This window comes from Tiliqua scincoides, chromosome 13 (assembly GCF_035046505.1).
Source record: "Tiliqua scincoides isolate rTilSci1 chromosome 13, rTilSci1.hap2, whole genome shotgun sequence".
Lineage (NCBI taxonomy): Eukaryota > Metazoa > Chordata > Lepidosauria > Squamata > Scincidae > Tiliqua > Tiliqua scincoides.
In genome coordinates this window covers 7579097-7650718 of record NC_089833.1, presented here as the reverse complement: position 1 = coordinate 7650718, position 71622 = coordinate 7579097, and the positions used below count along the sequence as shown (strand labels likewise).

Genomic DNA, 71622 nt, shown 5'->3' with positions numbered 1-71622 from the left:
GGTGATGGCCGGATCCCAAAGGATCTCCTCTATGGAGAACTCGTGCAAGGAAAGCACCCTACAGGTAGACCACAGCTGCGATACAAGGACATCTGCAAGAGGGATCTGAAGGCCTTAGGGATGGACCTCAACAGGTGGGAAACCCTGGCCTCTGAGCGGCCCGCCTGGAGGCAGGCTGTGCAGCATGGCCTTTCCCAGTTTGAAGAGACACTTGGCCAACAGTCTGAGGCAAAGAGGAAAAGAAGGAAGGCCCACAGCCAGGGAGACAGACCAGGGACAGACTGCACTTGCTCCCGGTGTGGAAGGGACTGTCACTCCCGAATCGGCCTTTTCAGCCACACTAGACGCTGTTCCAGAACCACCATTCAGAGCGCGATACCATAGTCTTTCGATACTGAAGGTTGCCAAAAATGTGTCCCTCCCAGTGGTTGCCACTTGCCCCAAGAGAAAAGCTCTCATAGGTGCTCATGACAGCTTTTCTTCTGGGGCAGATAGCAGTCAGGGCTCCACTGGAAGCATAGTGGAGACAGAGGGTGAAAATCCCCTCCCTTCATAGGAGGGGACTTTCCAGCACCAGCATAGCAGCAGTGCCAATGGGATGTGTGCGACATCCTGCAGTTGGGTGGCAACTCACGGAGGCCCCCTAAGGTAAAGGAATGTTTGTTCCCTTGCCTTGGAGCTGCATCGCCCTTATGTCAGTGCTGGAAAGTGGGTTAGGATTGCGCCCTATGTCTACATCTCTATATGCTGAGAGGCCTCTTGCAAAAGCTTCTGCCGAAATCAATTGGACAGTCTTTGGCAGGGGTGTCCAAAGTTTTTGGCAGGGGGGCCACATCATCTCTCTGACACTGTGTCGGGGGCCAGGGAAAAAAGAATTAATTTACATTTAATATTTGAATAAACTGACATACGTTTACATAAATGTATATATTAAAGATGAACTTATATGAATGAATGAAGGTCTTGCAATAGCTCAAGGCCTACAAAAGGCCTTGCACAAAGCAAGGCTGGCCTTTCCTTTGCTGCCGCAACTGCATCACAGATGTGAAACAGCAAGCAGTGGAGGAAGCCCTCATCCCACAGCTCATGTAAGAGGGCAAACAGTCGCCCTCATGCTGAGAGCAGTTGCATCAGGCCAGTGTGGGCTCCAGCAAATCTCCGGAGGGCCAGAGGCTCATTGGAGACTGGGGGCTCCCTGAGGGCCGCATTAGGAGTCCTCAAGGGCCGTAAGTGGCCCCAGGGCCGGGGTTTGGGCACCCCTGGTCTTTAGGGTGCAACAAGACTGGTTCTTTTGCTGTTCCAGATTAACACATCCACCTTGCTGGAAGGGGAACAGGACAAGGTTGTCTGTTTGCTCTTTTACAGTATGCCTCCCTATATTAGATTTAGTTTCCAGGCCACACTGGGTGGCAAAACACCAGCTCAAACCACCACCCCGACAAAGCCACAACACAGGGATGGTCAGACTCCAGCAATCCTTAAAGCAGCTCCTCGCGGGCCATCAGCTCCCCTGGCAAGAGCTCTCGGTTGCCCTCTGAACTTGGCTCTTCTAAACCAAATAGTTGCTGGAGAGAGGGAGATGAAAGGGATGAAGCTGCAGTCCAGAAATGTCAGAAGAGAAGGCCCGGGGCTTTGTTAGTTCTGTGCTAAACGGGAGTCTAAGGGAAAGGATAATTTCAAATGCTAAATAGAGCATTGCGGAAGTGAATTATTAATAGCTCAGCAGAGAAGTGACCCAGCAGCTCATGAAATACTTATCATCCAGCCCACAAAAGAATTCACTCCCAGCTTTCAGAAATGCAACCTCTGCCATTGTCTGTGGTTGGGCATCCACTGTGCGGCAGGTTCATTTGTCTCTTGACCCTGGATGATGATTCTGTATCCGCGCTGGTGCTGGTAAAGTAAGAAATGCAGCAAGAGGGTTATATACAGCTCTCTGGTGGGGGTCTCCAACACTGGCCTGCAGCAGGTTTTTCCTAGACCAAGCAAAGGGAGAAAGTACGGAGACACTGCTTAAGGGGACAAGGCAGGGTTAGTTCACTGTGCCCTGAATGCAACACTGTTATCCACTGTTCACACATCTTCCATAGACGAGGGAGCCATTTTTCCATGACCTTCCAGGAGACTTGGGGAACGCTAGCAGGACAGAACCAGGTGCCCATGATATGAGGAGCCTGGTAGGTTGAGCCTGGCAATGTGGAGGAGGAGATTTGAGAGCCATCCTCCAAGATCTGAAGGATGTCGCGCAAATGAAGGTGAGGACTTCCTCTATGCAGCACCTGAGGGCAGGACTGGAACCAATGGGTTGAAACTATAGGGAAGAAGACTGAGGTTAGAGATGAGGAAGAATTGATCCACTCTAAGATCTGCCCAACACTGGAACAGCCTGCAGTAAACAGGAGTGAGCTCACCCTTGATGGAAGTTTTCAAGCAGAGGCTGGATGGCCACCTGTTGGGGATGCTGTAGCAGAAGTCTGGACTAAGCAGGGGTATTACCAAAATGGCTGTTTTGTTTAGGGGGAATTATCACACTACCCTTTTAGAACCTCAGGATCGCAGGCTGGATAACAAGACGGCGTAATGCAGAGAAATTCCCTTTTAGCTTAAAGAGGAGACTGGGAGAAAGATAACTTTTAATAAAAGATTATAGTTTTATTACAAAAGCGCAAAGGTAAACATAATGCACATGGAAAAAGTGGTAAGTATATGTTCCTTGGTCTTAGTACTTGAATCCAGTGTACCTAGCTTTCATGGTGGTTGCGTGTGGAGAGTATTTGGTGCATCTGAGGAAATTAGAACAAGGAAAGGTTGTAGGGAAGGATTTTAGGGGTCCCTGATCTGCCAAACCCAGTTGCTGACTAAAGATGGGGAGAAAAGGGGAGAAAAAGGGGGGAAAAGAAGGGAAAGAGTTCCAGACGCGATATATAGTTACCTGTCTTGTAGAGCAGTTGGATGGGGTGGGGGAGAGTCCTGTGTCCACCCTCTGAAACAGCACAGATGTGTTGGTCCTTGGAAGGGGTAAGGGGTGAGAGAGAGTGAGGGGAAGCCCTCACTTAAAAGGGGTTTTCTGACTGTGCTGAGCTGGAGGGTAACTTCCTTCCTACCAGCAGGGTACTTGGGAGTGTGTGAAAGGATTATCAGCAAAATTCAATGGGGTCTGTGGCTGGCTTAAACAATACCATGAATCATCCACACAAGAAGGCAGTTCTAGTTTGCATACAGTACTTAAGCAGTGATTGAGTTAAAACAATACAATGAATAGGAGACACTTAAACAATGATTTAAGATGCCAGACTTCCTCCTATAATGTGTTTGCATAAACAGTGATTGGATTAGGAGACACTTTTGCATAAACAGTGATTGGGTTAAAACTATACAATGAATACAGTAATGTAACCACAGGGAGGTGGAGGTTGTGCAAGCTTGTGACTTGACCTGATTGTCCTCCTGTGTGCTGGGGTTTAACCTGCATGATATTTTAGTCCATAGTACATAACCAGATAGGAAATCCCAACTAAGGAAAAAAAGGGGATTTTCACGTCACAGGGGGTGGGACTAGATGACCTCTAAGATCCCTTCCAACTTAATGATTCTGATTCTATGAAAGTTCTGACATTAAGGGGCACATCACCGCTTTCCTGATCAATTATTTTGTTCTCACGATCGCAAATCACATGTGTGGTTTTTATTTTGTTCATAAGCAGTGCACTGGAGGGGGTCCACAGCAATGAGTGCACCTGGAACCATCTGTACATGTGACTGGTGCTCATACAGCTCCACCACCCTTAGCCACCCAAGGGTGTCCTGCTTCTTCCTGAGCAACCTGCTGCCAGTCAGAGTGGGTTCCATGGCCCAGTGCCTTGACTCAGCCAGGAAGTATCATTATATATGTTCATGGGAGCAAACATGAACAGGATTGGGAGGTCAAGATGCAATCCTGTGCGAGCATAATCTGCTTTGAATCAGCAAAGGCTTTGCTCCCGAGTAAACATGATTGTCATTGACTTTGCTATCATTTCCTTCCTCCAAGGAACTCAGGGAAACAGATGCAGTTCCTTCCTCATTTTGTTCTCACTGCAACCCTGTAAGGTAGGCTAGGCAGAGGCGAGGGTCCAAGGGTGGAAGTTAACCGCACAGTTCAGTGCTGGGATGCTGTCCCTCCAAATTAAAGATGCTTCAGTTAGAATCTGTACTGCAGCAAGTCATGGACTCTTCGCTCACAACAGGAGAGGAAACTGAGCGCTTTCCACATGCGCTGCCTCTGACGCATTCTCGGCATCACCTGGCAGGACAAAGTTCCAAACAACACAGTCCTGGAACATGCTGGATTCCCTAGCATGTATGCACTGCTGAAACAGAGACGCCTGCGTTGGCTCGGTCATGTCGTGAGAATGGATGATGGCCGGATCCCAAAGGATCTCCTCTATGGAGAACTCGTGCAAGGAAAGCGCCCTACAGGTAGACCACAGCTGCGATACAAGGACATCTGCAAGAGGGATCTGAAGGCCTTAGGAGTGGACCTCAACAGGTGGGAAACCCTGGCCTCTGAGCGGCCCGCTTGGAGGCAGGCTGTGCAGCATGGCCTTTCCCAGTTTGAAGAGACACTTGGCCAACAGTCTGAGGCTAAGAGGCAAAGAAGGAAGGCCCACAGCCAGGGAGACAGACCAGGGACAGACTGCACTTGCTCCCAGTGTGGAAGGGATTGTCACTCCCGGATTGGCCTTTTCAGCCACACTAGACGCTGTGCCAGAACCACCTTTCAGAGCGCGATACCAGAGTCTTTCGAGACTGAAGGTTGCCTAATATGAGGAGAGGGCCCATTGCTCAGCGGTGGGCTGCACTTTGTGGACAGCAGGTTCCAGGTTCAGGTCCAACCTCTCCAAGCACAGGTGGGAAAGAAGGACCCCTGTGTTCCACTGCCAACCGGTGTTGCCAGTCCTGATCAAGGTCTCCCAGCGTCCTCCTGACTCAGCGCGTGGCCGCTTCCTAAAGGCGCAAGCCTAGGCATAGCACATCTACTCAGAAGTAAGGCCCATGGGGATTCCCCTCCCAGGAAAGCGCGCATGACATGGCAACATCTCAGTGCCACCTCTCTCCTCCCTTTCCCATTCACCTTCATAGGTATCGGGGCGAGGATCTGAGCTTCACAGTCCTCTGGTGACTCAGAGGGTGACTCAGCAAAGCCTATTATGCCTAATAAAGGTTTTGTTGACTTGTTGACTTGTGACTCAGCAAAGCCACACCCTCGAGACAGGAGCTGCCTTTCACAGGATCAGGTCGGTTGACTGTGAAGGAGAGTCGAAAGCACACAAGGCTGGCCTGGGGAGGAGAGTGGCCAACCCAGTTGACAGTCTTAACCTCTGCTCAGTTGCCTGCGCTCGCGAGGGCCTGCCTGCCTCTTCCACCCTTCCTCACACCCTCTCCTCCTCAAGTTTTCCCAGCAGCAACTGCACAAGGCTGTTTTTGACCGACATGAAATATTCATAGTTGCTGCTCGGAGCAGTTTCTGCTTCACCTTTCCTGTCCCGGGAGAGCTCTGCGCTTGCCAAGGAGGAACCTGCGAGGATGCCCAGGAGGAAGACGTTGAGCACAGCCAAACTCGGCGAGGTTGTTGCCAACAAATAAGGAGTTGCAGGTTAATCCAATGCTGCCTTATGAGGAGAGCCCTCCTGGCTCAGGCCCAGGCTTCACATTTCAGAGCCCTTTACGGCTCGGGTCCGGGGTATTTGAGGGACCGCCTCCTTCCCTACAATCCTGCCTGTGCTCCTAGATCATCTGGGGGGGCCCTTTTGACTGTGCCGCCACTAGGAGATGTGAGAGGGGCGGCGGCCAGGAAGAGGGCCTTCTCGGTGGTGGCCCCCGAACTGTGGAATACCCTCCCCTTAGAATTGAGAACTGCTCCCTCGTTGCTAACATTTCGGCACGGACTGAAGACCTTTTTATTTCAAAAAGCTTTTAATTGTTGACAGGCTGGCTGGCATTCTTGCTTCTTATATGAGAATCCACGGGGTTTGTTTGTTTTTAGATTTTTAATTATTGTAAATTGTTTTAATGATTGTTTTTAATGTTGTATTTTAAACTGTTTGTAAGCCGCCTTGTGTGCCCGTTGGGCAAAAAAGCGGGGTATAAATTAATAAAATAAAAAAAAATAATTTCTGCGCATAAAAACGGAGGTTTGGGCGTCACCTTCGATTTCACGTAGCCAGTAGCTGCGCTTAAAGATTTCTGTAAAAAACAAGTAGTGTAATAGCTGCTTTCCCTGACTGCCTTCCACCTATGGAGTCTGCAATACCTTATAGAACCTCCCCTGTTGTATAGGTAGGGTTGCCTCCTTTGTTTGTGGCCCTGGTCTTGTGCTTTCAAGGTGAAGCTTTTCTGTCTGGGTCCGGACGTGATCATGCATCCTTCAAGTGCACTGTTGAATATCTGAGGGCACACTCCTAACCAGGTCTACTCAGAAGTAAGTCCTCTTGTGTTCAATAGGAAAGCGTGGTTAGGATTGCAGCCCTATTCTCTTTTCTCTTGTTTCTGATCCTGGCAGATGTTTGATCAGGTGCTTGTCGAATTCTTGCATGTTCGGAATTGCTGAGCAGCTGCTCTGTCCTGACTATTCCCAAACCATCCATGATTTACGTTGGACTCGAGGGGGCTGCTTGACCCAACATCTCCGGTGAACTCAGTACCAATTGGAACTTCTGGGCTGAGAATAAAGCAAGCTTTCTTTTCAGCAATCATGTTTTACAGCTAATGCATACAGGGCCATATGGTACTTACCGTCTCCTTCTATGTCATCTCATGGTGGGTTTCCAGGCCTCTATCACTGATGGGAGGACGATGTGACATCATGTGTTTCATTGGGTATTACGGGGAATGGGGGGGGGCAGAGAAAGATATGTGGGGATAGCATTTTTTGACAGTCGTATTATCTATAACATCTCAGCCCTGAGAGAGGATTTCAGCAACTTGAAATGAGAGGAAGGCAAGAGTGGTGGCAGAAAGTGGATGTTATCCTTGCTCCTTTGCCCAGCCTTCTGGGAGGAGGATGACAAATAAGACTGCAGAGGTCAACTGGGGGGGCTCTCTTCATTAACCAGAGGACATAAATTTTCCTTCCTTCCCAGCCTCTGAGACAGCCTGTCAGCATGTGCTCCCTCCCATGGCCTTTTCTATTCTGAGAATTCTTTCTCCCCCCCCCTCCTAACCGGAACAAATAATCTTCTAGAGAAAGAGCTCCTACAGCAATCTGAACATAGGGTAGTCTCCTCTAAGCCTGGGAGAATGGAAAGGGTCGATGTCAGCTTCCAGCTTCGCTATTTGTTGGATGTACACCTTGCCAACGGCTTCTGAAGACCAATGGTTGGCAACCTTCAGTCTCAAAAGACTATGGTATAAGCCTACAGCACCTGGTATTCCCAGGCGGTCTCCCATCCAAGTACTAACCAGGCCTGACCCTGCTTAGCTTCTGAGATCAGACAAGATCGGGAGATAGTGTTCAGTATAGGCAGATGGTTGGCAACCTTCAGTCTCGAAAGAGTATGGTATAAGCCTACAGCACCCAGTGTTCCCAGGCAGTCTCCCATCCAAGTACTAACCAGGCCTGGCCCTGCTTAGCTTCCGAGATCAGACATGTGCAGGGTAACAGTTGCTGCAGAACTGTATATCTGTAGACCAATACATAGTGATGCTCCTTCCCCACTACTGCAAGGGAACCACTTCGCACCTCCTGTCTGTGTATGAACATCCCCAGGGCTGGCCCATCCACGAGGCCAACTGAAATGGCTTTCTAAGGCAGCACATGGGCAGAGAGTTCCCACCTCTGTCCACCCAATTGCCTCTGCTCCTTCTCCTCCCGCTCTAGTTTGATGAGAAAGAAGGGGAATGAGAAGATGATGTGCGGAGGAGATGAGAGAGGTGGGTTAGCATGTCAGAATGCTGCATTCCAACACTCTCCTCTCCACCTTCCTCTGCTCCGTCTTCCTTTTCCAATCCTGGAAGGGGGAGAAGCAGAATCTGGCACGTCCCCAAGTAAGCATGCGGTGTGCCTCCTTAGGTACTAGGAAGTCTTGGGCTTGCACTGACCACCCAACATCCACAGGCTTCTAATTCTGCCTTCAGTCTGCCCTATAGATTGTGTAGAACCAAAAGTAGCACAGTAGGAGCTGAGCTGTGAAAGAAGGGCTTCCTTGGCTCCAATCTGCCTCAAGTGTGCCCCTCAGCCTCATCTGCAATGGGGGGATCAGCCTCACAGGTCTGTCACAAGGATTCCATCCAGATAAAATCATCTCCTGTTTGGCCCCATTCAGAAAGTGCTACCCAGAACCCCAAATGCTGGTGGAAAACCCAGCAAGGTGAAGCATCTCTATCGCCACCTGCTGGTGCTTTTTCACCCTGCAATGTGCCCCTCACAGAGAAACATCCACGCTGCATTCTACAAATCTGTAGAAAACAGGTATTTTAGGGGGCATTTTTAATGGGGAAAACAGAGCAGGGGAGGGAAAGTTTGCTTCCCCCTTCTTCCAGCGTTGTAGCTCCAAAAGGAGAACTGATGGCAGTGGCCATTAAAAATAAAAACACCCTCCGGAGAGGCAACCACCGGCTGTCTTCTGTCTCATCCAGTTGCACCATTTTCAGAATTCTTCTGCAGTCTGGTTGTAACTACGGAGCTATGGCCCCTCCTTATCATGTCAAAAAATAATGTGCAAATGGAATGAACAAGAGTACTGTGTATCGTCATTGGTCAGGAGGAGCATAGACTGGCTGCATCTCTTTTGCTTACACTTGGTGGTGATCCTGGGTTGTGGCCACATTGTATGTGAAAGAGTCCTTGGTCAAGAGGTAATGAGGTGTGGTTCTATCCAGGGCAGGGGCCACTAGGTTCACTAACCTGCCTAAAACTCTATCCTGTCCTCCATCTAGGAATGAAGCAGTAGTCTTTGTTTGCCCGAGAGGAAATGTGAAGGGAGGGAAGAGTGCTAGAACATTGGAGAGCGGAAGGGGCAGAGACTGGCACATCATCCGGTCAGGGGGTCAACTGTGACTCAGCCTATTCTGGACATTTGGGTTGGGTTGGAGGACAACGATGGTGGATGCATTCATGTGTTTGAAAACTTGGAAAATGGCTGCAAAGAAGGCTGGCTATGGCCTTGCAATGGGTAGCGTAAAGAAGCCGGAAAGATGCTGGTGTGGCAATAATCCAAAAGACACGAATCCTACCCCGAATCCAGGCCCTGGGGATGCTGGAGACATGTGCCACCTCTTTGCCAAATTCAGCTGCTCGAGATAAGGCTCCAACTCTCCCCCTTAGAATGGCGGCAGCTCATTACAGGATGCACAAAAGAAAAATTAAACAGCAGCTGTCCTGCTGGGATCAGCTGGCGCTGTTTCTGCCCCTCTAGCCAGTGGCCTTCTTCTCCTGGGACGTGTGGGATTGTAGATTAAAGCCCACAACAGATAATACTCTCTCCAATAGAAGAGGCGGTGGCGGGGGGGCCGGGGAGGCAAGACGCAGTAAGGAAATCACACAGGCAGAGCCTGGGAAATAATTGTGGAAAAGAGAGGGAGGAAAAAATGTGTGGCTTTAATTCATCCAGTTTCAGGCAAGCATGTTACTTTAGCAAGCTGATAATTATTAGGCAGGGCAAGTCTTTGATCGAGAGCCAGAGCTTTCCGAGGGTTGCTTTGCCTGCCCTCTCTCATGGAAATCTCCCCTCTTCTGGGATATCAAAACAGGCCAGGCCAAGATCTCCATCCACTGAAGGCGAGTGAGAATGTTAGCAGAATGATTACAAGGGGAAAAAACCGCACCTCCTGGGAGAACCGCTGGGTTGACCACATGAAGGAGCCTTCGAGACAGGCAGAGGGAGGGCCTTTCCCAGCCCTGTCCCCCAGGGATTCTTTGGGGACCAGATCCAGAACCTTATACCATTTTATACCCATATGTTTTCCCCTTTGTGGCCAATAGCAGATTTGGGGGACAGGGCTCGACCAAGGCCAATGTCCCTCCGTCCCTCCCCCGAGCTTGATGACAGCCTAAAGGGTCTTGCCAGGGGGAAAACGTGTTAGATTTTTGCACCCTTGATCAAAGCACATGCAAATGCCATTTCATATATTTAGGCTTACTCACAAGTATGGGGCTTAAGGGAAATTCCAGACTGTCTGCTCTCTTGGGCATGATGCCTTTTGCAGGGTACCCAGCTGGGCATGGTCAAGCAATGCTGTTATGACAAAATATTCGGACAATTGAGTTGCTCAAAGCCAGGCAGAATTGTGCCACAAAACCGGCGGAGGGAGGAAGGTTCAACTTTGAGCTGAAAAAGAGAAAGGGTGTCTAAAAAACCCGAACACGTTCACATGTGAACCTTCTGGCTGTGCTTGGCAGCTCAGTGGCTGATGAGGCAACTGGATGTCAAATGCACTGACACTCTCAGTTCCAACAGCCATTTTTGCGTTTCTCAAAATCGTCACCGCTCAATCAAGACTACTGTTGCGGGAATACAAGAGAGGACCCGCAGCTTCTCTAGAAGGGAAAGATAACAACAGAACTCACTGAGGGGGACTTAAAGGGACCAAGATGAGGACCAGTCAATGAGCATGGCCTCAAAGAATCTGATACAGGGACCTTGCTGAAGCTAAGCTGGCGTGAGTCTGGTTAGTGCGTAGATGGGAAGATGTCCAGGAAGACCACGTGTTTTAAAAGGCACATAAAATATACATTAAAAAATAGTATTCTGTCTTCAGTTTCACCATGAAGAAAGTCATGGCTAGAAATGTAATAAACAGGAGCAGCATAAGACCTGGTGACTTGCTGCAGCAACTGCTGGTATTTGGGTAGTGCTGGGAACCACTCAGGTTGAGAGTCCTGGTGACAGAGTCAGACTATAACTGGGTTGGTATGTGCTACTCCAGTAGGGTCTTTGGAAAATGGGAGCATTCTGCTTTCAAGCAGGGGGCTTCATCCAAGGCTCTGGAACGCCTTTTCCAGGCCCAGTGCATCACCAGTGTTGTCAAGGGCAAGCCTTTGGCCAGGTGGGCCGTCAGCCAGGGTCAACCAAAGATCCAGTTGATGCGACAGAAAGAGTATGTTCATTATGTATGTTGTGCACAGATCTGTTGTGCTTGTTTTCCGTTTAGTAAGTTATGTTTCTGGCCTCTGTTTGGCATTGCCAATTACTTCTCCTGCTCTACCACCTCTGGTTTCAAAGAGATAGAAGAGCAAACGAACCGCTTGCCGGCCCGACGTTTCTGTGACTCATGACGAGAGTTTGCTTGTTGGCCCACAGATCTCAGAGGTTTATTTGGTGGAGACATGCGGCATTAATAGCCATAGCCACTTATTTGGGAAGAAAGGCCTTTCCCAAGCCAGCTGGATATCTGTGTTAGACAAACAGAAAAGCTCATGAGATCAGCTGGTTTTTTGCAACCAACTTACCAGATGCTTTAAGTGGTTTGACTCAGATCCAGACATAAAGCAACAGAAGCGAGTTCCGGAAGGGGAGAATAAAGAGGCAGCTTTCTCGTTCAGTGGACCATAACAGACCGATTTAATCTCTCCTGATTTTAACGACAAAGCAGATTAAATCATTGTGACACCGCAATAGATTTTCAAAATTATTAAGCACAAAAACTGGCCTGGGACCAAGAGAAAGTCACTTGCTATTTTCCAAGGCTTGGCTTTGCCCTCCAGTACAGAATCCCATCATACTTCCTTATATTGTCAGATTGCTATGGAAAGTATGTCGCTTTCGAGCTGCATTATGGCCCTTTCACCATCTGAGAGTTTCTGGAGTGGTACCCAGAAAAGGGAGGAAGGGTTTTTTGATGCATTTTTGAGCAATGTACACAAAGAGGACAAAGGGGTGATGATACATCTAGGCTGATGTCTCTGTAAGGTGGTTGGAATAAGAAGGAAAACCTTAGAAGCCACAAGCAGGATCTTTTGTGAAATGTATTTCCTTCTGACAATAGCACGTGACACTGATAACCAGAGGCAAGGGCTTTAAAAATCGCTTCGGTTTGAAAATGGTGGCCTAACAGAGAAGAGAGCAGTTTCTCAAACAGTTAAGCCTGTCTCCCTTCTGACAAAATACAAAACTTCTAAACAAAATTAAAAAAAAAAATAAAGTTTTTTTAGTTTCTCAAACAGTTAAGCCTCAAACAGTTTCTCAAACAGTTAAGCCTGTCTCCCTTCTGACAAAATACAAAACTTCTAAACAAAATTAAAAAAAAAAATAAAGTTTTTTAAACAAAGGCAGTGAATATACATCAGGGTCTACTCCCCCCAGGGGCCAAGATCTGTAACAAGGGATTAGAATGAGAAAAGTTGGGATTTCTTTCTAGGCAATATTTTTCTAAGTATCAAAATTCTGCAACCTGACTACGTTATGCAACACAAGCAATTTTCATAATTTAAAGTCTGCTTTAAAAGAAACTGTATGGCATAATGTAGGCTGGCTTTGATAGTTGTGGGCAAGGATGAGGAGCACCAGATCCCTGCCTCTATTAAAAAAAATATCAAACCTGAGAAGCCTGCAGGTAAGCTGATACTGGAAATCTTATTCAATTGGCTCTGTGACCTCCGAGCTTCCTGCAGGTATTGGTACCCACCCACTTCCCATCCTATCCTGAAGAATCCACAGGGGCTAGAAACTTGAGTTTTGCAGACTACAAAAAGCCAAGCTTCTCAGAAAGTTGGATTCTGCGGCAGGATATCACTTTCTTTCGGTGCCCCTACTGAAAGTGCAGCATATATAAAAGCCTTTCTAAGCGGTACTGCAGGGTGTTGTATTGAACTTTGGCCCCCTGAGGCTTTCAGGCAAACAACTTAAGATTCAGGACTGCATTCATTGCAAGCACAAGAAGAAAGAACAGCTCCTGGTGGAGAGAATTAACGGAATCTATAGAAAAGGAGAAACTCGGGATGGAAACACATAACTACCTCCCCTTCCTGTATCATTGCCCTTTGTTGTCCTCTTGGCTAAACAACTGCTACAAGTGTACAGTTTGGTAAACGCTGTTTCCAAGGTGCCAATGGCCAGGGAAACAGCCACTCCATTTGGCACGTTCCTTCCAGTCTGGCTTGGTTGCTTCCAATCAGTCCTGCTTCTGCACTTTGTGCTTCCAAGGGTAGATGAGCTCCCCGACGAATAGCTTCTTGCACAGGGAGCCCCAGGAATCCTTGGGGTAGCAGCTGTATGTTGGGAGCCTGTATGTCTGCACCACGCTGCTGTAGGTAAGAGGGTTTATCTAGGAGGAGAGAGAGGTACAATAGCCGTGGCATGCTCAGAGATGAATGGGGAGGAAGGCTCCTTCACTGCAGAGACGTAGCCCCTCTTGGAACCTCTCCAATGACAGGAACTTAAATGAAAGCACTGCCTAGCAGTTAGATTCCTTTCACACTCTCAGAGAAAGAAGCACAGTCCTCTAACATGCGACCGCAACTGATGCGTTATATATACATCTTTTAAAGGGTTTGCAAGTAGACGAGGAGGCTGGGATTCTTGGGATATAAAGCCACTAGAAAACAGCCAAAAGATACACTGTTTGGAAAAACAGCCCAAAGATCTTTTACATTCTTATAGAGGCTCCGCAGAGTATCGTTCACTGCAGGTCCGACCCCCCAACAGATCTTGATTTGGCCCTGATCCAGCAAACCACTTAACCACAAGCTTAGCTCAGCATCCAGGGAGACTGACCCCTATTCCTATGCCGACTGGACAGCATCCAACAGTGCAGCTGATACTTTTTCATGAACTAAATGCTTTGGGGAAGCAAGCCATAAAGTTTTCACAGAAAAATGAGTAAGCATCCTGTGCAACTCCGTGGCTTGCCGATTGAAAGCTGGCTAGCAGGGCCCAGAGATATGCGACCCAGTACAGGACAGCCTCAAACGTGCAGGAGAGTGGTGACAGAGAACTAATGAGATTAGTCTCATTATAGCATACTCTGCTTCTCTGACTGAAACTGTCTGTTGTACAGAAGGCACAACGGATGATTGGCACCAACACAATAGTAACAGGAAATGGATTCCGGCTCACCTCTTTAGGTCCATTGGTGAAAAAAAACATGATTTCATTATGGCAGTAACAATGTCTTTTAATGCAACTTCTTCAAAGCTCAGGATTGTAGGCGCTGCATACTGCATTTCACTAACAGACCTCCCTTCCCTCTTTTGGCAACCCATTCCAAAAATGGGCTTTTCCTCCAACTCCAGCTAACCTCCTTCACTGGCATTTAGCCATGGAAATAATTGCAGAAGCAACTTTTCAACCGGGAACTTCTTGGTTCACAGCTCAGACTCTTATTCCCAACTATGCCAAGAGGTGCCACCTGGTGCCCGAGGTGGTGTGCCAAATGCTGCCCTCCCCCCACTCACCTGGTGATGCACAAGTCTCTGCTCCTCCTGCACTCTGGATTGGCAAAGAAAAGGGGGGTAGAGTAGAAGAGGAAGTGTGGGAGAGAAGAGGGTGATGGACCAGAGTGTCTTCAACAGAACAGAAGAGTGTTATTCTAGCCTCTCTTCCATACGTCCTCTTCTATTCCATTCTTCCTCTTCTTGTTCTGATCCAAGGGGGAGAAGGAGGTGCAGTGGAGCCAGGTGGATGTGGGCACCCCCAACAATTGACTACCTGAGGCAACTGCCTCAGTTGGCCTCACAAGTAGACCAGCCCTGCACAATGCTATTCCAGCTAGCAAGCCTAGCCCAATCCTGCAAACTTGCACAGCACAAATTCTTCTCTTTAAATGCTTAGAAAACAAAAGGTCTCTTATTCTCTCACACACAAATGCGACTAAAAGTGTCTCATAGTGAACTGAAGAGTCCATGTATTGTAACACAGCTTTTGGGGACTGTGAACCACTTCTATCAGACACATCCAAGAAAGTGGATTCTTGTCTATGAAGCTGAAATAAATGGGTTGCTCTTCAAGGGGCTATAAAACCCCTAAGAACACAGGGAAAGCCCTGCTGGATCAGGCCACTGATTAATATGTAGTCACGGCTGCTAGCCTCCAATCGCAAGAGGGTGGGCATGGATTGGAGAGCCTCCCTCTCATATAACATGCTGGCTCAGTGGTACCAATCGCAGCAAGAAAGGCATCAAATACAGACCTCCTCTGAACTATTCCACTGAATGATTCCACTGAAAGGCTCTTGCCCTAACAGTTTGCTCAGGGGTGGAGTTTTTCTAACACTGCAACAATCAGAAGAGATTGGCGCTGAGCCGTGTGTGAATTTACCTGCATTAAGAGTCGAAGAGGTTTTCCTGCCTCCTGTTCAAGGACTCTGAACTTCACACCAGCTGAAAAATACACAAGCGAAAGCACATGATGGACGGATGTATAATCAGTCCTGGCTCATCACTTCAGTGAGCCAACAGGGATTCTCTCAAAGGGGGAGGGGGAAATCAGGTTTCCTGCAACAGAAGCCAAACAGACACAATCCTTTGCACATTTACCTGGGAGTAAGCTCCACTGAACAAAACTGAACTTACTTCCAAGTAAACGTGCATGGAAAGTGCTGAAATTGACAACTGGAAATGGAAGCATCCTTAGTTCGAATGTTGTCTCCAACCCTGAACTCACTAAGAAGCCTGAGGCCTGCCACTCCCCCTTGGTCTCCACCAGCTGTGATATGGGGATGAAGAATATTTGCTTGTGGTAAAGACTACATCAAGAAAATACATGGAAAGCTATATGTGCACTCAAAACGGTGATGCCTATGAGTAAACAACATAAGAACATAAGAACAGCCCCACTGGATCAGGCCATAGGCCCATCTAGTCCAGCTTCCTGTATCTCACAGCGGCCCACCAAATGCCCCAGGGAGCACACCAGATAACAAGAGACCTGCAAGGCTTCCTGGGAATTGTAGTTAAGAACATAAGAACATCCCCGCTGGATCAGGCCACAGGCCCATCTAGTCCAGCTTCCTGTATCTCACAGCAGCCCACCAAATGCCCCAGGGAGCACACCAGATAACAAGAGACCTCATCCTGGTGCCCTCCCTTGCGTCTGGCATTCTGACATAGCCCAACGACGCTGACTTGTTAGCGTAAGTGGCCTTAAGGCAGTTCTGTGGCAAAATACAGGGTTGAAATTCTATAAACAAAACTTGGAAGAACTTATCTACATCATTTGATGAGGGGGCTAGCCCTCTAAGGAACTGGTTCTCTTGAGATTTCCAGTTTTTCCATAAGAAGCAGATGGGTGAAAACTGAGAAGAGCAGGACAAGCAAATAACCTTTAGCCATTTTAATCTCGAAAGCCAGAGGCTTGATTACAATGCTGGATCAGCCCCAAGTGGCACAGGACTGTATGGCGAGAAGCAAGGCTGATTTTAAAAGCTCCAGGGCAGAATGAAGCCCTTGATTTAAACATCAGAAAGAACTGTCTGTAGTGCAGACATTGGATACGACCAACTTCGCCATCACTGCCTATATCCTTCATTTTAATTTTCACCCGTTTGTTTCTTGCTAGAAAACCAGAAGCGCCTCGAGACCCAGGAAGGGCTGGCTCCGCAGTGTATATGGATTGGAAAGATCTATATGGGACACAAAGTGAGGGGGATTGAATTCTGGGCTGTTCTACTTCAGATGGGGGGAGTTGTTGTGCTTTTTTATTATTTAAAAAACACCTCAATACTTGTAGTGAAACGAACACATTGGAGGAAAGGTTTAGCAGAGACCTCTGCCCGGGGTGCTGGTTTATCACATGCAGGAGTGTTAAAAATAATGACTCCCCAGGTGGAAGTGGACTACGGTGGAAATTCCCCAGGTGGAATAATGACTCTGAAGGTGGAAGTGGAACAGTGCAGAATTCAACCACCTCATTTTGCATCATGTGTGGATTTGTTCCATTCTACATCAGTTAAGGAGCCAGTCCTTTCCCAGCCTCAAGAGGTTCCTCGTTTCCTAGTAAGGATCAGATGGGTAAAAAATCATTGTGTGTAATGTGCCGACTGGGGTTCAAGGCCACCTGAAATCTTCAACATCTTCACTCTCCAACATCTCTCAGGATACAGACTGAATGAGTTCTGAATACTTTCGAGATCCACTCTTGGAGGTTCTTCCCCTCTTTTCCTCACAGTTCCGCTATATACGGTTACTGGCTTCATCGGTTTACTAAACGCCGACTCAGGATATAATGTCCGTTACATTGTCTGTGTTTTAAAGTTTATTAATATTCTTCTCATTGAGACGGGTAGCCTTTTATCGTATTTCGTATTGATCTGTTTACCCTGGCTGCCTTTTATGTGACCTGCTAGAACTATTAATAAATAAAGTGGGGGGGTTAGGGTGGGGTGGGGAGGAGAATAACAGCATAACCCAGTGGGGTTCTCAAACGTTTAGCACCAGGACCCACTGTTTAGAATAAAAATCTGTCAGGACCCACCAGAAGTAATATAATGACCGGAAGTGACATCACCAAGCAGGGAAATTTGTAGCAATCCTAGGATGCAATCCTACCCACACTTACCCAGGAGTAAGTCCCATTTACTATCATCGTTAAAAGCATACACAGAGTAGCCTGTTAAAAGTACAGATCTGTAAGATTTCCAAATGCAGTCACGTATCATGGTAGCATCAAGTCTAATATATTAAAAATAAAATGTTGAAATGAATGGGGACCCACCTGAAACTGGCTCGTGACCCACCTAGTGCAGCTTGCCCGCAGGCAAGACTTTCAACCCCTGTCCCCACTAATGTGTTACTTTCAGGCTGTTGCCACGGCAACAACTTACATGCAAGTCTGTAGGATCGGCAGAGTCGAAGGAGAATGGAGTAAAAGGGCAGAGAGTTGATGAGGTCCACCAGCAGATGAATCAAGCCTTGCACCACCACCACCAGCAGACGGAGCTAGAAAGAAACCATTAGAGCCATGAAAGTAACACTCATTGGTCAGTTACATTACACTTAGTATAACCAAGCAGAGGTGTGACATACAGTGTTTTTTTCTTTTCGCAAACAGAGGCAGCAACAATGGTGCTTCTCAGCAACTGTTACCCTGCAGATGCCTGATCTCGTCTGCTCTCAGAAGCTAAGCAGGGTCAGGCCTGGTTAGTACTTGGATGGGAGACCGCCTGGGAATACCGGGTGCTGTAGGGTTATACCATAGTCTTTCCATGCCGGATCTCGTCTGATCTCAGAAGCGAAGCAGGGTCAGGCCTGGTTAGTACTTGGATAGGAGACCGCCTGGGAATACCGGGTGCTGTAGGCTTATACCATAGTCTTTCCATGCCGGATCTCGTCTGATCTCGGAAGCTAAGCAGGGTCAGGCCTGGTTAGTACTTGGATGGGAGACCACCTGGGAATACCGGGTGCTGTAGGCTTATACCATACTCTCTCGAGACTGAAGGTTGCCAACCATGGAGGGGTGGGCAGTACCGACCAACTGACCTGTTGTTTTGGAACCATCATATGAACATAGGAAGCAACTCACCCAGGTCACTGTCTGCCTACACTAACTGGCAGTGGCCCTTCCAGGGTTTCAGAAGGAGTTCTTACCCAGCCAAGCCTGGAGGTGCTGCCTGGGATTTTCTGCATGCAAAGTTGGTTCCCCCCCCCCCCCACTGAGCTATGACACCCTCCTAGTTTTTGTTATGCAACTCACTCATTTATGGGGTTTTCAACAGACTGCTACTGCCCTCTTGGCTTTTCTGTAACAGACTCATTAAGGTGTTTGTATTTTGCTTTTCAATGTACAAAAACATTCCCCGTGCGGCTTTCACATCGTAACAATATCTCAGCACACAAGCTAAAATAATACAGCATGAAGCAATCATCGCTGTTCAGTAAAGAGTCTGGGACTGGAAAAACAGAACTGTTTCAACCTGCTGCTGAAAGCTAAGCAAAATAGGTGAACTTGGATGGGTATTCCAAAATTAAGCTGTCACTGCAGTAAAGGCCCCACCTCTGCGCCACATCCAAGCTCACTTCCAAAAGGATGGGGCACCCAGAAAAGGGCTCACCCTCTGGGCAGGCTGGTATGGGAGCAGGCAATACAAAGAACCAAGGCTGTATTTCATGTTATATTGTTTGTCAGAGGGGTGGCTGAGAAGTTCTTGCCCTTAGTCAAAACCCAGTTCCCTTCCATCCAAAGTGACTTTAGGCTCTGGCTTAGATGGGATTTAAAAGAGGACTGGACATATACACGGAAGACCAGTCTTGCAATGGCTACAGGCCATGATGGCTTTATGCTACCTCCAGGTTCAGAGGCAGTGGTCCTCTGGATACCAGATACAGGGGAGCAATGCTAGGCAGAGAGAGTGAGATGTGTTCAGCTCCTGCTTGTGAGTTTCCCAGAGGCAACTGGTGAGACACTATGCGAAACAGGATGCTGGACTAGACGAGCCTTGGGCCTAATCCAGCATGGCTTTTCTTATGCTCTTCAACAACAGCAGAACCAACCCAGAATGGCAAACTTACCAGGGTGAAAACTAAATAGTACAGCGCAGTTGTGGGCAGCAGAAACAGGAGAATGGTAAACAACAGAGTGCCGATAAATAGCTGGAAGGGAGGGGAAAAAAAGACAGTAATATTAGGATTGACTGAGAAGAAAATGCTGAGTGCCACAGAAGTACAAAGCTGCAAGAGCCTCAGATTCCAACAGTGTTGGGAACAGTCTTTATGCTTCTGATTATACTAGGTTGAGACACGGGCTACTGAGTAGCAGTAGCTCTAGCAACACAGAGGGGGCTAGGAAGTCGTGGGTAAGCAGGGGGACAGACTACTGTAACTGATCATTAGCACAATCCATCTCTGTAATTGTGCTGGGGCTTAACATGTCACATGGTCAGGGTGTAAAGACAGGAGCGGCTTTGAAATTCAGGGAGCTGCCAGATCTACATCGAGGCAGGGGAGCAATTTTAATTCTTTGCCAAGGAAGGTCGGAGGTCTCTGGTTTGGGCCAGATTATCATCAGTACAAACCCATGCGATGCAACAACCAACAAATAAATGGAGCAGATGCCAAAGTGGATCCTTTATCTTCACTGGTTTTTCTGCTCTGCCTCTAGACTGGTGCTGGTGAAAAGGATCTAAAGAATCGTCTGCCGAGTGCCAGACTTGAACTCTTTGCCAGGAACGAATAAAGAGCTTTCGTTATGGACATATGTTAAGCTGCCTTCTACCAAGTCAGCACACTGGTCCATCCAGGTCAGTTTTGCCAACACTGACTGGCAGAGGCTCTCCCAAGGCTTCAGACAGAAGTCCTCTCTGCTCTGCCTGGAGATGTGAGGGACTGAACCCGAGACCTTCTGCATTCAAAGAGATGCTCCACTAATGAGCTACAGTCCTTCCTCTTGCCTATGCCAAGCGATCTGTTGTCTTCTTTATCCTCTAAGTTATCTTTATAAAGTCCTTTGCTGGCCCAACTGAGACAAAAAGGAGGAGTACTGCTGGCACTTTGGCATGAACGGGCATCGCCAGGACTGGCCCAAGGTCTTCTAACACCTGAGGCGGCATGCCAAATGCTGCTTTCCTTACCAGGTGATGCGCCAGCCTCTGCTCTCTCGTGCTCTGGATCGGAAGTGTGGTGGGATAGAGCTTCTGATGCTCTAGCCCAGTGCTCACCAAACCACAGTTCGTGGGCTGGATCCAGCGCAGCGCTGCATCCCTCCCCTGTGTGAGCAGTGCTTATCATTCCGCTGTGCTGCTCACGTGAAGCCCCCCCCCGTGCGGTAACGCAACACTCTAGGCAGTTGCATCTGCCTGGAAATGCAGGCGCACAGCCTGCAAGGGCAGTGGGTTACAGATGTGACTGACTAAACTGTATACTTATCCCAGGCAGCATGGTGGAACAGTAAGAGCGGGTCTGAATGGCAACCCCTTTTCTCGTGCACAGAGGTTGCGAGTTTGGCGATCGCTGCTCTAGCCTACCATCCTCCTCTCCTCCACACTTCCTCTTCTGCTCCATTTCCTTCTTTCTCTTCCAACTCAGGGAGTAAGAAGAGGAGCAGTGGAGACAAGCGGGCAAACGAAGGAGGGTGTCCCCTGCCAATCTGCTGCCTAAGGTGACCATCTTAGTTGGCCTCATGGATGTCTCTTTCCAGGGTCTCACTGACCTGATACCTGCTTTTCCTTCAGGCTTTCAAATGTCTGATGAGCCTCGTGACAAATTTTAGTGAGAGGCACTTTTAAAAGTGCCACTTTTAAAAAGGCACTTTTAAAAGCCGTCACAGAGAGCAGTTCTGTACAAATCAGAGACAACAGCAGAAGCCGGAGAGAAAAAAACCAACGTCCTGCGAAAATCGAACGTCCTGCGATTTCCAACTCTGGGCAGACAAGAGGCACAAGCATGGAACGGTAAGGAAGTTTCTCAAGGGGCAGCTCTGCTTCGCTTTAGAAACTGAGAAACACAACATTTATGCCGGATATGCTGTGACACTGACATTTTCTAAGAAGGTAAGGTTGTTTTTTTTTTTAAAAACACACACACAACGCAACGGCCATCAAACATTTTCCACATCCTGATGGGAACATGCAGGCCTGGCTCCATCCGATGCGAATTAAATAGGGCCTTTTAATAGCAACACAACGCAGCAGGTAACTATGGCAACGCTGTTGGGTATTGTTGTAATTATTTAATGTCTCTTACTCAGATGGCTTTCCTTTCCTTTCCGCCCCCCTCCCCACAACCGCCCATTATCACTTTGGCTCTCTGATTTGAGTGGCTCTGTGCACCTGCCAGAGAGGTCTCTCAGGATTAGGACCCCGCCAGCTATAATTGCTTGAGAGCTGGGCAGAAAATGGGGGTGTTCGGAGTTCAACGCTTAACGGGAAAGGCTGCGCCTGGCCACGTTACAGGCAGAGAGCAAGGCTGGGGCCTGCACGCGCTGGCACCCATGGTGTTCCGAACACGTGACGCTTTCCATCCTGCCGCGTGTGCCAGGCACATGCACAAAGGCGTTAATTACAGCTCTCTCTGTCGATACACCTACAGGTATGTTGCCGGTGAAACACAGCGTGTAACTGGAAAGAATCCCAATTAAGCCCTCTGCAGATACACCTGCAGTGGTGCGGGGAGCCCACACATCCGTGATAGAGCATAGCATTCCTCTCCCCCCGCACTCCCTTAAAACCGCTACCTGGTCCAAGTCATAGGAACAAGAATCCACTCGCTGCCTCAACACGTTCCACTTCTTCCCCCGGAACAAGCGCCAGAGCGAGGACAAGCCGTAGATCTTGAGGCAGTAGAGCCTGGGGCCAGAGGAGACAGGAACAAGAGAGAGCGACCAACTTTTAGTCCCAAGCAACTATCCACACGTTCTTGCTCCGGCAAGGCACTGCTCAGCTGTTTGAAAACAGGGTTCATTTCAACAGCAGATTTACATGCTACGAGTGGGGCACTATGACACATACCTGGGAGGGTAGGATTATTTTTTTTTGAGAGAACCAGGTAACTTTATCCTTGAGGGCCAAGCTACGTGTAGCCACCTTTGTTGCCTAGACACTTGCTGAGACTGCATTCCTCAAAAGCTGACTGCGGGTTCCATAACAAAAAAGGGCCAGGAATTGACACTGGAAGCTCCAGCGTGCTAAGCAAGGCCACTGCTCCACTGAGCTATAAGATCACAAGAAGAGCCCTGCTGGATCAGGCCCAAGGCCCACATAGCCCAGCATCCTTTCCCACATGGGGAAGCCCATAAATAGAAGAGGAAAGCTCTTTTTACCTCTGCAAGTACTATTCAGAGGTGTATTGCCATTGTTCCCAGAGGTAGGGTACAGCCATCATGACTAGCGACCCTCCATGAATCTGTCCAATCCTAAAGTCATCCAAGTCAGTGGTCATCACCACATCTTGAGGCAATGAATCCCTCACGCTAAATTATGCACTGCATGCAATATCACCTCCTTAGGTCCATCCTAAATCTCCCACTAGTTAGGTTCACTGGGTGACCCGTAGTCTTGCAAGAGAGGCAGAAAAACTGCTTGGTATCCACCTTGTCCGCATCATGCATCTTTTTCAAATCACCCCCTAATTGTGTGTTGTCAGCGTTGTCGACACTGACCAGGGACAGCTCTCTAGGGGTTCAGGCAGGATCTTTTCTCATAAGACACAAGGCTGGCCTCTTGGCACCTGAGGTGTGCCGAGTGCTGCCCTCTTTACCTGGTGGTGCACCAGCCTCAGCTCCTTGGACTGGAAAAAAAAAGAGGGGGGATGGAGCAGAAGAGGGAAAGTGGAGGAGAGGAGAGTGGTGGGCTAGAGTGGAAGAGAAATTGTGAAGAGACACAATCTAGCCCACCACTCTCCTCTCCTCCACTCTTCCTCTTCTGCTCCATCCTTCCTCTTTTTCCCCCAGTCCAAGGAGCTGAGGCTGGTGCACCACCAGGTAAAGAGGGCAGCACTCGGCACACCTCAGGAACCCAAGCTATCCTGAGGAACTGTTTGTGTAATCATGTACAAATCCAATCTCCCCCACCCCGAGGATTCCATTTCACAGGCGGAGTCTCTCCCCACTCACACTTTCTGGCATGAAATGCAATGCCCCCTCCTGTCCCACAAGAGGAGCCCTTACCCTGAAGCAGAGCAATGTCATGGGACCTTTATTTCCCTGGGCTGTGTTTTCCTCCAAGCTGTCCCCTCTCTTTGGATACAGGAGACGTGGCAAAAAAACAACAACAACACTGAATATTTCTATTGCAAAACAATATCTGACGTCTTCAGAACAAAACATGATAAACAAAGCCCACACGTGGTGCTATCCCCCCCTTCAGGATTGTGACAGTATAGAGCATGGCGACCTCTGGTGGGTTAGATAAGCACTGCCCTGTAAAATTGGCAGATGCTTCAGCAATGAATTTACCGCATTCAAGGGTAGTTCCTGGGGGTTTAGCTAGCTAAGTTTAAAGTATCCTCTTGGGAGGGACCAATAACTAGATTCAGACACCTTTACTAGGCATTATTAAGCATACAAAAAAAAAAACATACAGAAGTGCACAAACATAACATAGCAAACTACAAATAACACCTATAACCAAACACTTCAGAGAGTAGAGGCACGCTTCAGATTAGTCGCCACGATTTGTGAGATAAATTTAGCTATCTGAGAGACAGTGTCAAAATCAGTGGAGGTTAATAAAAATTGCAATCTAGCAAAATCCTCAGCAAGGGTCTTAAGGTGAAATTGGAGGGCCAGACATTTCCTTCTGGCCTCATTGTGAAGCGGACAATGAAGAAGAAGGTGGTCTAACGTTTCTACAGCCCGCTGAGGGCAGGGACAAATTCTTTCCTGGAAAGGAATGCCATTAAATCTACCCCAAAGAACAGAAGATGGAATAGAATTACAACGGGCCATAGAAAAGGCCCTTCTAATCTTTGGGCATTCCAAAATATAGAGATAATTGGGAATTTCGCCTACTTTAACTGGTAAGTGATAAAATAAAAGTGAACAAGTTTTATTGGCTACAGATAAAATATTGGAGGAGTGAATATCCAGGAGTCTCCTTTTAATGAGTCTGAAAGCCTCGGCTTGGGACAAATGACCAAGTAAGTCAGGCTCAACTCCCAATTGTTTTATTTTTGCACTCCAAAGTTTATCAGAGAAGTAAGGGTCAACAAGGAGGTGATATAAAAGAGTGTTAGGGTCAGAATTATAGAAGACCAATAACTAAGCTTCTTGAATATATTTATTTATCTACTGCGTTTATATTCTGCTCTTCTTGCACCGTATCTCAGTAGTATAGGTATGCCTTGTGTGCAGAAGGTCCCTGTTCAACTCCTGGCAGCATCACCACCTAGGGTTGAGAAAGATCCTTGTCCAGAAACTGGACAGCTGCCACCAGCGAGTTCTGACATACTGAGTTAGATGGACCAGTGGTCAGGCTTAGGGTATAGCAGCCTCCTTTGCAAGGACAACCCCTCTCCGGCTAATTACAAAAAAACCCCCAAACCTATATTGTCACGGAGCTCAGCACAGCTTACATGGGGCTCGCCAGATAGTCCTCCAGGCACTGATCAGATTTGATTAGCTTCGGCAAATGGATGTATCCTGGGCCCTCACACCATGCCCTGGGACCAGTTCCCAGTTCCTTGACCTGGCTCATTTGCAATACAACGTTAATAAGTGAATAGCCTTACGCCACGGTCCCTCAAATTGTGCCTGAGCCAGCAAGACTTGTTAATAACCATTCACATGGCACTTCCAATATAAACTTAAAACAAAAATCTTAGCACTGGAACAGCACTTGAGAGTGTCCAAAGCGCCTTACAGTTGTCGCCTCTGTAACCCTTTCAGAAGTCCTGTGAGGCAGATCACTCTCATTAGATTTCTCCTCGGACTTTATTCAAGGCGGTTTACATAGGCAGGCTACAATTTGAAAGAAGGTTCTATCTTTCAAGAAACCACAACATTCAGATGTTTCTTTCTTGATCTGGTTTCACATTCTGGCCTCCATCCTCCCACGCTCAGAGCAGATGGAATAACTCGGCTCAGTTATTCGGCTCAGGACAATAACCCTTGTCCACACTATGCCTCTTCCAGTCACGATCTGTGGGATCAGATGCTTTATGATCTTTATCTTGCTCTAATCCAGTGGCTTCAAGGTCGCATGGTGCCGGTGGCCTCGAACTGGTGACCTGCGGATGTTATCTTCAGGCAAACGGAGGCTCAACCCTCTAGACCAGACCTCCTGCCCACTTATATGCCCACATTTATATGCCACTTTTCTTTTTCCCCTAAATGAGGCATTCAAGACAGCTGACAACATACAAAGCCCCACAGAAACAGCAACAAAAAAGCCAGGCACGGTGCAATAAATGCAACACAGTATTATTATTTTGAAATTGTCTACTCTGCCCTTATACCCCTGCGGGGGACAGCAGTGGTTTGGAAAAATTATTAAAACATAATAGCAACGATATCAAACAAGAGAGCAAAACAAAAAAAAAAAAATAGGCATAGGAACAGTCTGAATAAATAAGTCTTGACCGTAGGTTTAAAATGCTAGGGACGAAGCCATTTGTGCCTCCCGGGGGAGAGAGTGGTGTAGATGTGATGCTACAGCTACAACAGCAGATCTCAAAATGCCCCAGAGAACAAGCCGGACACTCAGGGTCATTATCCCCTACCTGCAAGTGTCGGGGTGGTGGTGGTGAGAGAGTGGCCCATTGTCTTGGGTGATCTGACAAGTTATGGGTTTAGGTGAAATGTTAGCCAGAGACTTCCTGGTTCGCACCCTTGTCCACACTATGCCTCTTCCAGTCACGATGTGTGGGATCAGATGCTTTATGATCTTTATCTTGCTCTAATCCAGTGGTTCCCAAACTGGTAGGTCGTGGCAGTGCTTCTTTAAGGGGTGGGAAAGGGGGAGACAGCAGTATGATCCCCAAGATCGTGCCACTTCAGGGGATGGAAGGGGGTGTTTGACACTTACCTCCACCAGCACTAGCCTCTGGGGGGTGCGGGGAGCCCTGCAGATACCTCTGCAGGGCTCCCCAAGGCTCCAAGAAGGTAAAAATGATAGGAAACTACTTCTGGTGTCGTGATCGAAAACCGGAAGTGGTTTCCGATTGTTACTTTTATCTTTTTGGAGCCTTGGGGAGTCGTGGAGTTCTCTGTGGGGTTCCCTGTACCCCCCCAAAGGCCAGCACTGACAGAGGCAAGTGTCAAACACTTCCTTCCATTCCCTGCAGTGGCGCAATCCTGGGGATCACATCGCTGCCTTAGCTCTTTCCCCGCAACTACTTACATGGTTCCCAACTCCTCCATCCCATAACAAAATTCAATTTTCCAGGTTCAAAGCCGCAGGCAAGATGGCCTGATCTAGCCCAACAGCCACACAATGAGATACAAGCTCAGGACCAACACAATCTTGTAAGCCACACTGGTCAGCAATGAGTGCTCAAGCCCACCAACCTGGCTCCATAGACGTAGAAGCAATAGATGTGAAAGGTCAGGAGTGCAATGATGTCAGAGAGGATGGACAGGGCCACAGTCAGGCCCAGACAAGCGGACAGGCCGACGTGCCACAGGATCATCTCGATGAATGGAGACATCAGATGGATGTAGCCTGAAGAGGAAAGCAAAGAGGAATGCTGAAAAGAACATCTCCCCTGCCTACTTGTGGAGGCATCTTAAGAACACAGAGAAGAAGCCTTCAGTAGGTCACACATGCTGAGACTTGTGGCAAGTCCAATCTCTGGCATCTCCAGGGATTTGACTGCCAGTCACCAGACAAGAAGGACCAATGTTCTGAGTCAACAGAAAGCTTTTGCACCAGTCTTAGCCATGCTCATTCAGAGGGGTAAACTGTAGTAGACACAAGGCACCCCACTGCAGCCCCAGATGCAAGGAACGATCAACAGTGAAAAGGGTGAAGCGGGATCAGATTAGTTTTGTCAGGAAACAAAACTGCCGAGTTACGTTCAGCTAGAATGCAGAATGTCTTTACAACACAACTGACACAATCAACCACAATTTACAGCTTCTCATTCAACTAGCAGCTGTGTTTCTGGCACACAGTAATCCAAGGTCTTGTACACTGGACAGAAACCAACACGCAGAAATTAACAGGAAGTAACGATACCTGCGATTTTTAGAGTACTTTTTGAATGCTCACATGCACAAGTTCAATAATCCTTACATTATTCTGTAAGGTGAGTCAGTATCACAATAATATTCAACATTTGTATAGTTCTTTCTGAGTATGTTATGTGCTTCAAAGGTACTGCCTTGATGTTGTGCATTATAATTCTCATACAGCAGTTGGGGAAGACTGAGAAAGGGGCTTATCTAAGGGTCTCTAGTGCAGCGCTTCCCAAAGTGTGGGTTGCGAGCCCAAGCACAGTGGGTCACGATCTGGGCCCTCCTGCCTGCCCTTGCACGGGTGGCTCCAAGTAGGAACCATCCAGAAGCCCCATTACTTACTGGAGCCTCTGGAGGTTTCTTCCGGCTTGGTAACCCACTCTACAGACCTCAGAATGGCCCCCAGAAGCCTCCTAAAGACACTTTTGGTTTGCTTTCTAAAACTTCTCATAAGAAGTGGCTTATGGAGACCTTTGAGGGCCATTCTGAGACCTGTAGAGTGTGTTGCCAGGTTGGGAGGCCCCCAGCACCACCAGGAGTGTCACAACCCATCACAGAGGTGGGTCGTGGCACTGCAAAGTTTGGGAACCCCTGACCTAGTGAGTTCATGGCAAAGACCAGATGTGAACCATGGATGTCACAGCTCAGTCTCTGAGGCTGCAATCCCACATGCACTCACCAGGGAATAAGTTGCATCTGGACTGAATACGTCTTACTTCTAAGTGCACATGCCTAGAATTGCACTGCAAGCCACACTAGCTCTTTGTTTTCTCAGTACTGCAACCAGGGCCCTGAAACTGAGAGAGGAATGCTTGCCTAAGGTCATTTAATGAGTTAGTGGTGAGGGTGCACCAGGGATCTGTTTTAACCACTATGTACTGTACTACCTCATGACGAGTACATGGAATCTTCAGAGATTCTTTAATACTTCCCAGAAAACTGAAGCCTTGTTAATGGCCATGGAGAGTGTTGTTTCCTTCTTAAAACAAAGACCTCTAACTCATCACTCATTTGAACAGTTCTGCTCTTTTTTATTCGGGACATTCTGGAATTAGCAGACGGCCTCAAACTCTGGCTCTCCTGGGTTTTCAAGGTAGGGGAGCACAAGAAGTTCCTAAGCGATCGACACCGACAATCTCAAGGATGGATCCCGCATTGCAAAATACAGGCAAAAACAGGAGAGGACTTTTGCAAATGGTCACTGCCCTTTCTAGGAGGCAGATCACCAACGCTGTCCAAAAATCACACCCGTCCTCTGCGCAACTCATTTCCTGCACTCAAAAAAGGCTGAGTACCTCACCACACTTTGCATAGTTTCCAGAATAAATCAGGCTTGGACTTTATATTGGGCGGCCACATTTTAATTTTTGTTACGGGCAAAACTGCAGGAAATTCCTTTTTTATCAGACCTCAACTGACATTTGGTAGGGTCTCTGGGCGCCCAAAGAAATATGTTTTGGGGCCTGGATCCAACGCATGGGCTGGCAGCCAGCTGGCTACTGATTTCAGTGACATCAAGCCTTACAAATCCTGCATGGTCTTGGTCTACACGTTGATTCACCATACTTGGAAAATATTAGCACGCTAATGGTTATTTGACATGCCACAACATATGGCCTGGAGGATTCTGACTATGAAATATGCTTGCCTGTGGGTTGTTTTTTTAAAATCCTTGCTCTTACTGCAGAGGGATGGGTGGTCTTTGATTTTTTTTGCAGAGCTATGGGAAACCCAATACATTCAACTAGCCCCATGGTTGAGGCTGTAAATGTGGTTATCTTCCAGGGTTTGTTTTTTTTTGTAGTAGTAGTAGTAGTCAGCCTCCCCAAGACATGGGGGGGGGGGGGTTTGGACCCGCACATTCAAGCCTCCCCAAGGTTGGGAACAAATTATAGGCAGCTTGGCCAATGGAATTGCTAGGTTGGGTTAATCCCAAAAAGGTGTCACAAGGTGAGACCTGATAGTGAGGGTCACAAGACAGCTAAGCCTTGAAAAATGGGAACTAAAAATGAACCCTGGTCCTGTACCCCACAGTAGAACGGTGGAGTCCAGTGGCAGCCTAAAAATAGGTTGGCTACCTTCAGTCTCGAAAGACTATGGTATAAGCCTACAGCACCCGGTATTCCCAGGTGGTCTCCCATCCAAGTACTAACCAGGCCTGACCCTGCTTAGCTTCTGAGATCAGATGAGATCAGGCATCTGCAGGGTAACAGTTGCTAAAATGCCCTGAGATTAAGCTTTGCTACCCGTCCACTTGAGGAAGATGCAACAGGCTGGGGAAAACAGGGTCATTTTGGGCAAACTGGCAACTTTCCCCATTGCTCATTTTATTTATTAATGCGCATCCCTGCCTTTCTGCACAGACATGCACTCAAGGCAAGCTTACATCAAAACAAAAATGACAATACACTAATAAAAACTGACAGCATGAGCACAGCCCTGCCACAGATTCCAGCAAGGCTGCTTCATTTAAAGATCCAGAAACCTCACCGAAACAGTGTCACTCACACCGCCCTTCTAGAGGTGGGCAGTGAAAGGACCAAGCATGTCTCCCCAAGGGGGCCACTTCTCCATTTGGGTGCCATAGCTCATCTTTCATGGGATCACAAAGGAGAGCATTTGTAGAAGAAGGATGGGCAGAAGGTTGCTCACCATGAAAGGGTCATTTTTCTCCAGACATGGGGACAGGAAAACTTACAGGGGGGACTCAAGGCTAAATGCCTTGCCTCATGCAGTTATGTGGAATTAGAAAAGAAAGGAACATATCTGTGAAAATAGGAGGGTTTTTTTAATGTTTCTCATTATAAACATTTTCTTCCAACTACTGTAGCACACACAAGCCACATAAAGTCCCTGGAACTAGGGCTGGCCCATTCATCAGGCCAACTGAAATGGTTGCTTCAGGAACCAGACTGGTGGGGGGCACTGACCTCTATCTCCCACTTGTGTCTATTGCTCCACGTCCTTTGCTCTGCCTGGGATAGACAACATATAAAATCAGAACTGGCAGAGGATTTTTGATGCTTACATGTTCCTAGGAACAGTCAGATCAGGGTCGCAGACTGCTGAACCTGAATCCAGAGCTGGAGAACTTGTTCGTTGAATTAGATATCCAAAATAGCCTAAGGCTGGAACAGAAGGCAGCAGAGGAAGACCAGGCTCCCAGCATTTACAGCAGGACTTGGCCAACCCGGAGGCTTCAGACTGTCTGCTAATCAAAGTGCAGATGCAGCAGTTTCATTTCCTTCAGGGCCTGTTTAGAGTCCCCAAGGTGGAAGCACGCACAGCCCCTGCTGGTGACTAAACCGTGCCCCAGCTGCAAGCCAAAGGTTTCTGGTGCAAGCTCCAGAGCCCCAGAAAAGACCCTCTAGGGTGGCTCATCACCCAAATGACTGCTGCCGAGGCTTCCTGAGTTCAGAGGCTAAAAGCAAAAACTGCTGAGAATCCTTCCTGGTTCCGGGAAACGCCCCAAACTTCCAAGGGACGAGTCTTTCAAAAAAAACCATCAAATGGAGATTATTGTGTAGTGGTAAATCGACTGAGCTAAGAATTGGGACTTCCCTGGTTTGAACCTTGCCTTTGCCACACATTCACTCAGTGGGCCCAATCCTATCCAACCTTCCAGTGCCAATGCAACTGAAACGCAGCCCTGAGGAATAAACGTTTCCTGTCCTTGAGGAGGCCTCCATGATCGCCCCTCCACCACAGGATGCCGGGCATACTCCGTTGGCGTGGCTGTATTGGCACTGGAAAGTTGAATACGATTGGGCCCTTATAAGGTTGTTGTAAGGACTCCATTGATAATGCACGTGAAGCACTTTGCACACTCAAAGTACTCTACAACTACTACCGTATTTTTCGCTCCATAAGACGCACTTCCCCTCCCCCCCAAAAAAGTGGGGGGAAAGTGTGTGCGTCTTATGGAGCGAATACTGGGGGCAAGGTCCTCATTTGCACAGGCGCCACAGGGGGAGGGCAGGCGGAGAACAAAGGGGGCAAGGTCCTCATTTGCGCAGGCGCCACAGGAGGAGGTCAGGTTTACTTTAAAAGTAAGTTTTCCTCCTCTAAAAACTAGGTGCGTCTTATGGAGCGAAAAATACGGTAAGTACTTTTGTTAATTATACAGGCATGCCCCCTTAACCGTGGATACAGGCAAACACCCGTCCCTGTGGTCCGGGGGGGGGGGCCGCCCACCTGGAGGTGAGACTGTGCTCGGCAGAGGTGAAAGATGTCTATCCCCAGCCTCTGATTGAGCTACAGAGCTGAAAACACGTGACTTCTGGTTTCACAGAGAGACCAGAAGTGACATGTTTTCAGCTCTCTAGCTCAGTCAGCCCAGCAGAGCCCAGGGACGGACATCCTCGGCCCCCGCTGAGCTCAGACTCCCCTCGCCTCCGCAGAGGGCATGCATGGGGGCCCTGGACCCGATCCATGGATACAGGATCCGCGGATATGGGGGGGCCTCCCTGAAATAAGGTTTAACATCAACACTGCAGGTCTCAATCAAGAAAATGGCTTTTAACATTTTGTTACAAAATTGATTAGCACTGGGAGGGGTCTGTTTCACCAACCGCGGATTGTCACCATCCTTGTTTTGCCTACTTTCAAGCTTGTTTTAAAGTTTAAGATTAGCTTAAGACAAATTAGCTTAGCTTAGACAAATTAAGACAAATTAAGATTAGTATAAGGAAATGTAAGATTACATGTAAGAATACATTTCCTCTTGCATTTGAACTTCGCGAACAAACCTGTGTGCGAATTTGTGTACACAGGTACATGTGTTTTAGGAGGATTTTACTTCATGCATCTGATAAAATGGGCTCCAGCTTAGAAGAGCTTATGCTAATGTTCATTTGTTAGTCTTTAAAGTGTCACAAGAGTCTGCCTGCTGTTTATGCTCCTACAGTCTAACATGCCTAGCCCTTTGAAAACAAGGGCACTTACTGATCCATAGGTGGATGTGGTAAAGGAAGAACCGGCCCAACACTTGATCCAAAGCTCTGTTCATTTTTAAACCAGCTGGCACGCCCATCAACCATTGCAGAAGGTCCTGGAGCTGCTGGGCAACATGCTGCCATAAAGAAAGCAAAAACGTGTGGGTTAGCAGAAAGCACTGTGCATGCAAAGATCTCCCCACAAAACGACTAAGGTCAGCGGAAAGGTCTTGTCACTCTTCCCATGTGGAAGGAAAAACGGTTTCATGCTTGCAATGGAAACGTCAGTCGTGTTTGGACTGCCCAGTGATCTTTGGCTGAAGTGGGCTTTATTTTTCCAGGCAGGGAAGAAAAGGATTGCTTGATCAAAAAATATAAATGAAGTTTGGCCAGAAACTGGGGATAAACTGGTGATTCAGCAATAACTCAACAGGACAGAAGAGCAGGTAGTCTTCAGAAAAGGATGCCATAGTGATGAGTTTTAACTCTTTGTGAATAGGGTTAAGCTTCAGTTCCAGGTCTGTGGTTCTAAGCCTGCGTAACTCTTTGGAGGCTTACTTTGCCCACCTCTGATCTCGACTGTAAGCCCCCTTGAGACAGAAACCTGTCCTCTTGTTCTGTGCAATACACTGTGTACACAGAAGGCAAACAAATAATACACTGAAGACAAGATGCACCCACTTCCAACTAGGAGACTGAACTTCAACAGACGTGGGAGAGGGGAGTTTAAACTATGAAGGATGGAAAATTAGCAATGCTTACCAACAACATACTAATGAACAGGGCCGGCCCAAGGACTCCTGGCCCTGAGGCAGCATGCTACATGCTGCCCGCTTTATCTGGTGGACTGCCAGCATCAGCTTCTCCCACTCGGTAGAGTGGACAGAGACAGAGGACAGAGCTGAAGTACAGAAAAGAGGAGAGATGCTCTAGGCCACCACTCTCCTCTCCTCCACACTGCCTCCATCTCTCTTTTCCTCTTACAGTCAAGAGAGTGGAAAAAAGAGGAATAGCAGCAGCAATGGAGGTGAGAGGATGGACAGAGAGGCTGCCTGAGACAACTGATTCAGTTGGTTTCATGGATTGGACCAGCTCCGCTAACAAAAGCATCCACTAAAAGGAAGGAGCGATGATTTCCCAGGGACAGTCACCAGAAAATAGGGATTGTCCTTGGTAAACAGGAAAGATGCTCTAATCCCCCAATTTTTCCAGTTGCCTTTTTCGGCATCTTATCCAGCTCAGTGATGCTGGAAAAGCAGCTGCACTGCAGATTCATACAAGGACATCCCGATACCTGCAGTTGCGGTATTCAATTCATTTTTTAATGATCCCTAACACTGAGCCTGCCTAGTCACTGAAGATTATTAAAGTCCATTAAGTATTACTATGACTAAAATCTGTTTAGTTCATGGAGTTTCCCTGGGGCATTTGGTGGGCCGCTGTGAGATACAGGAAGCTGGACTAGATGGGCCTATGGCCTGATCCAATGGGGCTGTTCTTATGTTCTTACGTTAGCCTAGTAAACAAGCCTGGGGACTATTAACTACTGTGCACTTAATTGCAAAGCTTATGCAGATGATAAAACACTTGAGAATGTAAGGATGCGGGCATTTAAGGGAAATGGTTGCAAGTCATAGGATTCCTATTTTTCAGGTGTGTCTAATACAATATTAGAAACCTTTGCAAAATGCATAGAACGTGGAACCCCAGAGACGAACCTGTACAGATCGTATTACTCCTAAGGTGTAAGAGCCTTGCTACACTTACTGCAGTGAAGTTCTGTTTACATGAAAGCGCTGCTGACGGCGAAACACAGAACTCCCAAGGTAGTTAGTTCTGCTTTATTTATCAGCTGCACTAGATACATTTATTGTGCAATTAGCCTGATGCCTCAGCAGCAGCACGTGGGAATACTCCCCTCCCAGGCAGAAGCACAGCTCCAAACTTGTCCATCTTCATTTCTACATGTCCACTCATGAACTAGAAATCAAGTTCAAGTTTATTTGGTTTAGTAGGCCATAGACCATACACCACCGTTTTGACTACTCAAGAGTATTTTTAATCTTGCAGAGGGAGGGCTGAATATTTCAATAGCCATTTTTTAAAAAAAATCTCTCTTGCCATTTTGTATTTTGGGCAATAAGAGAAAATATTAGATAGTGTGTCAAGTTCTGAAAAGGGGCAATTACAACAGCTTTTGTCCAGGGGTATCTTAAGCCATTTCTGCCCAACGTGGCATAGACACAACAGGGATCAAATGTGTACACCTGTGGGCTGGGCATTAAAGAAACGTCCCCTCATCTGGGTTGTTGGAAGCCAATTACAATGTGCAATCATATAAGATTGTCTCAGCTTTGGAACCACTGAAATGTTAAAGAGGCAGATCAAATATGGTGGAATATTTGATTCCCAGATGGAAAGGGGAGCATTAACGCTTCATGTGCTCTTGAAGGGAAACCCAATCCTCCTTGAGTAGTTTTTCAAACAAGTAGCTTTTGCTAGATCAGAGTGTCAAACCTAAGGCATGGGGGGGGGAGCTTTATATCTGGCTCTCGGGTCTAAGCTGCTGAGCAGTGCTGAGGTGTTACTGCTGAAAGCGCAGCACGTATGATAATTGTGTTCTCCGGTATCTTGAAATAGGATCAAGATTTGTGTATTTTCTCTTCTGTCATTTGCAGCACGTGTTCCTAAGTGATAAAAAGTGCTTATTTTTGGTTAGGTCTTGTTTAATGACATCACTTCCTGCCTAATGACATCACCTGCCCCCCCAGCAGGCATCATAAATGCTATTGGCCCACTGTATGAAGCGACTTTGACACCCCTGGTTTAGTTTTTCTATTTCCTACAGGCAATCCAGAAATAGATTGATGAGAATTCCAAAACGCCATGGACTTTTCATGTCTTTTATTTAAATACCGAAACCAACACACGTAGGTATAGACTCCTTCAGTGCTGCAATTTAACCAAACTAACCAGTTCAGTGTTTGACGGTGGAGCTTGAGTTTCTACGATTTATGAGCTGAGGTTATCTACATACTTGCCACATGGCTTTTAGCTTTCAAGACACTGCCACAGGCTAGAACCGCTGTCCTTAATAACCTGGCTTGCCTATGCATCTCCCTCGGCTTCCGAGGCCTGGTTGCAATTCAGGGTTGATCTGCACCACCTCTGACTTTCACCCTCGCTGTTCGGAGAGGAGAAGAAGTGTGTGAGGCTTCAGAAATAGCTCTCATCTAATATTCAGAGAGCTCAAGCAGCAGCCTGGCAATGGATTCTTTTGCAGGAATGAAAGATTTAAATGCCTAAGAGCCTTCCTAGAGCAAAGCTGTTTTGCGGCATGATGTACATGTTGGAAACTCTTGGGTGGCTCTAGCGTTGCATGTCAGTCCACAGGACTGCACAAAGCTGCACCTGGTGTTGCCTATGCTAGTTACTTACCTAGTTTCAAACTGACTGAAGTGGGAGGGGGGAATTCACAGACTAAAATAGGCTGCTACTGAGTCCTCTATGCGTTCATGCTGCAGTCATTTATATTAAGGCCGAATGGTATTTAGAAAAGATATGGGGTGGGGTGGGGTTGAGACACTGAAGTGGAAAACTGAAATGGGTCTGCAAATTTCTATGGAGTAGTAAGGTGTCTTTACACTTACTTACTTACTACTTACTTACTACTGCTACTTACTTACTACTACTACTACTTAAAGTAGTAAGGGGCTTTAGCAAGGGGACCCATGTGCCACTCTCAATTTGACACTGCAAGTACTTGCTGAAAAGGGAAACTGCTAGTGCTACACTATGCTGTAGCGCCACCACTGAAGTGGCCAAAGTGGGTATTGCAGGTACCAGTAGTTGGCAACCTTCAGTCTCGAAAGACTATGGTATCGCGCTCTGAAAGGTGGTTCTGGAACAGCGTCTAGTGTGGCTGAAAAGGCCGATTCGGGAGTGACAATCCCTTCCACACCGGGAGCAAGTGCAGTCTGTCCCTGGTCTGTCTCCCTGGCTATGGGCCTTCCTTCTTTGCCTCTTAGCCTCAGACTGTTGGCCAAGTGTCTCTTCAAACTGGGAAAGGCCATGCTGCACAGCCTGCCTCCAAGCGGGCCGCTCAGAGGCCAGGGTTTCCCACTTGTTGAGGTCCACTCCTAAGGCCTTCAGATCCCTCTTGCAGATGTCCTTGTATCGCAGCTGTGATCTACCTGTAGGGCGCTTTCCTTGCACAAGTTCTCCATAGAGGAGATCCTTTGGGATCCGGCCATCATCCATTCTCACGACATGACCGAGCCAATGCAGGCGTCTCTGTTTCAGTAGTGTGTACATGCTAGGGATTCCAGCATGTTCCAGGACTGTGCAGGTACCAACTCAACAAGAAATCAGGTTACAAAAGGGGCCAAACAGGTCTGTACCTGGCCCTACAACAAAAAGCTGCAGTCTGGTCTGGTTCCTCAGTCTGAGATGCTCTTGGACTGCCTCACTCCCAGCCTTGACAAATTCCTGCTAGATTGTGCTCACAATGGGACAAATCTGTTTTCCACAGTGTCTTTTAACAGCACCCCAAATCTGCCAGCAAAGGGCTAATCCAGCCTGGTCCCCACTTGAAAGAGAAACTAAGGGTGGGCAAGGAACAAAACATTCTTTTGCACTCTTCCACTGAATTTCAGAGAAGTGGAAGATTGAGGGTGCAATCCTAACCCCTTGTGTCAGTGCTTTCCAGCACTGGCATAGTGGTGCCAATGGGACACGTGTTGCATCCTGCAGTTGGGCATCACTCACGGAGGCCTCCTCAAAGTAAGGGAATGTTCGTTCCCTTACCGCAGAGCTGCATTGCCCTTATGTCAGTGCTGGAAAGCACTGACATAAGGGGTTAGGACTTTGCCCTTAGGTGTTTCCCAAAGTTAGCAGTGTTACGTGTTTTTATTCAAAATTTACATTATAGTTATAAATTATAATCCCTTTAAAAGTGTGCTAGGTAGGTGATATAGGTGGTATAGTGTCAGCAGACACAGTCACAGTTACCCAGGCTTGCATTACCCGTGCAAGCAGTGTTATGTGTGTTTTATTTCGTTATCTCCATTTTCTCCCATCTCTAATATGCTGCACCAGGTCTCTTCTGTCTCAAACTTACATCAGCCATTGGGACAAGGGCGTTGGCAAGATGACCGATCCGATTCTTCCGATACAACCAGGACATCAGCAGAATCCCCAGAACCATGTCAATGAAGAGAGAAAGAAAGATGTTGGCTTTTCTGAAACCAGGGTAGAAAGAAAGAGATTCAACTGCAGCTTTAAAAGGTTGATTAGAATTCAGACAGATATAATATCTTTTAGAATCTACAGCAGCGGACTCCAAAATGGAGACTGCTGTGAGCTGGGAAAGGCATCCCAAGCATGGATGAAGCTCACTGTTCTGGCAGGAAGCCTCTCCCCTCTGCCACAGATCACCCCTGACCTTCATGGCAGCCAGTCTCTTCCGGGGTCTGTTGATCCAGCAGGTTTTGCACCCAGATTTCCAGGCATGCGCAGCTGGCTACCACGACGGTCAGGGCAATCTGCGGCAGAATGGAAGGTTCTCAAAGGACCATCTAAGAAAGCTGTAGCCAGGGAAAGGTGCCACACAGATATTCCTAACAGCTGTGCCAGGGCTTGCCAGCTCTGTTTCCTGGGCAACTCTCTTCCTTCTCTAGATGAAAATGGAAGTTGTGTGGGTGGCAACTCGGGGGCTCAAATAAACAATGCTTTCCAGCTTCGTGCCTCTTGGGCACAGCAGCACAGAACATAAATTCCATAGAGCAGGTGCATGTTGGGGGGCGAGAAGCTATATTTGGATAAAGTGGTAAGAGTTCTTTTTCTCGCCCTTAAAAAAACACACCCACAACTTTTCTGTGCTACAGTTCACTGACTTACACCAGTAGTTTTCAAATGGCAGGAAACTCTTTTCACAGGGACCTGTCCGTGGAAAAACCCTGCAAGTTGCAAAGTATTCTGGGAGGTGTTCTAATGACACACATTCCGTTCACATGGGGTGCTGGTAAAGCCTACTGGACCTCACCGTTGCTGACCGTACAAACAGAGCAGTAGTTTTCAACCGCTGCTGCAGCACATTGGTGTGGTCCGTGAGTGTGCCACCAGATATATTAGCAGGGCCATTGGAAGGTGTGAGCCCCTGGCCAGCAGTGTGGTGTGCCCTTTCAATTGTCAAAAATACTGCACGTTGACAATTTTAGCACTTTGTCAGTGTGCCATGAGCTGAAAAAAGTTGCAAATTGCTGACCTAGAGAGTATGCCCAATATGGGCCCAGTTTGGACAATTTCATATGTTTTGCTTTGCCTGGTCACAGAACGATTTGCACCAAGACCAGAATTTCCCCCTGCCATGGCCTACCTCATTAGCTGGGTCTGATTCTGCGCCTTCCTGTTGCTGCTGACGATCTGGAGATGTTGCAGCCGGTGCCCTAGCTGCTCACAAGTTGAGAGTTTGCTCCAGATGAAGGACAGAGGCCAAAAGGTCAACATTCTGGACAAAGGCAAAAAAACATCTGGATATGAGAACAACGGCAAGATTTCCATACCGCCCCACACAAAAACAGAAAGTGCTTCTATTACCATGTGGGAATTCTCTCCTGTTTCAGTTAATGTGCATTACCATCATTCACAAATTACGCATAAGTTTTTTTAAAAAATATATAACTACACCTGCTCCACCTACAAAGGAGAAGGTGATTCTCCACCTCTACATCTCAGATGCTGGCCTACACAATCCTAAACTGGACTCATGTGCAATCTCACTGGTACCTTTTGGTATGGTTGGCAACCTTCAGTCTCGAAAGACTATGGTATAGGCCTACAGCACCTGGTATTCCCAGGCGGTCTCCCATCCAAGTACTAACCAGGCCCGACCCTGCTTAGCTTCCAAGTCCATCCCATTCTCACTTCCTTTATTTTCCCTTCTTTTCTCCTGCAAAACTGACAAGGGCAGGGGGAAACAGATGCTCTGTCAGTTTCTTTTTCTTCTGATGTGCACACAGATGCCCTTTTGAAGAAGGGTAAAAAACTCAAACCAAAAACTTCCCTCTTCTTGAAACTGAAGCAGCAACTGTCGCAGGAGGGACAAGGAGTGGATAAGTGACTCTTCCCCCATGTCAATGAAACAGACATGTTTTCTCCCCAATCTTGACAATGTCATCAGAGGAGCAAGGTTAAGACATTGAAACTGTTGCTCTCATTGTTTGCAACTAAATGGAAAAAAAAAATTGCTGGATGAGAGGACTAAAAACGTGCTATATTTCATACAAAGTGCATCTGTTCACAGGTAATAAAAATGCAGGGAGGCTGAAATAAAATTGTATCCATCTTTTTGCATGGCCCAATCAATTAATAAATTTGACTCTGCACATTCTGGCATGGGTTGCGTGCACATAAGAAGAGCCCCATTTAGTACAGCTTCCTGTATTGTACAGTGGCTCACCAGATGCTTCAGGGAGCACTCAAGACAAGACAACAAGATACCTGCATCCTGTCACCACTCCCTTGCATCTGGTATGCTGAGATAGCCTACTTCTAAAAACATACAATTTGTATCTCGACTTTCCTCCACTGAGTTTAGGGTGCTGTACTTGGGTGCTAACTTGCTTTATCCTCACAACAACTTCACAAATAGGTTGGGCTGAGAGAGAGATGACTGTGAGTTCATCCAGGCTGTTTAAGTGGGGGGTTTGAACCCTGATCTCCCTGGTCAAAGTCCAGCACTCTAACCACTACACCACACCGATTCGAACCGTCGTCTCATGAATGGACTAAGCAGGAGGCCACGTGGACTTGCACTGTCATTCATTCGTTCTTGTTGCTACCTAGTCGCACAAGCATATCGTTCTAAAGGCACCAGCAGTAACTATGCAGCTGGTGAAAACCAAGGTGAATCCATATGGGGGGGGCAGCCCTCGGGGTCTTTTCAGTGGCACTTCACAAAAGGTTTGTCAGGTTCAAACCCAAATGCCCTGGAGCCCACCTCTGCCTGCCCCACCCTGTCTAGTGGAGATGCTTCACTGCTGAACGCAGTGTAGTGTGAATCATTCTCAGTCTAGGCTCCCCAAATTACTGTGCTCTTTGCTGTGGACCTTGGAGCAAAATTAGCGCACTGCAGTTCAACTGGCCTGCCTGGAAATAACATCCAAAGTGACAGAGGAAAGAACATGTCACTTGCTGATGCTCTAAAAGGCTCTATTTGAAGGGGAATCACCTTGGGCTAAATGCTCATCTGGGAGATGTGAATTTGGAGACACTCAATGAACCATTATTTGCAAACACAGTTTCTTTCCTTTCACCATGCAGCCTGCGGGATCTCATTTCCTCACAAACGAACTCCAAAGATGCACAAAAGTAGCAAGCCAGGTTCTATGAAAGGTTCAATGGAAGAAAGGGATTGACTTTCAGAATGAAATCCTCAAGGACTCAATCCCAACTAGGCACTGTTGCAGTCAATGAAACCAGCTAGCTGCAGCTAACTGGTCCCATTCATTTAAACAGGACTTAGGGTGCAATCCAAGCCCTGAAATGGGCCTGCGCAAGTCCCTTGTGCCAGCCCAACGGTGTTGCGAAATTGCCGAAAAGCACTTTTGCACTACCAAATGAGCAGGGAGGCTGGTCCAAGCCCCGTGGGCCAGCAAAAAAAGTAAGCCTGCACCAGCAGAGTCAGGCTGGCGTGGGGGTCTGGGGGGTGAGCAGAGAACAGAAAGGAGCTGTTTCTGGGTGGGGGAGGGCAGGCAGGCCATGGGTGAATGGGGAGGGCAGGATTCCCTGCTAATTGGGTAAGAGGCACTTTTTCAAGTGGGTGCTCCTTTTTTTAGCAGGGGGAGAGTAACTGGCCCACCTCACCCCAGCACTGTCTGTTTTAGTGGCTGTCTGCTGGTATTCTTTTTGCATCTTTTTAGATTGTGAGCCCTCTTGGGACAGGGAGCCATTTAGTTATTTGATTTTTCTCTGTAAACCGCTTTGTGAACATTTAGTTGAAAAGCGGTATATAAATACTGTTATTATTTATTATTATTATTCGGCACTTGTGCTGGATCCTAACCCTGGTCCCAGGTGGCCTGGAGTAGCTCCAGGCTGCTCAGATCTCAGCCACCTCTTGAGGTTGGTGTTGCTGCAGCACCACATGGGTAATTCCCCTTGCCCCAGGCTGTATTAGGCCCCAACCCTGCTCTGGATGTGGGGCAGGTTAGCTGGCCTGCCTGCTCCAGGGCAGGTTAGGATTGGGCTGTTAGATAATCCCTTAGTTTAAGACAGGGGTGCCCAAACCCCGGCCTGGGGGCCACTTGCGGCCCTCGGAGACTCCTAATCTGGCCCGTGGGGAGCCCCCAGTCTCCAATGAGACTTTGGCCCTCCAGAGAATTTCTGGAGCCCGGCCTGGCCCAACACAACTGCTCTCAGCATGAGGACAGCTGTTTGACCTCTGGCATGAGCTGTGGGACGAGGGTTCCCTCCACTGCTTGCTGTTTCATGTCTGTGATGCAGCAGTGGCAGCAAAGGAAAGGCCAGCCTTGCTTTGTGCAAGGCCTTTTATAGCCCTTGTGCTATTGCAAGACCTTCTTTCATTCATAAGTTCAATTTCTAATATATTCATTTATGTAAATTTATTCAAATTTTAAATGTAAATTAATTTTTTTCCCCCCCAGCGCTCAACGCATTGTCAGAGAGATGATGTGGCCCTCCTGCCAAAAAGTCTGGACACCCCTGGTTTAATAGAACATGATTTTTCCCAAAATTAGGAATTATAACTCCATAATCACTTTGAAGCACCTCACCTCACAACAAATTGGGATATTCCCCGTACTTCTTTCTGTTTTTCCATTTCATGATTTTTTTTTTTAAAAAGTCTTTACCTTGGATCAGGGAATCTAAAAATCTAGGCTCCATTCTGTGGGGGTTATAACTTCATTTTTCTTCAAAGAAGATGATTAGACATTTACACTCCATGGATGCAAAAACTGACAAACACTTTCCTCCAGGTATGTTTAGGATTTTACCATTCTGAATAACCCGATGCCATCTTCAAGCGGCAATTCACTCCCGACTCAAGGTTATTTATGATTCAATTAAGCACCCAAATTCCACATAGTGAACAAAATAATTCTGTATAACGTTAATGGAACTTCTGATAAACAATCTGAGCCCAAACGTGTTTGCGCAGAAATGTACAGGATTTACTCCCGTTTCTAGAGTAAAACTGCAGGTAAAGAGATTATAAAAACTCTCTAAAAATAAATTCTGTTCCCATTACAGTGCATGAGGTGGAGCCAAAGAGCTACCTGCAGTTCAGCTAGGCACACTCTTCTACATTAACCTTTTTTTTTTGTATTGGCAACCTTCAGTCTCGAAAGACTCTGGTATCGCGCTCTGAAAGGTGGTTCTGGCACAGCGTCTAGTGTGGCTGAAAAGGCCAATCCGGGAGTGACAATCCCTTCCACTCTGGGAGCAAGTGCAGTCTGTCCCTGGTCTGTCTCCCTGGCTATGGGCCTTCCTTCTTTGCCTCTTAGCCTCAGACTGTTGGCCAAGTGTCTCTTCAAACTGGGAAAGGCCATGCTGCACAGCCTGTCTCCAAGCGGGCCGCTCAGAGGCCAGGGTTTCCCACTTGTTGAGGTCCATTCCTAAGGCCTTCAGATCCCTCTTGCAGATGTCCTTGTATCGCAGCTGTGGTCTACCTGTAGGGCGCTTTCCTTGCACGAGTTCTCCATAGAGGAGATCCTTTGGGATCCGGCCATCATCCATTCTCAAGACATGACCGAGCCAATGCAGGAGTCTCTGTTTCAGCAGTGCATACATGCTAGGGATTCCAGCACGTTCCAGGACTGTGTTGTTTGGAACTTTGTCCTGCCAGGTGATGCCGAGGATGCGGCGGAGGCAGCGCATGTGGAAAGCGCTCAGTTTCCTCTCCTGTTGTGAGCGAAGAGTCCATGACTCGCTGCAGTACAGAAGTGTACTCAGGACGCAAGCTCTGTAGACCTGGATCTTGGTATGTTCCATCAGCTTCTTGTTGGACCAGACTCTCTTTGTGAGTCTGGAAAACGTGGTAGCTGCTTTACCGATGCGCTTGTTTAGCTCGGTATCGAGAGAAAGAGTGTCGGAGATCGTTGAGCCAAGGTACATAAAGTCATGGACAACCTCCAGTTCATGCGCAGAGATTGTAATGCAGGGAGGTGAGTCCACATCCTGAACCATAACCTGTGTTTTCTTCAGGCTGATTGTCAGTCCAAAATCTTGGCAGGCCTTGCTAAAACGATCCATGAGCTGCTGGAGAGCTACATTAACCAAGTTTGCACAAAATGTGCATCCCTGTGTGTAGCATCTACTGCTATACGGGAAAAACTGTACAGTTCTGCCATTTGTCCACAAACCAACATCTTTTTGCCAGGTGTGTGCATTCAGTTTAACAAGCAAAGCTACGAGTGTTTACATTCTGCTGAAAAAATGCAATCCTGATATTAATGGCCAGATCTTTGTTAGAACCAACCGAAGAGACAGAGTTGGGAGCAACAAGCTTTGGGGTTTTCCAGAACCCAACAAAATAAAATAAGTGGGGGTTGGAAAGCTGGTTATAGTGTTTCCAGCCCAAATCTGCCCTTTTATAGTCTTAAAAGAGGCATGTAGGAGGAATTTGGCAAGCTTAGTTAGACGTACAAGGTGCTAAACCAGAGTGCCGTCAGATGTTAGCCAGCACCCAACCTGGGTAATCCACACATAGCAAAGGGCCCACTGTACTGACGATAGTGGTAGCATACAGTATAGCACCAGGGAATGGGCAGGAGGCACCATGGAGGGCCCAGTGTGGGGCTTTGACCCAGCAACCTGGCACCAGCACATTGTTAGACATGGGAACTCTAGGATAAAGAAACAAAGGCTGTTTGCCCATTTTTAGAAAATATAAAACCTACAAGTTACTCAAGTTCTGTAACCAACCTTCTCTCAGCTCCCCAACTGGGGAAACCTTAAACTGAAGCCTGATTTAGGTGCATGTCTCCCAGTGAACAGGAAGACAAATACCTGAATGGAACTCGTGTCATAAAAGTCAAACTCACTTTGATTCTACAAACATTAGTATTTGGGTTGGTTTTTAAATACAGCAATAACACTGAATTTCTGAGCTCCTCTTGGAGACTTGGATCAGCCTCTGAATGGTGCAAGACAGTTTCAATACACACACAGAGCTGCTTAGATAAAGAAAGCAAAAGATGGCTATATACCTCCACCCCTCATGTCTTTGAAATACAAAGTCCAGAAGTTAACTTGGCTCAGTGTTCAGCACTAGTCTGAAATTCACAGCTTCCTTCCAAGGCAGGGACCAGGCAGAGCAAACAAGGCAGGTTCTATATTCGCCAATCAAAGTTTAGGTGCCGCTTTAGGGCCCAATCCTAAACAATTTTCCAGTGACGATGCAGCTGTGCCACTTGGGCATGCACTGCATCTTGTGGTGGGGCAGCAGTCACAGAGGCCTCCTTAAAGTATGGGAACATTTGTTACCTTGCCTGGCGGCTGCATTGCAGCTGCACTAGTGCTGGAAAATTGGATAGGCCCTTAGTCATTAAGAACAGCAGCAAATTATATGCTAAAGGAGATAATTTGGAGGGCAGGGCATAGCACCAGTGACAGTACACACACTTGGAAAGTGGCAATTAATTATTGCTGGTACGTCTAGTTTCATAGAAATCTTTTTTTTTTTTACAAGAGTAGGAACTATACTGGTTGTTAAGTCCTATTTAGGGTGACCTAATCCTCAGTCAATGCTCCAATAAGCCAGCAGGAACTGGGCACCACTAGACAGACTATAAATGGTTTAACTCCACATATGTTAGCAGAGATGCAACCAAATATACCGAACTACAGCAAGACAAGAGACCTACTACATGAGGTATGCTAAAGGCTTTAACACATCAAACTGAAAGCACAAAAAGGCTGATTTTTCTTGACAGCGTTATTTGGTTAGAAACCTGTTGAGGGATTTGATTCCCCATAGCCTAAGGCTACACTTGCTTCAGTTTGCTCATGAATGCTTTAGTAGCTGGTACCTAAATGGGAATAATCAAATTGCTCTTTGCCAGATTGGAGTCAAAACTTCAAATCCTCCTTTTTGACAGCACGGCCTGATCTCACTCAATGGGCTGCCCACCTCCGGAATACCACTTGATAGGAGAGAGCTTTTTAACTTCACACTCGTTCAACTATTACCCTTTGGAGCCAAGCACTTGGCAATTTCCCCCTGGAAAGCAGCAAAAGGGCTCTGCATCAGGGAAGTTTCCACAAGGATGGAGAGTGGGGCTGAACACATTTCTTGCCTCGCTCCCTGGAATGGCTCAGAAACTTACAAGTCAATCACAGCCTCTGCAGGACACTAGAAATTCCACTGAGGCTTCTCACGGAAAACATATAAAGTGTTACTGAACAGAGCCACATCTTCAGATAGCCATACACTTGCAACACAGAGCCCTGCTCTAATCAGGACTACCAGTTAAATATACTCTGGGTGGTAAGTATATTCAGCTCTCATTCACATTTTACATTTTTGCCTCCAGGTCTAAGGAGTCTGAATATTACTGACCCATAAGAAGAGCAAGGTTATCAAATTTTGTACCTAAAGCTCTATGAGCCCATTCTCCAAGGGTTTCTTCAAGGCAGTTCTCTAGAAATATATCTTTCTTGCTTTCTCTGGTATCCTAACAAGGCACAGATTATAATATCTCTTTCAGCTCACCAAGTTAATGAGCATGGCCCTGAATCCTACAGTTCTATCACCTGGGTGGCTACTAAGACTTCATCTCCTAGGGCTGGCTTTGCTTTATCTAGCTGGCATTTTGTCAACGGAGGATCTATGTCCAGGTACTATTCATTCTGGAAGTTTGGTCATTTTTCAAAATTTTTGCATCTTTTACCACTTCCTGAGCAACAGGAGGTTGGCCCATGGTTGTCCTCCGTACTTGCTGGATTTGGCAAGGCAAGATCTTGGTAGCAGCCATCTTGGGAAAGTCTGCAAGCTTATATTCCCATTGCTTTCCATAGCCTGGCAGGATGTGTCAAGGTGCAAAGATGGGGTGGAGGGGCTAAGTACCCGAGCATTAAAAAAAACCACACACACAGATCAATGCTGATTCTATTAAAATTGCTGGGTCTGTGGTGACTCAGCCTTTAGGTCTGTGACTGCACAGTAGGCGGTCAGGAGAATGTGACCCTGTCCCTCCAAGGTCCCACTAGAAGATGCAGGGACAATGGTTTCCATGTTTGTTGCATTACAGTCTACTCAACCAAGAGCTTAAGTCTATACAGTTCATACAACTGTTTGTACAGTTTGACAGTTCGTAAGTGAAATATGTTTTCATCCATTGTAAAACAGCCTGACCGGTTGTGTGATACAATCTTAATCTTGATTAAGGTCTCCCAGTAAGTCAAGTTCCTGTTGTGATACCCGGAAGACCACGTTTTCAGACTATGTGTAGGGGGTGGTCCAAATCATGAGTGCAGTAATGGTGGATAAGCTCTCCCGAAAGACAGATTGCCCACCATTACAAGAGATCTACAGCTTCAGAGGAATGGTCGGGTCTGTTCCAGGGCGCAATCTCAGCCCACACAGGGTGACGGCCAGTGCCCCGTAACCCAACACATGCCATAGAATACAAAAGAATCCTCTGCAAGGCACAAAGGTTTCTTGGTGGATGTTGACATTGAAAGGGCTTTCTGGAGGGAGAAACGTTGAAAACCATCGCACTAATTCTGCATATTAAGATCCTACTATTTCCTTAAAAAATAATACTCATTTCTGGTTGGAGCAATGCAGAAACTTTGGATCTTACAGACTCTGCTCTGTGCTGGATTTCACTTCTATACACAGCACCAACCTGTGCAACGTACCTGCTTTTACAGGTGCCAGAGACCAGCGAAAGGAGGAAGGTCACCAGCATGCACACAGGAACAGAAGCCTGCTTCATAAGTTCTACGATAATACTGGCTTCTACTCCTTCCGACTGCCAATGGGTGAGCTGGATGGGCCCCTCATCGTACCGATCCTTCATGAACAGGAGCTTGCTCCTTGCGACAGTATCAAAAACGGTGGCCAGCCTGGAGGCATCCTCCACCTTCTGGTCAGGCGCAGCTGCTGGGCCCTGTAAGGGGTGCAGCTGGGAAAGCATCACCTTGCGCTGGTCATAATACACCACAATGATTTCGCTGGTGCTGTCCCCCTCGGATTGCTTCCCGGCAGTGCAGCAGCTCCAGAACTTGCTGCCCTTCTCTTTGCTGAGCTGGATCCAGGGGTCGTGGGAAAAGATGGTGCCAAGGTCTTCGAGGAATCTGTCCAAACTCTCCTCCGTGGCTTGCTTGCTGTTAGTCCATGAGCCCAACACCGAAACCTCAACTTGGGTCGCCTGCTGCATTTCGTAGAGGAACTGTTTCACCTGCCCTGGAATGAAGGGGAAGTGGATCATAGCCAGGACCACAGCAGAGTTCTGCTCTGGGATCCATCGTCCAACCAGAAGGCCGCTTTCGGCAGAGGAGCAGCATGCAGGGAAGAAGACCTTAAGCACCATGGCAGGGAGACTGTAAAGCCTACAAATCAAAACACAAGAATAATTCTCATATAGTTGGTCTAAGCACACCAAGAGAGACTTCAGAGATTGAGTCTTACCTCCCCAAACTGACTACTGTATACACAACTGTTTCTATGATGCAGAGACAATATTAGTGCTTGGAAAACCAAAAACACTAATATGTTTTTATGCCTTTTAAGGCATTCTGAAGCCTTGGGAAGCTCTCCCCAGGCCATTCAGAAGCCCACAGAGGCCACGGGCAGACATGTGCAGCCTCTGCGGGCTTCAGAAAGCCCTCCAGTCCCCTTCGGAGGGTTCAGGTGGGGCAGACCCGTGTTGAGTCAGATCCACAGATGTAAATTCCATGATAAACAGGCTACACCTGTACAGTCCCATAAGCTTCAAAAGTGAACCTAAAACTGAAATGTGGCTTAAATGTGATGTCCTGTTGCTATCTTAAAAACTCCCTTGATAGACAGGCTAACAATTATGAGAGCTGCCACATTCAAGTATAGTAACCTTCCTGATTGAAAATCAAGTTGTGATACACTTAAAAACAATTCCCTTGCATTAAAAAACAACAACAACAACGTCATTTTACCCAAATACTGCTCAGTCAAAGGTTGGTTTCTCTCTCTCAAAAAATCCATGTATAGTTCTCATGTCCAGCCTAGGAGCGAGAACTCTGAACTTGCAATTCACAAAAGTTTCTGCCAAAATAAATTGGCAAGCCACAAGCTGCCACAAGGCTCTTGGGTGTTTTTGCTGCTACAGACTAACAGAGTTTATTTATTTATAAATAATGTTTAGTTATAAATAATGTTTTTCAACACAAATCTTTACACAGCAATAGTAGACATAGCAAAAGCAATGGGAAGATGGATCCTTACTCCAAAGCATCTAAAACAAAAATCAACATCTAGCGAATCTAGAGAAATCTAGTGAAAAGACACTATGCTGGAGCTCCCCCCCCCCCCCCGCTCACTAGAAGAGAACCACCCCGTCCAAAAGGAGCCTCTTGGCAGGTTCAAATCCTATCCCATAGTTCAAGCTCTTGAGATATTCAGCAAAGCACTTGAAGGGTCACATGGCCATGTCTGGACCCAGGCAGAAACGTTTCACCTTGAAAGCACAAGACCAGGGCCACAAACAAAGGAGGCAACCCTACCTACATGCAGAAGTGTTGGTTTCTGGTGAGTAAGATAGAATTACAGCCTAAGTATCACTGAACACAATGGGCTTACTTCTGAGTAAAATAAATAACACCGTTTTCAAGCACCTCTATGGCTATATGATACATGAGGTTCTAGAAGGTACTGCAGCTTGCGTAGGTGGAGGGGCACTCTGGAAAAACAAATATTACCCTACTCCAGTGGTTCTCACATATTTAGCACCGGGGCCCACTTTTTAGAATGAGAATCTGTCAGGACCCACCGGAAGTGATGTCATGACCGGAAGTGACATCATCAAGCAGGAAAATTTTCTGCAATCCTACCCATACTTACCCAGGAGTAAGTCCCATTTACTGCCATTGTTAAAAGATTATACCTAGTAGCTTGTTAAAAGTACAGGTCTGTCACATTTCCCCAAATGCAGTCACATACCATGGTGGCATCAAGTCTAACAGATTAAAAATAAAATATTGAAATGAATGGGGACCCACCTGAAATTGGCTCGCAACCCACCTAGTGAGCCCCGACCCACAGTTTGAGAAGCACTGCCCTACTCATTTCTTTTACAGAAATCTTTTAACGCAGCTACTGGCAACTTGAAATCGAAGGTGACACCAAAACCTCAGTTTTTATAAACAGAAATGAAATGTTAAGCCTGGAACTAACTGACACTGTCTCTTTACATAACTCAGGCGGACTGAACTGAAACATCCTTCCAGTTAGGAGGGGGGCTAGCCCAGCACTAACAGCATCCGGTGACCATTGTCCTTCCCTGTCCTTCAGCGCTGTGCCAGGGATGCAATGCAATGCAATGTGAAAACTCTCCAATCTCCCCTCTGGCTGTGTCCTCTGTTGGGCCCAGTTGATTAGTAAGGAACCCCTATTGTCTGTTGTGATATGTCAAGGGAGGGCCCTGTTTCAGAGAATTTCTATCTCCCTCTGAAGCTAAGTACAACCAATCCATTCAATACTGATGATATTCTGATGTCTTGCTCTGAAAAGGGGGCAGCTTGTTTGTGTTTGGGCTCCTCTACACCTAGGCTGATTTGCTCAGGGCGCACACCAGCCTGCCAAATGCTGCTGGAGCCACTATGTGTTCATGGATGAATTCCCTATCCTTTGAGGTGGAAAAGTGATGTCTTCTTTTGTACACGTCCTTCCACTTGTAACGAGGAAGACCACAGTTACTGGTAACCAAAGGCTGCTTTCTCTCCAGCTCTTTCCTTCTCTGGCTGTTGAGGAACCCTCATTAAAAGGAGATACGTGCAGTTGGGGAGAACCCAGGGGGTGGCAGCTGGGGTCAGAAAGTGCTTTTGGCCCCGGAGGAGGACTGAGCGACAAGCCTCACAGTGTGACAATTCCCCTCCAGCAGACTGTGAAAGCAACATTCGCTGGCCTCTGGAAGAAAGGAAAAGAAAAGCTGCATCCTCCTTTCTATAACCAGAGGGGCACACTGGAGGTTTTGAGAAGATAGAATCATCAGGGGGAACCATGCACTCTGCTGGCAAACAAACGTGTCTCAAAAACTTTTGCCGAGGCAGAGCTGGTAGGAGCAGGGGGGGCAGTTGCAGGGGCAAACTGGCAAGCAAGGGAAAGAGGGGCTCAACAACGCTTGCATCAGATCTCCCCTGCAAATGCCCCTCAGCCCATTTTCCCCACATCAAAGCTTATTTCTGGGTTCACAGATCAACTGGGAGGATAGACTTAAAGCTAGGGGAGAATCAAGGGCAGGCAAAGAGCAAAATGTCACCAACTTGCTGACCAACCATCCCCTACACATGCCTCTTCATTTGGTTTGCAAGGAAATAACCTACCCCTTCAAAGAGCGCCCAGGGCGGTTAGCAAACAGTTAACAGCTGCCTGCCTCCTGGGCAAAGCCTAGGGACTCATCTCACCTTGGACTGAGTACCATCCCTACCCAGAGCACTGCAAGACACACACACACACACACACACACACACACACACACACACTTGAGCTCTACAGTGCATCATAGCATAAGCGTCACGAGGGAGAACAACAGTCCCATGGGTTCACCTTCTGGAAACAGCCATCCAGGCAGGAAGGGAATCACTGGAGCATGATGACCCTAATTCTGATCCAGAGGGATCTGACGATCAGTGGTATCCAAAAGCTTCCATGAGCTCAAAAGAACCAGCCAAGTCAGGTGCTCATCCCGTCCTCCATCCAGCATAGATAGTGCTTGTGCCAGGTTTCTGGTGGCCCGTCTCTGCCCACCCACCCCTTGATGGCACTTTGGACACTTTCAAGGTGTTCTTGGGAAAGTCCTCTGAAGGGCACTAGCTAACCTCTGACCATTTGTCAACCTGTTTCAGTGCCCAGCTGAATGTCACCATGTCTCACCACACCCTGATGAAAAATTTGGGAAAGTTACCAGAGGTCAGGACACAAGCCATGGATTGGCCACCACCACCCAACACTAAAGAGACTTGGCCACTCTGTCTTCTGCTCGCATTGCCACTTGTCTGATAATTGCTTGGCAGCACAGAAGAGTGTGCCATTGCCTTTGAAACAAAAATCTTTGCTCTCTCCTAGCTTATGAACCAGAACAATGCTCAGTGGTCAATTCCAAGATTTCTCCCATGTGACACCAGGCCAAAGTTCCAGTTGTGGAGTTGAGACCACACATGGTATTTAAGGTAGGTGCTAACCTTGGAAAGTGATTTCTTGCATATATCACAGGCAGGCAGCAGCTAGGTTTCAAGGTTTACTAAATGCTGGCACTGAAGGGTAAAACTACACATAACTATGAATGTATTACTGTCATCTATCCTCCTATATATTCTCTCACATCTCCCCAGAAGACCCACATATCACTTCATTGCTCCCCCCCCCCCGCACCAATACCTTGAATGCAGTGAGAGCATATCAACAACCTTAGCTAAATGCTACTGGGAAGACATGGGAGCTGGGGCCCTGGTCATGTGTTAATCACAAGGTGTAGTTTGTCCTCACAATGTCACAGGTAGCCAAAGCAGCACTAATGGCTCCCCGATTGGACACACACGGTCCCTAGAAATCAGATCACTACTGCAATATCACATGGTTACTTCCTGCTTTCCCCCACTCTGGCTGCTGAAGACAAACAAGACTAAGACTGATCTTAATCAAACCAGTTAAGTCAGGATCTGACTGTTGTATATTCAGGCTACTGGAGGCGAATGGAGAAGACAGACGCAGCAGGGCAACAAGAGGTTCTCACTGGGTGTCGGACCAGAAAGAAAACCAGATCCCAATGAAAAACCAGGTGTTTGCCAACACCTGAAAATGGGGAAGATGCCCCAAAGCTGAGAAAAGGCATAGCACAGGATGATCAGGTATAGAAGATGACAAAGTTCTGCTCTTTTAAAAGTTTTGGACTGGAAGAGAACATTATTCAATGCATACGCTCTTTAAGGAACGAGCGTACGGCTTTGATCAAGAAGACTCAGGTTCAAATTCCTGCTCAGGCACAAGGCGTCGGTGGTGATCTTGAACCAGCTATTCTCTCTCTCTCTCTCTCTCTCTCTCTCATGCTGTGCATCCCCTTGAAAAAAAACATAACTTTTTCTTACACCTGCCTGACAAACTACAACTATGACAATTCCCTCTTCTGCTAGACAGAAGCCCTGGCCCTTCTTGCATCTGGTCACCCTGGCTGCAGCTATGGGCAAAACCACAATATGTATCCTGGAAACACATAAACACACACCATTCATCCTGTTGTGACTCAGGTTTGCCAACTGACCAGAAAGTCAGGCTAGCCGGCTCCTGTGTCTTTATCATCAGTTTCTCTTTCAGGAATCAGAAGCAAGCTTTTCATGCCACAGAGATATATACATGATTGCTTGCTAACTGCGACACACCAGACTTGTGTCACAGCTGCTGTCCCTATTTACCAAGAGCAGTCACTATTTTCTAGAATCTGGCACTGGTAAATCACAGTTTTTGGGTCCCTCTTTTTGCCTACTGGGAACACTAACAATGACTTACTAGAGTCATCATTCTTTAGAGTTCAACTCCACTGCCAAGGCCTCTAGAAATTTACGGCGTTTGGGCCTCTTCAGCCTAGAAAAGAGGCACCTGAGGGGGGACATGATTGAGACATACAAAATTATGCATGGGAAGGATAAAGTGGATAGTGGATACACTCTCACATAACAGCAGAATCAGGGGACATCCACTAAAATTGAGTGTTGGGAGGGTTAGGACAGACAAAAGAAAATATTTCTTTACTCAGCGTGTGGTCGGTCTGTGGAACTCACTGCCGCAGGATGTGGTGACGGCATCTGGCCTGGATGCCTTTAAAAGGGGATTGGACAAGTTTCTGGAGGAAAAATCCATTACGGGGTACAAGCCATGATGTGTATGCGCAACCTCCTGATTTTAGAAATGGACTGTGTCAGAAGGCCAGATGCAAGGGAGGGCATCAGGATGCAGGTCTCTTGTTATCTGGTGTGCTCCCTGGGGCATTTGGTGGGCTGCTGTGAGATACAGGAAGCTGGACTAGATGGGCCTATGGCCTGATCCAGTGGGGCTGTTATGTTATGTTCTTAGAATAATGACTCCTCCAATGCACATAAATTAAACTACCATGTCATGCACTTCCTATGCACATGAGGCTTATTTTGAACTCCTGATAACAGACTGTAGAACAATTAGGGTTCCCCCCCCCCAGCATATATTTTTCCCCACCTGCTCTTGGTGCCAATAAGGCTACTGCAAAGTAAATGAGTCTAAGGAAGTTGTCACAGTATGCACCACTGTGGCTACAATCCTAGCCACACTTTCCTGAGAGTAAGCCCCATTGACTATAAAGGGACTTACTTCTGGGTAGACATGCATAGGATTGGGCTGTAAGGCATTAAATAACTTTTGGTGTGAAGCAAAAATATTAGATATATAGCATACTGGCACATTTTCCAGGAACCTTTCATGATGCTATAGCCCTACCCATCAGCCAAGCCACATTCCCTAATAGTCACAGCACTATTCAACAACCCACATAGAATTATTATTATTTTTTTAAGGACTGGATACGATGGGGGGGGGTGGGTGGGATGATTTTGTTTTTGCTCACAGGTAAGAGAAATGTACTTCCACAATCCAGCCAACAGCTTTCCCACCCACACTTGCCCTTGTCTTGTTCTTTTTCTGGCCCTGGAGAAGCCACACCTTCTCTTCAGTGGCCTTCCACTTGCCTGACTCTTGGAGCAGGAGTAGGGAGTCCAGTGGGCAACCTACTCACTGGAGGAACCAAAAGGGGACAGGGCCCAGGAACTAGAGGAGCAACCACCTGCCTATGCAAGGCATCCCCAGGGGTGCCCATTGTGACAATGCTGCAGTTCCAGTTGACCAGACACCCAAGGAACTTGGTAACACAGCTTTGAGACTCTTACTTACCCCAACCAGGTAGATGCTGTACAGACTCTATAGGTACCAGGGAGACTGCCCTGATGAACTGGATCCCAGTGCTGTAACCGGGAACCCTGATGAGTGTTAAAAATCTCACCCGAAGAAGTCGGCTTTGCCAAGCCAGTTGGTGCTCCTGGTTGTCCTTCTCTAGCCAGAGTAAGTACTCAGTCTCGCAGATGTCCTGTCGACCCCATTTGAGACCCCAGGGGGAGGGGCTGGGCACGGCCCCAGATGCACAGAGTCCCACAGACAAATTGCTTGCTTGCTGCTGACCTCCATCACTCTGTCCAATCCCTTTTGAATGGCCCCTAGCCCAGGTACTATGACCACATCATGTGGCAAGGAGTTCCACAGGTGAATTGCATGCTTGCTTCTGATGCTGATATCCTCCATCATTCTGCCCAGCCCCCTTTGAAAGGCCCCAGCCCATGTGCCATCACCACATCATGTGGCAAGGAGTTCCGCAGACTAATTAATTGCTTGCCTGCTTGCTGCTGAGGCTGCAGCTGTGCTCGCACGCTTCATTCCCTGCGCGCCTCGTGCTGCTCTGCAGCCAATCTGCGCAGGCGCAGCAGCTCCTTCCCGCTAGGTTCTGCCACGCGCTGTTCTGTGCGCCTGCGCATACAGTCCGGAGTCCTCGGACTGCCGCCCCCACCCTTGTAGGCGCATGCGCGTTGCCCGAGTGCGCTGCCGTGTCCCCCAGCCTTCGCGCATGCGCAGAGTCGGGAGTTCTCACCTGTGGTGCTTCGAAGGGCCTGAGGCCCACACACCTATAGGGCCCAGCTCAAACGTTCACCGGCTCCAGCCCCAGTTGCTCCCCCTCCCTACATCCCCCAGCACTTACTTTCCTCCCCTCACAGCCGTTTCCTGAGCCGGCGGCCACAGAGAGACGCAGGAGCCCGCGCGCCTCTTGACATTCAAGCCACTTCCGGGTGCTACGGCCCCGTTGCTAGGAGACGCGGTCCGACTGCCAAAGCGGTCCGACTCGAAATGCGTCCGAGCACGGCCCCGTTCCCCTTCACTTGAGTTCCGCCCCCTTTAAGAGTCTTTCTTCCCCTAACAGCGGTTGCTTGCTGAGTTTCCCTTCGGAGTCTACTCCAGAGAGACTTGGGGGTTGAACTGAATCACTAATTAGTTGTGGCCTTCCTACTTCTTTGTAATTAGCTGCTGCCACCGGCCCCCCACTTTTTAGAATGACCATTTGTTGGGACCCACCTGGGAGTGATGTCATCAACCTGGGAGTGATGTCATCAAGCAGGAAAATTTTTAACACCTCCCCATGCAACAAAATCACATCAGTTAAAAGTTTACAATAAGTATAAATTTAAAGAAAAGAGAGGAAAGGTCCCCTGTGCAAGCACTGACAGCCCAATCCTATGCATGCCTACTAAGAAGTAAGTCCCATTCTAGTCAATGGGGCTTACTCCCAGGAAAGTATGGATAGGATTGGAGCCTGACAGCCTGATCTTATGCATGTCTACTCAGAAGCAAGTCCCATTCTAGTCAATGGGGCTTACTCCCAGGAATGGGTGGATAGGATTGGAGCCTGAGGGCCCAATACTATCCAACTTTTCAGCACCAGTACAACCTCAATGCAACCCTGAGGTAAGGAAACAAATGTTCCCATACAACAACAACAACAACAACAGTATTTATATACCGCTTTTCAACAAAAAGTTCACAAAGCGGTTTACAGAGAAAAATCAAATATCTAATGGCTCTCTGTCCCAGAAGGGCTCACAATCTAAAAAGCTGCAACACCAGCAGACAGCCACTAGTACAGACAGTGCTGGGGTGAGGTGGGCCAGTTACTCTCCCCCTGCTAAATAAAAGAGGAGCACCCACTTGAAAAAGTGCCTCTTACCCAGTTAGCAGGGGTTCCTTGAGGAGGCTTCTGGGACTGCCTCCCCAGTAAAGGATGCAGCACATGCCCCATTGGCACTGGAAAATTAGATCCAATTTGGATCCTATCCAATTTGCCAGTGCAGCCATGCCAGTGGGGTGTGCACTGCATCCTGTGGTGTGGAGGCAATCCGGCTTCCTCAAGGTATGGGAACATTTGTTCCCTTAGTCTGGAACTGCATTGCAGCTGCACCAGTGTTGGAAAGTTGGATAGAGTTGGGCCCTGAGTCATTTACTGACCCTTGGGGTGCCAACGCTTCCACAACAGTTCCATGGCAGACTATGAAGCAGGGTGGTTTGCCATTGCCTTCCTCAGTCATGCTAGATTTCCCTCAGCAAGCTGGGTACTCATTGCCATTGCCTTCCCCAGTCATATTATCTTTCTCCCAGCAAGCTGTGTACTCATTTTACCGATCTCGGAAGGACGGAAGGCTGAGTCGACCTCAAGGCTGAGTCAACCTTGATCCGGCTACCTGAGGTCCCAACTTCCGCTGGGATCGAAATCAGGTTGTGGGGAGACTTCTCCACTGCAATACTGCAGCCTACCACTCTGTTACAGAAAGAGGGAAGGCCCCCCCTTCTGAGCCCACTTTCCCAAGTGATGTGTGGAAAGAAAGAACCTCTCAACAACTCTGCGCCATGCAAGGCTCTATAAGTTTAAACATTATTTAAAATTACAAAACAAACCCCTAACCCTACCAAGCAGTTGCTTATTTGTTTAAAAAAAAAAAAAATTCCCCAGACATCCCAAAGGCTGCAATCCAATCCACGCTTATGCTGGAGTAAGCCCCACTGACCAGCACTGTTAAAATTATATACATGTTCAAAGTACAGATTTGTAACATTTCCCCAAATGCAGTCACACTCCATGGTCTACTCTAATGGTCAAGTCATGTCTAATGGACATGGTCAAGTCTAATCGATTAAAAATAAAATACACATTGAAATGAATGGAGGCCCACCTGAAATTAACTCGTGACCCACCTCATGGGTCCTGACCCACAGTTTGAGAAACAATGAAGTAGGGAAATCCTATTTTAAAATGTGATAATATTGACCGGATCCTTGCTTTGACACTCACCTGAACTGGGAACGAACCCTGGTCTCACACGGGATGTGGCACAAGAACAGGTGGATCTCCAAAGAGCAAAATACACTCCACTGCTTCCAACACTCAGTGTCTGTATTGCCTCTTTAGGGGGAAATGTCTGTAGGGGGAAATGTACTTGTATGTCAGATTCAGCCGTTGATCACCACACCCTTGGGTGAGGCACACCCCTCCAGTACAAGCTTCTTGCTTCTTCCTGATAAGCTTCATAATGAGTTCTACTGCCTAAATTGATCTCCCTGTTTAATTCCCAGACTTGTGGTCTGTGCCTCTTCACACTAGTGTAGAAAGATGATAGTGCATCTGAAGATCTTGTGCCTTATTTGTAACTTTAAACAAAGTAAACTATTGCTTTGGATAACCTTGCTATTTTTCCAATGTTCTGGTGCAAAATGTTTCTATCTGGTTTGGGAAAAGGTTATTCGAATAGTTTTCGTACTCCCAAGACCAGTGTTGGCGTCAGCCAAGTCAGGCATGGATCCCAGAGCTCATGCTTATGAGGATCAGGGCCGTAGCTGGGGGGGGGCAACAGTTTGCCCCTCCTAGCATTTTTTCCAAACCTGTCCTCTTTATCGAATCTGGCGTCAGTTGGGGGTGATTTGAAGCCCTTTTTGCCACATTTTTTGTGCACAGGAAGGTGCTTCTGGCAGGGATTGGGGAGGAGAGAGAGTGCATGTGTGTAGAGTGAGTAGAACAGGGTCGGGGGGGGGGGCTCCTTGGAAGTTCTGACCTCTGGTCACCCTGTCCCCATCCAGAGCACAAAGAGAGCAGGGCTGGTCAAGAGCAGCTACCAGAAGGTTGGGAGAGATTTCTACTTGTACTGGCTGGGGGAAGGGAGGTGCTATTTCTTCTACTGTGGAACATGCTAATTACTATAATGGTACTGCTGTGGGGGGGGGGGCAGGGAGAAATGTTTTGGTTTGGAGAAATCCTGGGGGCAGGTTCTTGCCTTTCAGATATACTTTTAAAATTAATGGCTGCTGCTTGGGAACTGGGGAGACCCTTTTTCTGGTGGGAGAAAACATAGAAAGCATTTCAGCTAAAGAGAACAAAGAATTTGAGTGTGGGAAAGGTTCTAAGCAGGGGCGGATCTGGGGGAGGCCATGGGTGCAGACCCCCCCCCAACTGTCCTGCCAGCAGGGAAGGGTGCCCACCAGGATGGAGAGCAAAATCAGGTGTCAGGGGAACACCCACTGGGCGGGTGTCAAGGAGATTGGCTGGAGTCCAGGTGGGAGCCCAGACCCAGGTCTGCCTGCCCAGCAAATGTCCACAGAAGCGATAAGCTCAGGCAGGAGCCCAGGTCTAAACAGCAGGTAAACCTGGGCTCCAAGTCTAAGCAGGAGTCCAGGTCTACCCACCCAGCAAATGGCCACAGAGGTGATAAGCTCAAGCGGCAGCTCAGGTCTACCTGCCTGGTTGACCTGGGCTCTGAAGGTAGTGCTCATGGTCCCCTCCCAAACAGAGACTGGACCCACCCCTGGTTCTAAGGAGATTCAACTCAGAAAGCTGGGAGAATTCAGCTCAACCAGGTAGATTCAGTCAATTCAAATCTTCTGTACTTTGCTCTTTAAAAGTAATGAATATTGTAAAAAAAACTAGTGTTCCAATGATGTGACTAGCATATCTTTCCTGTTGCTTTGATGTAAAGTAAATTTATTTTAATATGTATCAATGCATCAGCAATGTGTCATCAACAAATGTTATATAGGCGCTAGATATGCGTTATATAGGTGATTGATAGGAGCTAGACAGGCATTATATAGGCGCTATATAGGTGTTGGAAAGGCATTATATAGGTGCTATATAGGTGTTAGAAAGGCATTATATGGGTGCTATGTAGGTGATAGATAGGCGCTATATAGGTGTTAGGCGCGAGATAGGCATTATATAGCTGTTAACTATATAGGTGCTAGGTGTTGCATAGGCGCAAATAGGCTCTATATAGGCGTTAAATAGGTGTTATGTAGGTGTTATGTTTGCACTAGATAGGCACTATATGGGTGTTAGCTAGGTGCTATATAGGTGCTAGATAGGCATTATATCGGTGCTAGATAAGCGCTATAGAGGTGCTAGATAGTTGTTGCATAGGCACTGGATAGGCGTTATATAGGTGGTAGATAGGTGCTATATAGATGCTAGATATGTGTTGCATAGGCTCTAAGGCATTATATAGGTGCTATATAGGTGTTAGATAGGTGAAGATAGGTGCTATATAGGTGTTAAATAGGCACTTTCAATACAAGTGAATACTACCTGCATCACAATGATATGTTTTACTTTTGCAGGGTTGCAGGCCTGTGTGTGTAAGTGAAAGGTGTGTAAGTGAAAGGATCTGTTGCGTGTTATTTCTATGTAGGCAATACATTTTCCATGGTATTCTATGCAAATTATTGTTAGATGGCTTTACAGCTAATGAATACATCTTTCAAAAAAAACCCACATTATTTTCCCTTCATGAAGTTTGGGGGAGTTTTGGGTATTTGATGTTTCTCCAGACTTATCCTTTCATTTTGCCCACCAGTATAGATACCTGACATCATTGCCCCCCTTGAAAAAATAGTCGCCCCCCCCACCTCTAGAATCCTGGCTACGGGCCTGATGAGGACCCACCTGGCCAGCACCTGAAGGATGAGGAGGATATTGACTGCTGCTCCTACCCATAGCTGCTAACCACAGCTACCCAATAAGATTCTGCCCCGTTGAAAGCTTAGCAGGTGATGGTGGTGATGCCTGAAGCTTAGCAGGTGATGATGTGTGGCAGCAAAAGGTCTCCTCCACCTCCAGCACATGGCACCATTTTGATTTTCCAGATACTCCACTCCCGGAGGAAATATGGCAAACGGAACTGGGGGGAAGGGGGTTTGCTTGCCCATTCTGAATTGCACGCCCAGCACCTTGACTTTCAGGTAGAAAAATCCCACAAAGAAAAACTTAAAAGACAAAAAGCAGCAAGATTCATTGCACAGTTTTATTACTTTTGTACATGGTGCCATTGAAATATATAGTTTGATGGTGACTGGATAATCCTATTTATTGATTTAATTTACTTATTTAAAAGATTTATACCCCGCCTTTCCGATGCTGGAGCAATGCCCAAGGTGGCTTACAATTTCAGAATGAAGTACATGATATACAAAACAATTTTTTTTAAAAAATAAGGGCAATACAACCAAATTTGGGGGGGGGGGGACTGATAGAGCCAAAGCAGTGCTACAGAAGCACAGAAGGCAGACAATGACCCATCACCCAAATGCAAGAAGAAATAGTTTTGAGCCCTCAACGAAAAGTCACGAGGGTTTATGGGGACAGTACATTTCTTTTTTATGCAAGTGTCACATGTAGCATGTGCTGTCCTTGCAGCCATCATGTGAGCGGACACCAAATACAAATTGCCAGCTCTCCTTAATGACATGCTTACAAGTAATTACCCCGATGGACGGGAGTAAATCCTCCTCACCTTCCGCAGGTCTCCTTGACTTCCTTGCCACCCTGGGACAAGAGCACAGCCAGCTGAAGCAAGCCTGTTGCACCATCAGAATGGCATGTGGGACAAATGAATGGCAGAATGGGCAGCAAAATGGCAGATGCGCTTCAATGTCAGTAAGTGTAAAGTCATGCACATTGGGGCAAAAAATCAAAACTTTAGATATAGGCTGATGGGTTCTGAGCTGTCTGTGACAGATCAGGAGAGAGATCTTGGGGTGGTGGTGGACAGGTCGATGAAAGTGTCGACCCAATGTGCGGTGGCAGTGAAGAAGGCCAATTCTATGCTTGGGATCATTAGGAAGGGTATTGAGAACAAAACGGCTAGTATTATAATGCCGTTGTACAAATCTATGGTAAGGCCACACCTGGAGTATTGTGTCCAGTTCTGGTTGCCACATCTCAAAAAAGACATAGTGGAAATGGAAAAGGTGCAAGAGAGAGCGACTAAGATGATCACAGGGCTGGGGCACCTTCCTTATGAGGAAAGGTTACGGCGTTTGGGCCTCTTCAGCCTAGAAAAGAGATGCTTGAGGGGGGACATGATTGAGACATACAAAATTATGCAGGGAATGGACAGAGTGGATAGGGAGATGCTCTTTACACTCTCACATAATACCAGAACCTGGGGACATCCACTAAAATTGAGTGTTGGGAGAGTTAGGACAGACAAAAGAAAATATTTCTTTACTCAGCATGTGGTCGGTCTGTGGAACTCCTTGCCACAGGATGTGGTGCTGTCGTCTAGCCTAGACGCCTTTAAAAGGGAATTGGACAAGTTTCTGGAGGAAAAATCCATTATGGGGTACAAGCCATGATGTGTATGCGCAACCTCCTGATTTTAGGAATGGGTTAAGTCAGAATGCCAGATGTAGGGGAGGGCACCAGGATGAGGTCTCTTGTTATCTGGTGTGCTCCCTGGGGCATTTGGTGGGCTGCTGTGAGATACAGGAAGCTGGACTAGATGGGCCTATGGCCTGATCCAGTGGGGCTGTTCTTATGTTCTTATGAAATGTGGCCCAGGTGAGGGAATGTGGCTGAGAAACAGATATGAAATTATTGGAAAGTGAGACCAAAATGGACACGGGAGAGTGAAGAATCTTACTGTGCTTTCCCTCTGGGAGTGAAAGTTGGGCTGCCACTAGATGCGTTAAGATTGTCAGCATTGTAATGGGGTCTTACACGGTATTTAAAGACCTTGATTTGATTGTCCCCGGTATCAGCAACAAACAGCATCCCCTGGGTGGAACAAGCAATGCCTGTTGGCCTCTGCAGTCCTTTAGACACCAGGCAGATAGGAGACCCGCTGCTAGGGAATAGGTGGATTTTCTGCTGCTGTTCATCAGCCACGATAATGTTGCCTTCTCGGTCGGCGCACACCCCAGAAGGATTGCCAAACTGGTGGCCGTGCTTGCTGCCGATGGAAGAGACCAGTCTGTGGCTGCTAGAAAACAGCTTGACGTCACCGCATTCTTCGCTCACCACAAAGCCCCCCTCAGGGGCTGAGCACACGTAGCGTGGCCCACGCAGGTTGGAGACTGAGTGAGCCCCTTGCATCTTGAAGGCATTGTCAACGGTGAAGCTGTGCACCTTGCCTTCTGTGTAGTCTGCCACCAGTATCTTTCCAGAGGCGTCCACTCCGATTCCCCTAGGTGAAGAAAACTGCCCAATTTTCAGCCATTCGCCCTTGGAGAACTTGGAGTGATGGTTGAAGATGTGGAGGGTCCCGTTCACCAGGTCCGTAACAGCTGCCATGCCTGCCCGGGTGACAGTGACATCCTCTGGCAAAAAGGTCTCCTTCTTCTTCCCTTCCACACACGGCAGGACCTGAATCACTTGGCCTGAGCGGTTGAGGATGTGGACCCTCGGGGCGTTTTCGCTAGTTACATAGACAATCCCGTCCAGCGAGCAGTGAATTCCATACACACCCCCATAGCGGTTGCCGTTGGGGTTTGGGATCCGTTGGACCAGATCATTCTGTCGGTAGTAGAGGTGATTTTTGATATTGTCCAGGTCATGGCAGATGACTTTCGCTTTCTCGGCCAGTTGGTGAACTTGATGATCTGTCACCATGCCCAGGCCTGGGTGGTTGCTTAGGAGAGGACTGGCCTTCTGAAAGGTGGCATCTGACTTGACTTGAAGAGCATAAACGGTCTTCAGGAGTTTCTCCTTCCGCTGGGTGTCCTCCAAGGTATAGTCCATGTTTTCTCTCTGTCTCAAAAATCTTCAGAAGAAAAAAAAAATGTTGGTTTTCATAGGTGCTACAAGTGGTGTAGCTACACCATCTGGTACTTGGGGGCACAAAATTTTTTAACACCCCACTTCCTCAGAAAAGCAGTTTTCGGCAAAAACCAGAAGTGCCTTTCTAAGGCCTCTTTCTGAGGCTCGGGGAGGCTGTGCACGGCCTCCTTGGGTCTCAGAAAGCCTCCAAAAGACACCACCTGACACCTCCCCAGGCATGGCATCCAGGGTAATTGACTCCTCACCCCCCCTTAGGTACACCACTGACAAGAGTCCTTGTTATAAAATCTTAGTTTGTGAAGGCAGATATTAACCTTGCTCAGGCTGGCAAAGACCACAAGAAAGACTTAGTCTTCTCTGGTATTATCCTAAATACATTGTTTTCACATATTCAAGGGATCGTCTTGAGCTTCAAGGATGGCCCCCCCCCCCATGGTATATGGTATGATTTTGTACCCATGCCTCTGTGTGATCGCTCAGGAAGCTGGCAGTAATTCAACCACCCAGCAACAGAGGATTCCAGGGCAAAAAATAGGGGCTCAACAGGGAGAGAGACTTAACAAGGACAACATCCAGTACATCAGAACTGGTCCCAAGGTCAGCCCAAAGCTGTCCAATGACTGAGACAATGCACCAAATGAGGCCCACCTTAATTGGCATCATACCAGCTTCTGTCTTCACTGCGTCCTGCTGCTCTAGCCCACCACTCTCCTCTCCTTCACATTCCCTTTTCAGAGCTGTCTTGAATCCTTTCCAAATTCAAAGAAGAGGGAGGAGGAGGTGGAACAGTGGAAGCGGGTGGGCAAATAGAGGAATTCCCCCTGCCAATCTGCCACCTGAGGCAATAGTCATTGGCCTCATAAACGGACCAAGGTCTGGTCTAGAGGGTCGAGCCTCCGTTTGCCTGAAGATAACATCCGCAGGTCGCCAGTTCGAGGCCACTGGCACCGTGTGACCTTGAAGCAGCTGACAAGCTGAGCCGAGTTATTCCACCTGCTCTTCGGTGTGAGCGAAGAAGTGTCTTGGCTGCCCTCCATGTGAGAGATAAAGGAGCTGCTTGTCAACTTGCGTGGGAGGAAACAGGAGGCCAGAATGTGATACCAGATCAGAAAGATCATCTGAAATGTTGTGGTTCTTGAAAGATAGAACCTTTCAATTGTAAAAATCCCTACGGGGATTTAGAACAGCCTGCCTTTGTAAACCGCCTTGAATAAAATCTGAGGAGAAATCTGACGACCAAGAAAGGCGGTATATAAATGCCTGTATTATTATTATTATTATTATTATTATTATTATTATTATTATTATTATTATTATTATTATTATTATTAAAAAAAACAGGAGATACAGTTAGAAAGCATGCTGTCTACTTGAGGAAGAGGGTACAAGTTGACTTTGGAACAGTGAACCTGCTTATGGTCGACAACTCCCAGGCGAATAGCAGTCACAGTGTGTGTTGGGGGGGATCTAAATCAGGACTATGAGAGGAAAAGTATTAAAGCCCTTCTCCCCTGTGTCACAGTCCCAGTTTTTCTCCCCTCTACCCTGCCCCAATAGCCGATGCTATTAAATTAGGAAAATATACATGAAGGGTCAAACTACATTTGATTTGCAGCACAATCCTATGCATGTCTGCTCCCACTGTGTTAAGTTGGACTTACTCTCAAGAAAGTGTGCATCGGATTTCAGCCTTAGTTTGGTCTATTTCCACCCCACTACCCACATTGGAAGTACATGTAGGCTATAGATTTCCAAGAGATCTTTTTTGTTGTTGATTATGATACCAAAGTTTTGGGACAAAACAGTGTACAGGACACTACAAAACAGTGGCTGGGGGAAGTGGAGTTGCAAAATGACAGGTTGTACAATAATTGACACGTTTGGGTGCATTCACACACACAGCACTCAATAGTGCATTCTGCTCAATATTCCACCATGCTCCAAAAAAGGCTAAGCTAGATTTGAACCTGGCTTTTGGGAAGCAGAGATTACTGTACACAATAGGGAAAAACAAATCACACCACTGTGCGATGGAAGCAGGCAGGCTACAGGTTTGAGAATGACTTTATCACCATCAGAACTACTGAGGGACCTTCTGCTCTTCCCAGACTAGCATCAACTACCAAGATACCCAGAGCCGGCAAAGTTGGGGAAGAAAATGAGAGACTGGTTACCTCTGATGGATGGATCCCTCTTTGCTTCCCAGCAGAGCGCCAAGCGTTCTCTAAATAGTTTCCCTTGCTGAAAGAAAGGTGCGGAGGACTCTGTTGTTATGGACAGAGAGGAACCTGCTTACCTATGGTGGCTAATTGACTTGTGTCAATAGGATTTTTCTGCCAGGACAAACAAAGAGTCATGGCAAAAGTATGTAAAGCAGGACACCCCCCCCCCACCAGATCTTGGCAGTGTGTTATAAGGATGCTGGGTGAACTCTCACCTCACATTCAAGACTGTGCTGTTGTGTTTATCTATAATGGTTGCCAGCCAGCCAAAATGAGACTTCCCCAGCTCGAATCTTGCCCTCTTGGCCAAGTGCCAGGACTGGAAGCTGTCAAACCATTAAACCTGAGCCTATGTGCATGTTTTTCTCTTTAGTGTACAAGCACATAATACTTAAGGTGTGTATATGTAGCAGGATGTCTTGAATAACAAAAGCCATAATCAATTACAGATTTCTTTGTTTTGCTGCTGATCGTCTGAAACCTACTACTTAAAACCAGTGAGAGAGAGAGAGAGAGAGAGAGAGAGAGAGAGAGAGAGAGAGAGAGGAAAATCACTCTTCATATACTCAGGGGCACAAGGTCTTTGGATTCTTTTTCAGAAAAAAAAGTCAGTTCTCTCAAGGGAAATGCACTCTGCATGCGCTTAGGGATGTTCTGATGAGGGTGCAGAACTTTTAAAATAAGGTTGACAAACCTGTAAGTCTAGAGGCACAAATGACCCCTTCTTCACCTTTTAAGATTTGTACGTTCTATCTGATTCTTTCTCAGTGGACTTCAAGTGGGGTATCAAGGTTGCTCCCCATCTTTTATCATCACAAGAACCTGTGAAGTAAATCAGGTTGTGAGATGGCAGCTGGTCCAAGCCACCCAGTATGCCATAGCATTGCTAAGACATTGTTTTTATGCAATCTACTGCAACTGAAGCTCCCCCACCCCATCATATTAATGGTCAAGATCCTTATGATTACTCACCAAGTAGTTTAGCGGAGATTCCTGGTACTGCTTGCAGGTTCTCGTTTTATTCCTTCCTGTTGATCATGGCTGCAGGGTGAATTGCCCCTACAATTGCCTCTCTGTGAATTGCCCCATGTCGGTTACTGTGACTGTAGTGGGGCATAGGGAAGGAAGGCTGTTGTCCTCCTTCTACCCATGACATCAGTGATTCCCAAACTTATCTGGGTCATGATACCCCTGCAACCTCTTCTTCCTGGCTCAGCCAGGTACTACCATCTTGGATCTTGCAAAATCTCATGATATCCAAGATGCTGATGCCCGAAGGAACAGGCAGGAAGGACCCCCAGGCACATCCCGAGGTGTCCCTGTGAGTGTGCCGTGATTCCCTAAAGTGGTGACTTTCAACCACTGTGCCCTGGCATATTGGTGGGCCATGAATGGTCTGCAGGTGTGCCGTGGGAGTTTGGGGGAGGCTCATGTATTGGTAGGGTCATTGGGGAATGTGAGCCCCCAGCCAATATTGCAGTGTGCCTTGTCAAAAAACTGACGGTGTGCCTTGACAATTTTAGCACCTTCTCAGTGCGCCATGAGATTAAAATGGTTGAAAATCGCTGCCCTAAAGCAGGGGTGTCAAACTCGTTTCATACCGAGGACCGAATGGCATTCATGATGCCTGCTGAGGGCCGGAAGTGATGTCGTTAGGCAGGAAGTATTGTCATTAAACAGATCATAACAAAAAAATAAGCACTTTTCTCACTTAGGAATTCATTAGCTGCAAATGACAGAAAACACACAAATCTTCAAGATATGGGACAGCCCAATTTTTGCAGGGGCTGCCCTTTCAGCAGTAACATCTCAGCACTGCTCAGCAGCTGAGAGCCTGAGGGCCAGATAAAAAGCTTCTGTGGGCCGCATCCGGCCCCTGGGCCTTATGTTTGACACCCCTGCCCTAAAGCATCGTAAGGCACACTTTGGGAACTGCAGCACTACGTCATGTTGGCTGTCTGAGGGCCAAACTAGATGTGAATTCAATCATGTCTCTGGTTGTTCTTGTTTGAGTGTGTAAATACAAGGTATGAGGGTTGATTACCTCTTGCCCCATGCTGAGGTTCCGATTGAATTTGGGAAGCCCACTTCTGTTATTTACTCACGCACGTGCACAGGCCAATGCCATAAGCCCTATTCAGAAGTTATGACGACGTGGATGCTGTCCACATGATGGGAGGGACAACAAGAGTGTGCAGGTAAACCTCACCCCCTGCCAAAGTCCCCACTCTTCAGCAGTGACAAATGTCTCCATGAGGAGAGATTGTCCCTGTGATTAACAACGCAGGAGATGGGCTCTGAGGCCACCTCATTTCACTCCAAAGGATACATTGGCAGGGGGAAAAGAATCCACCCCAATAGCCAGTAGTGTGCTTACAGGGCAACTAATCCACAGTAGATACCCCTATGTGCCCGCACATTGAAGGAGTTGAACATGTGCAGCCTCTTACCTCACTTCAGTGACTCTCATTGAGCCGGAGTCTGGATCTGAGATGTTTGTGAGTTGAGCCTCTTTCTCCAGCAGCAGCAAAATAAACAAATAAATAAAATAAATAACTCAACCTGACAAGTAAATAGGGTTGCCTCAGCTGGACAGTGGGAAGACCGTGGGAGGCGGTTTCTTTGTTCCATTTTTTTTTTAAAAAAGCATCTCCCACGGCAATGGACTCTGACCTTTTTGTTGCGCTATTGTTGCTTTAATCACCGGGATAAACACACATACCAAGGAGGCCTCGGGCTCCCATTCACCTTTCTGGGACTGAAGGTCTGTCATGGCCTGTTTCAAAGCCACCCCCAAGCCTCTAGCGACACCTCCATGATGGGCAGGCCATGGCTGGATTCATGCTCATGCTCTCCTCGTCTCCAGTGGGCACCACAAACGGAACATCGACCCTTCCACCACATCCTTAACTATCTAACAGCCTTTTTCAACCACTGTGCCATGGCACATTGGTGCGTCATGAGTGGTCTTCCCGTTTGCCACAGGAATTTGGGAGAGGGTCATTTATTAGTAGGGCTGTTGGGGCATGTGAGCCCACCCCCTATTGGCAGCACAGTGTGCCTTATCAATTAAAGAAAAAATGATGGTGTGCCTTTACCATTTTAGTGCCTTGCTGGTGTGTCATGAGATGAAACATCGCAGTGATTTTTGAAAAATGAAAATGAAAGATGAAACATGTCAGTGCTTGACAATCACTGATCTGCGGTTTGTAGAAACCTGGGAATCTCAAACCATACGGTCTGGTTGGACCAGGACTTTTTCATTTCCACCCAATCCCCTTGCACAACTAAAAGTGCCATCCCTAATGCAGACCTACTCAGAAGTCCCACTGAGCTCTATGGAGATTACTCCCAAGCAGGGATGGGCCACGATTCAGATGACTTGGACTCCAGCTGCAAAAACATGCATTTTTCGCAACTTATACGGACGCATGTCAAAAACTTGGACACTGACTCGGGACCCTAAAAATAAAAAGACTCGAATAGACTCAAGTCAAGACTCCCTTTCCTGTGTGCTTGCGACTCTGTTTTGTGTGCTTGCTTTTTTCACTGCTTCTGGGACTTGAGTCAAAATGACTCAAAAAACAGCTTGGACAAGGTGTGACGGCAGCCGTTATGGCTCTTGGGCAACTCAAATCAAGGGGGGGGGAGACTCGGGACTCGACTCGAGTCTCGGTGCTGTGGTTCCGGCACATCCCTGCTCCCTAAGAAGTGCATGAAGGATTGCAGCCTTATTCAGCCTGCAATGTTGACGTCAGTGCACTGCCCTGTCTAGTCCTTAATATTTTTGCAAGGACAAATGTTTTTTAATAGCAGTTTCATAGAATGACCACTAGGAGGATCTGTCTGCCCAATTAATCAATGGGAGGCAATCTCTCTCTCTCTCTCTCTCTCTCTCTCTCTCACTCACACACACACACACACACACACACACACACACACAGAGGTGGAATTTTACAATCGTCTGTATATTAAATGAGAAGCATTGCACTGAGTGAAATGAACGCAGAAAAAGAGGGTGGACATTAACCAAGCTGTGCATTAATACATTTAATTTGGAGATAAGGAAAAGTTTCTCACTATCCTCAGAATGGCTTTTGGAAATAACCTTCTCAGGACAATCAGTGGACCAAGGAAACTGACTAATTTAAAACCGAGCTGAATATATTTAAGGAGGTGGGGGGCTCCAGCGTCAATTTTTATTGGATTCCTCGGTTGTCTTACACTAGGGCAAAATGGATGATTTGTTGTTGTTCTGAGATTTGGAGGAGCAAGTTCCCAAGCTGGGATATCAGAGCTGGGCTTTAAAAAATCTGTGGTCATGCCATAAGCAAGCTGGCTGCATCTTTTGGGAGGGCAGGGGGTGCTGAGCAAGTTGGTTTCAGTGGGCCCTGCACATCTTGTGTGAGATGCGGGAAAAAAAAGTCAATGAATGCCCTTGAGAATGTACAAAGTGCCACCCCATACACTACTGTTGCGAAATGAATTAATACATTTGGCACTGACCCTTGTAGTGGCAGCTACAAAATATATCAGATCAGGGAAAGGGCTTCCCAGACAAAGGCTGTAACTTTTAAGCTGCCCCTTTTGTGATTTTTTTATTTAGGTGTTGCATGAGTTATTTATTTATTATAATTATTATTTATGTGATTTATACCCCACCTTTCTCCCCAAAGGGCATCCAAGGTGACTTGGCCAAATGATTATGAATTCATTGACTATTTTAAGCTGCTGCTCCTATCAACTTCCTTTTGGGCTGTTTTGAATTTTCTCTTATGCTCGTCTAATAGCTAATCTTCTTAAAAGGGGTTTGGTGGATGTGTTGGTTTCTGATGAGTAAGATAGGATCACATCCTAACTTTTGCTGAACACAATGGGCTTACATCTGAGTAAGGTAAATAACACCATTTTCAAACACCTCTAGGGCAGTGATTTTCAACCTTTTTCATCTCATGGCAAACTGACAAGGCCCCAAAATGGTCAAGGCACACCACCAGGTTTTTGTCAATTGACAAGGCACACCATGCTGCCAGTGGGGGCTCACATCTCCCATTGGCCCTATGACCTTCCCCCAAATTCCTGTGGCACACCTGTGGACGACTCGCGGCACAACAGTGTGCCATGGCACAGTGATTGAAAGTGACTGCTCTAAGGATTGGATAAGTTTGTGGAGGACAAAATTCTGTCATTGGCCGCTAGTCATGGTGGCTACATGTTACCTCTGGCTTAATGTACTCCAGTTTCTAGTAAAGGGCAGGAAGTGACTGTCTATATGTCTCACATCAGGGTGTCTGTTCAGCCACAATAAGAAATGAGCTCCTGAACTAGCTTTGGCCTGATCCAGCAAAGCTCTTATTAAACAGATTATTTTTAAGTGTCGTAAGCTGCCTCCAGGGTTACAGCTAGAACTGTAGGCTTTCATTGTTTTAATAAATAAAACAGAATGTAATTTAGATAAGAGCTCCTTAAGATAAACATTAAATAAAACCCTAATACAGCTCAGGACACGAACAGTTTTGTTTCTTCCACCATTCTTGCAATTTAGATTGCATTGGCTAACGAACCAATATTAAAATGACTTCTTTTCCTCCCACATGAGCAACCTTGGACACAATCAACGTGCAAAGGTACCCAAATGTGCTTTCTAGGACTGGGGAGAAGGGGAAGGGGGAGAGAGAGAGGGAGACCTTCTAATTGCTTCTCCAGCTGCAGAAATGCATTCCATCAGTGTTATAAATGCCCCTTTTCTGGGCACATTCCGAGAATGTGTCCCCAGAGCCCTTAGAAACACAAGGAGGAAAGCAAATGCAAACGTTGGAAATAAAATCAGTGCCCAGAGGAGCAGAGTACAGTAGCCCTGCTTTCTTTAATTAAGAACCAAGCGATACGATAAGGCTCAGTGCTTGCTTACTTGCGAAACGCGTGCAGGCTCTCAGGGCCCAATCCTCTCCAACTTTGCAGCGCAGCGCAGCCGTGTCAACAGGGGCTGTGCGCTACATCGTGCGATGGGAAGACAGTCATGGAGGCCTCCTCAAGCCAAGGGGATACTTGCTCCTTTTGCCGTGGG

The 71622-nt window shown here is 47.2% G+C and overlaps 1 protein-coding gene and 2 pseudogenes across 2 annotated transcripts; 1 reads left to right on the top strand and 2 right to left on the bottom strand.

Annotated features, from left to right (window-relative positions):
- Positions 1 to 12997: 12997 nt before the first annotated feature.
- On the bottom strand, positions 12998 to 57679 carry PIGQ (phosphatidylinositol glycan anchor biosynthesis class Q). 2 transcript variants are annotated; one of them, XM_066640576.1, is made up of 11 exons: positions 57583 to 57679; positions 47339 to 48031; positions 38829 to 38960; positions 37572 to 37692; positions 32463 to 32589; positions 26850 to 27003; positions 22080 to 22191; positions 19421 to 19501; positions 17737 to 17851; positions 15234 to 15295; positions 12998 to 13242 (listed from the first exon to the last, which is right to left on the bottom strand). In XM_066640576.1, exons 2-11 carry the CDS (start codon positions 48010 to 48012, stop codon positions 13090 to 13092), a joined length of 1731 nt encoding a protein of 576 aa, XP_066496673.1. In that variant the 5' UTR covers positions 48013 to 48031; positions 57583 to 57679; the 3' UTR covers positions 12998 to 13089. The 2 variants fall into 2 exon arrangements, with proteins under 2 accessions (XP_066496673.1, XP_066496675.1); XM_066640578.1 differs by lacking the exon at positions 57583 to 57679 and adding an exon at positions 55444 to 55517.
- LOC136633734 (5S ribosomal RNA) lies at positions 17984 to 18100 on the top strand (annotated as a pseudogene).
- LOC136634123 (5S ribosomal RNA) lies at positions 29623 to 29739 on the bottom strand (annotated as a pseudogene).
- Positions 57680 to 71622: the final 13943 nt, after the last annotated feature.

Bases quoted from the DNA above. Each gene is read 5' to 3' on its own strand.
- PIGQ (XM_066640576.1), bottom strand. From the start codon at position 48,012: ATGGTGCTTAAGGTCTTCTTCCCTGCATGCTGCTCCTCTGCCGAAAGC. The intron at 27,004-32,462 runs GTAAGTGCCCTT...TTTCCTCTTCAG, and splicing joins CCACATCCACCTATGGATCA to GCTACATCCATCTGATGTCT. The intron at 15,296-17,736 runs GTAAGTTGTTGC...TGTATTTTTCAG, and splicing joins CCGATCCTACAGACTTGCAT to CTGGTGTGAAGTTCAGAGTC.